The following is a 62,365-nucleotide window of genomic DNA, read 5'->3' as shown; positions in this document are numbered from 1 at the left end:
TCCTTCTAAGGTTTTTGAATTTACTTGAAGATAACACTAGAACATAGAACATATAAGAAGAAAGTAAAAATTTGTTATCAACAAATGTTCTCATAAAAATATTTAAAGCAAACAAATGTTAAGATCTCAATCTAGGGACAATAAACTTAGTTTAGAATAGCTCAATAAAAATCTCTAATGCATTGCATGTAGCAACGCTTGGTTTGCTTAATACTAGTGTTATTATTACTTATTAATCCAATTAATCAAATAAAGTTTATAATTATAAGCATGTTTGTAATTTATATATACAAGATTAATTTTATTGCATATCAACCATTAGATGGTAGAATAAAAAAGAATATACTAGAAAAGGTTTAAGAAAGTTTATAAATTATAAACATGTTTATAAATTATAAATACAAGATTAATCTAAATGAATAACAACTGTTAGATGGTAGAATATCCTAGAATATCCAAGCATATTCTAGGTATATCCACTACCATCCCAGTCCCCCTATAAGTTTGCTTAAGCAAACCAAAAATAAAATTGAAAATACTAGCTAAAAAATGTGTAAAACCTCCCAAAAATAACATGAGCGAAAAGAGATAAGATCTTTATTAAAAAAAGCACCAAAATTACTCAAAAAAATTGTCATTGAAATCTTTTTAGAAGTGAAAAAAAAAACCAAGAGAGTGCCTTTAAAAATCACAAGACAAAGAGAAAAAATTATTCAAAACCCATGATAATAAAAGGTAAGTGAAATTTACTAGAAGAAAGATTAAATGATGCAAAAGACAATTGTCAGAAACCTCAAAGATAAATCATTCAAATGCAAGAAAGAAAATTAAAAAAAGTGGCTTATGGTAAGTTTGCAAATATACCTCATGGACATCAAAATAAAATTCTCTTTGCTTATCACAATCTTTGTGCCAAATCCAAAGATTTTTTATTCCAAACAATAGAGAATAACAAGATTTACAAACCCATTCATTCAATTTGTCAAAAAGAAGATAAATAAAGCATAAGAATAAGATTTGCAGTCGTGAGTAAAGCCAAAGAAAAGTAAAACAAAATAAAGGAAATTCACTCATTTGACTCCTAGGGTTAACTATGCAAAGAATCCCTAAAAGGAAGAAAATTGTACTTAAATTTCCCTTATTGTAACCCAAAAAAAAAAAAGAAAAACATGAAAATCTAGCTAAGAATCAACCCATCCTACTGCACCACTTACTCTTGATGTGCTCAAAGAGAATAAAACAATTCAAGCAAAGATGCTAAGTATAAATGAATTAGTATATGCTTTGAGAAGAAAGGTATATACCCCTGTAATTGAGGGTAGTGGGTAGCACAAGTGAAAACAAATTACATGTGGGTAGCACAAAGTGAAGACACATTAAATGTGGCAGAGCTGGCCTACCAACTACTTCAACCTACTATAGGACTACAGTGCAACCATCAAATCAAGGAACTCCATCAAAGAGTTTTGGGATGAAGCAATACCAGTGGAATTCGGCCATTATAATGCAAAAACCAGACAAGATCAGGCACCCATACATCAAGTTGATGGAACGATTCACCTAAGTCGGAGAAAAGAGCACTCTCACGGTCAAGATTTCATAAGGCAATCTGTACAAAGCCGGTAAAACTTTCTGCAAACTAGTTGCTCTTCCCCAAAAAAGATCACGACATTTTCAAAGATTCTGAAGCAAAGATAGACCTGGACGCTATTTGAAGTGTGATTGGAGAAAAAGAATGATTTCCATTTCGAAGTATGCTTCTAGCAATCTGCAAGAACCATTGCAGCGAGAAAACTTACCTGTCGAAGTTTCACTCGAAAACCCTGTCTCCGCTGGCGTATTTACAAAACACTGCGGCGCTGAAGACACAGAGAACCGCCGGAAGCCCGAAGACGAGCCTCCAGCTGCCAAGATCCGCCGGCCCCTGGCTGGACGATTGCAGAATCCATCCCGTCAGGTTGACGCCAACAATCCCCGCAAAAGTCCCAGCAGTGTTGGAGATCCCCATGACGATCCCAGCGTACCTGGGAGCAATGTCCATGTGGTTGACAGCAAAGCCAGCTCGTCCCAGCGCCAAGGATCCCAGTATCACCGACGAGCAAACTATCGCGCTCTGGACGGAAGAGATCTTCGGCATGATTCCCAGCCCAGCAGCAGCGACCACAAACCCCACGCCGTTGATCCACTTCCTGGTGTGAGCTACGTTCATGATCTTCCGGGTCACGAAGTAGTCCGCCACCAGTCCCCCCACATTGGACATGACGAACATCACCACGTATGGCATCGTCTTGGAGGCTCCCATGTGTTGCAAGCCGACGTGAAGGCCCTGATCGAAGTACGTCGGCAACCAGCTCATGAGGACGTAGAGAACGTAGTGGAACGTATAGTTGTTGACGACGATCGCCCACACCGGCAAGCTCTGGAGGATCTTCTTCCAAGGAATGTGGGTTCTTGATCGAGCAGCAGTAGCAGCAGCAGCAGCGGAAATCTCTAGCCCGCCAACCTTCTTCCAGTTCTCTTTCGTAGCAGCCGCCAGCAATCCATTCTCCTCGCCAGCCTTCACGGAATGGATGCTCTTGAGCTCGATGTCCGCCGGAGCTCCAAACCCCGCCGCCGAGGCCTTTGGATGCTCCGAGAGTGGCGGATCTGTCGAGTAGAAGTGCCAGAAGATCGCCCAAGTGAGGCCCATGAGAGCTTCCATCACGTAGACCGCCCGGGGGCCGCTCCAATGGACGAGCTCCGGGAGGAAGAGCATCCCAAACGCGGCCCCGAGATACATCCCCGACGTGGTGAGAGAGACCGACCTGGATCGCTCGTGAGGGGGAACCCACTGCGCCAGGACGGTGTGGACCGATGGGATGATGAATCCCTGCGCGACGCCGACGAGCACCCGGATCAAGATTATCACGGCGCTGTTGTGGCGCGGATCGATGGGCGTCGCGATGCACGCCAGCGTCCACGCGAAGAATGACCAGAGAAGGACCCTGCGGCCGCCGATGCGCTGCGCGACCCAGCCCCCCGGGACCTGGGAGATGGAGTAGCCGTAGAAGAAGGCCGAGAGGAGATTACCCTTGGATTTCTGCGTGATCCCGGCGGAATTGGCCGCGGCCGTGTAGGCGATGGAGAATCCCGTGCGCTCCACATAGCACACGGCCGTGCACACGAAGGTGAGCAGCACGATGATCCGGCGCTGGGGCCATTTCGACGACGCCATGCTTACATTTCCTTGCGGAATCTCTCCCCGATCTGTGCGCCTTGCCTGGATCTACCTAGAATGAGGAATGCATTGGCGCTGTGATCTGTCCGCCATAGCCGAGCTTTCCCTCGATGTTTTAGGGTTTGACTTTGAAATAAAGCTTACGTGGATGCCACGTGCTAGACAGGTCACCCGCCACGCTGGCTGCGCGCCAAAACTGTGGTTTAAACGAAAGGGCATTGCATTTTTAGGGCGGAAGCGTTTTGTTGAAGAGGGCGGCGATGAGGCGATCCCATGTAAGTGTCTCTCTTGGAAAGATCTCACGGCTTCTCTCAGCCGCCTGGAAGGGCTAAGCTCAAATCGCTCAAATCTGGAGTGTCCAAGTCCTGGAAGAATGCAATGTGTCGCGTCATCGTCCTCGTCTTGGTCGATCTGTTGATGTCGTCAAGACAAACAAAGGGAAGTCTTTCTGATTTCTTTTCTGGAGCTCCAGGCTTACGATCCAGTTGCTTGCTCTACATTCCAAGCGAGTCCGTATGGATGTGAGTTCACAGAAGATTTTGCGTTTCTGTCTTTCTCACTGTGAATTTCCTTTGTCTTTTTTGCTGTTCTTCAGTGACCATTCCTGACATCAAGCGAAGGTTTTGCATCACCCATGCTGTAAAGAGATACTTTCCTCAAGGGCATCACGACAATTTTGTCGACGGTGGAGTATGTATCAAATTTCTCCTCTTTGAAAGTTTATTTTGTTCTTAAGCGGAACCTCCTTTTTGTTTTTCTTTCCATGTGTTTAGTGTCGTATCCGAGATTCGTCGCCGCCAAAGAGAACATCCGGGAAGCACATAATTCCTGGCCCCCATCGCTGTTCCGGTAAGTTACGTTCGGTAAAATTTCCATGATCTTGTAAAATTTTCCCCGCAGTGACGCAGCGAAACGTGATAAATGGAACAATTGATGCCAATGATTTGGTGCGCCGGCCAAACAGACGAGGACCCCAGCAGCTATTCCCGATTTCTCACTACAACGAAGACATCATTGCCGGGAGATTTCATCCGAAAGAGACGGTACGCTACCTAAGTTCTTCCAGACCCGTTTTTGTGACGAGGGTCTCCTTGTTCGATCCAGAAATGGGATAGGAATCTCACGCTTGGCTACCCCGCGTTTGATCGAGAAGAAGTTCGTGAGAACTTGGTGAGAGGTAAACAGGTACGCTACCAGAGCTTCCTCGTCCTTTTCCATTTTGTTTCTGCGATGCTTCTCGTTCCTAGATTTGACTGATTGTTTCCAATCTCTCGCCTCGTTTGGACAGGCCTCGCGTGAACACGCCGCTCACAGGCAGCGGACGCACGCAGTATTGACAGAGTACCTGTATGATGCCAGAGACAGAGCCGGCGACGTTTTCAACAAAGACGAATTCACCGGCAGACGCGTAAGTTCTTGACTGGATCATTGTTCTCCTTGTCTCATGGAATTGATTCATAAAAAAAAAAATTATTTTTTGCAGCAACTATGGGCTTCTACACATTGAGAGTTTCAAAGTCATCCATCGATTTGCCACGAGATAAACGCTACACTCGTCTCATCGATCTACAATGTAGACTCTTTTTCTATGTTGTGAATATACCTGAATCTACCACGTGGTTGGTCCGCATTCCCCCGCCGGGGTTCGTACAATATTCCGTCGATTGGTCCTCTTCTTTGCAAGTGTAGACTTTTAGGGTTCTTTATTTTCTTTGCTAATGCGATGCGATCACTGTGGCGACAGCGGCAATCTTCCATCCTCCCGGCGTCCGATGCGCTCGATCCGATCACGCCACAGCAGCAGCAACAGCGTCAGCGCTCCTTGATCCGATTCTCTCACGTCGCATCGCATTTGCGCATTCTCTCCCTTGCGCCAAGCCAGGACGCCCGTCTGTAAATCGTGCGTGCCAGGGTGCCGGCGCATCGGATTTTTTCCAGTTTTTTTCCCAGGCAAGTCGGACATGTCCTTCTTTGATTAGATTCGCATTTCCCTAGTCATATATATTTTTTAGTGTCTCGGACCTTGTCATTTCCCCGGCAACTAGAGATTCCTTGCTCCATTTGCATAGTCCTTTTCCCTGGCACTACTTTATCGCCGAGTGGTTTGATATCTCTCCCTGTCGCCGGGTTGGCAGTGTTTGCGAGCAACTTCCACTTGCCTTCCCGGTGATTGGGTCCTAGTTGGATCTTCTTAGCTAGCACTAGGTAGTTTGATTCCCAAGCAAGCACGCATCTATTTTTCTGCGGTTTTCGCGTTTTTTTTACCTTGTGGGCGAGCTTAAATTCTCGTTTCCTTACACTAAGATGTTGCCCTCTTCCAGGAGTTCTAGCTAGCGAGCGAGAGCGAGAGTGAGCAAGCGAGCGAGCAGCTGCTACGACTGCTGCTCGACGCAGCCGGTGCTGTTTAGCTGAGGAACAATGGAGCAGAAGTATGTCATGTGGTCGACCATCGGACTTGGGCTTGGTGTGGGGCTCGGACTCGGCCTTGCTCGTTCGAAGTCTTCCCCGAATGTGGCCTCTGCTGGAAGGCAGCTGCAGCAGCCGGATGTCTTAGAGCTGGAGCTCTTGAGCCAGATAATTGATGGGAAGGACAGTGGCGCTACTTTCGACGAGTTCCCTTACTATCTCAAGTATGTATCACTTGTGTTGGAGCTTTGCTTGACTTGCAATTTGTGTTGACCCTCTCGTTGCGTGACTTGTTGGTGTTTTGCAGCGAGCAGACGCGAGTTCTTCTTACGAATGCTGCTTACGTTCACCTCAAGCAAAGGGAGTTCTCCAAGTATACGCGAAATCTCTCACCAGCGAGTCGGACAATACTCCTGACTGGGCCGGCAGGTAAGACTTCCGTTTTTCTCCTCTTTTCCCTTGAGTGCCAACACGCTTTTGTTTGGAGGTGCCGAGGCCTACCAGCAGATGCTTGCGAGGGCTCTGGCTCACTATTTCGAAGCTAAACTCTTACTCCTTGACGTTTCCGACTTCGTCTCCAAGGTACCAAGCTCTTCTTTATAGACGAGAATATTCAAGCAAAATGTGGATGTTTCAGGTTCAGAAAAAGCACGGCGATGTGAAATTTTCTTCTGAGGTATAGCTTTTTGTGGTTCCCCATTTTTGAATCTGATAATTATTGTCTGGTTCACAGCCATTGCCTGAGGTTTTGTTTCGAACTGTAAGCCAGTTCGCCAGTAACGTCGGAAGCTTAGCAACACAAATCACAAGGTCATCAGGCGAAAATGCCTCAGATGCTCAAAGGTCTTCATTTTCTTCTTTTCCCGGGAAAATTATTCACATGCGTGTTTATACAGTAATACATCTCCTAACAAAAGTCCAGAAAAGTCGGGAAAAGCTCCAGAAGGTCGGACATGCATTCCACATTTTTTATATGGCAGCCTAATGTTTTGTTCTCTTGCAGCCTTGCCTTTGCGTCGGAGTAATTCCTTGGGACTATTTGAGGAGAAGTCACTGTTTAATGCATTGTTCAAGGTTTGCATAATGAATGCTGTTGCAAATGTTGTAACTTCTTCTACAGGTTCTCGCATCCGTTTCTGGGTCCAGTCCGATCGTCCTCTACTTGCGTGACGTAGAGAGACTTGTGTCGAGAGGCCCAAAGACATACTCTCTGTTCTTGAAACGTTTGAAGAAGCTTTCAGGCCCAATTTTAGTGTTGGGATCAAGGATAATGCAAACTAAGGTACAAGTCGTTTGTATGTGTTCTTCTGCATCTAAAGCGTTTCCGGCAGGACTCTGAAAGTGTAAATGAGAAGTTGGAGCACCTGTTTTCATACACCATCAACATTAAACCTCCCGAAGACAATGCAGTTCTTGTCAGCTGGAGAAGTCAGCTAGAAGAAGACATGAAAACAATTCAAGCTCAAGACAACCGAAATCACATTTTAGAGGTAATAACATAATGAGGCTAAATATGCAAACCAGAATCATTCCCTGTCCAGGTTCTCGGTTCGAATGACGTAGAGTGCGACGACCTTGGATCCATTTGCTTCAGTGACACGATGCTTCTTAGTAACTGTAAGCTGAAAGAGTCTCTTTGCCTTCTCTCATAAGAATGTCTTTGATTTTTTTAGACATTGAAGAAATATTGGTTTCGGCGATTTCCCATCATCTAATGAACACAGAGCAACCAGATTATCGCTCAGGAAGGCTTGTACTTTCTTCTAAAAGGTTGGTTTTTTTTTTAGTTTCTGACGTTTCAGTTTTAACGTTGAAATACATGTCCAGTCTTGCTTATGGCCTAGAATTATTTCAAGCTGGGCAGCTTGACAGCAACGAGGCTAAATTACAAGCAGAAACAAAGGTGGAGACTTTGAAGGTTCGTGTTTCTCAAATTTTATGGAAAGTTAGCTCACTCGTGTTACAGCCGGAAGCTCAGGAAACAGTCACCAGAGGGAATGCGGACGTCAAAACAGATGTTCCTGTTGCGGAGGCGAAAACCGAAGTTTCAAAGCCTGAAGGACCCAAGCCAGACAACGAAAAGAAATCATCTGATACAACGAAGCCTGCTCCCGTTACCACAAAAGCAGTAAGATAGTTCGATGTTATGAACTGATACCTGAAAATGTTGTTCCTTGTAACAGGACGTCCCTCCAGATAATGAATTTGAAAAGAGAATCAGACCAGAGGTTATTCCAGCTGGAGAAGTTGGAGTGAACTTCCAAGATATTGGTGCTCTTGACAACGTTAAAGAGTCCTTGCAAGAGCTTGTGATGCTACCATTGCGAAGGCCCGAGCTGTTCAACAAGGGTGGCTTGATTAAGGTATATCTAGAAGGGAAGAGGAAGAGCATACTAAATTTTTTAATGCCTTTATCAGCCTTGCAGAGGCATTCTTTTGTTTGGTCCCCCAGGAACTGGGAAAACCATGCTTGCAAAAGCTGTTGCAACGGAAGCCGGCGCTAGCTTCATCAATGTCTCAATGTCTTCCATAACATCAAAGGTAAAGTAACAAGGCATCTTAAATTGGAGCTCCAGAAATGACGTGATATTCTTGACTTGCAGTGGTTTGGTGAAGACGAAAAGAATGTACGGGCTTTGTTTACGCTTGCCGCAAAAGTAGCACCTACGATCGTCTTCATTGATGAAGTATGTGTTCTATCAAGTTGCTTCCACTTTTACCGAGGCAAGATGCTATTGTGCAGGTTGATAGTATGCTTGGCCAACGATCTCGTGTGGGAGAGCACGAGGCAATGCGGAAGATAAAGAACGAATTTATGGCGCATTGGGATGGACTCTTGACCAAGGGTGCTGAGCGTGTCCTCGTTCTGGCTGCAACAAATCGTCCATTTGATTTGGACGAAGCAATCATCCGAAGATTCGAGCGAAGGTATCCGTTTGCTTTTTGAACGCTGAATTTTCTGACTGACTTGAACTTGACTCTTGTGCAGAATCATGGTTGGTTTACCAGACGTACAAAATCGCGAGAAAATCCTACGGGCGATTCTTTCGAAGGAACATCTATCGAGTGACTTTGATTTTCCGGAGCTTGCCAACATGACCGATGGATATTCCGGAAGCGACCTGAAGGTACCAGTCCACATTTCAATTTTTCTTTTCCTTTGAGATGATTCACAAGGACAAGTCTTCCAGAACCTTTGCATGGCGGCTGCGTATCGACCCGTACGTGATTTGCTGAAGAAAGAGAAAGAGAAGAAAGAAAAAGCAGTAAGCTGTCCCTCTCTCCACATTGCGCTTTCTCCCAGTTCTAAAGTCGTGGTCTTTTCTTTCCTCTGGCTATAGAAGAAAAAGAAACGCTCCTCCAAGGAAGAAAGCGAAGCTACTTCCAAAAGCGACAAGGAAGAAGCAGCGGCCAAAGGAGGACCAGCGCCGCCACCAACAGATGCAAAAACAGCCGACGACCTGTCTCTCAGGCCACTCAACATGGACGACATGAAAGAGGCCAGGAAACAGGCAAGCCCAATCTTCTCTCAAGTTGCATGAAACCTTTCGTTCTTACTCCCTCTACTTCCCAGGTCTCTGCCAGCTTCTCCGCCGAAGGAGCGGGCATGTCCGAGCTCCAAGAATGGAACGAGCTCTACGGCGAGGGTGGATCTCGCAAGAAGCAGCAGCTCTCCTACTTCATGTAAGACCACCACGGCGCAACAACACTACCTTTACAACACGGTACTAGACAACACAACGATTACTACCATTATACAACAGCAACGATTATACTACTATAACGATACTATTTGACAACCACAACACTAACAGGGATGGGTTGTAACACTTACAACCGATGGATTGGATACTTCCATATACTTCTAGTCATTGGGTAGCGGTAGCTAGCTCAGCTACATAACAATTCTTTACTTTCATGCGTGGAAGCAGCTCAAAGCACTTGTACAGTCTATATAGAACACCGATTCTTTATACACCATGAGATTGTTATTTTTCTCTCCAAGAAAGTAGGAACCAAGCGAGAGAAACTAAAAGAATGCGTTGTAGTTTATCTGAGATCGTCGTCCACGGAAGAAGCATTGGACGCAGTGGAGGTTCTCCGCGAGACTGTGCGTGGCTTTGTGAACCGACTCGCCGGCTCGCTGTGGAACGGGGACAGTGGAGGGAGGCCGGGGAATGGCTCGTCCGAGAAGCTGGATCCCGACGAGCGCCTCCTGTGCCTCCCTGCTCGAGGCGACTGCGTGACGCTGGCGCTCTCTAAAACACCACCCTTAGGAGAAACAACCCCTCGCTTTGCAGCGTCTGGCGGAGCGATTGACTCGCCGTTGTCTTGGAAGCATATCACGTTGACGCGCGTTCTCTTGAGCTCAGATGGCAAGTACTGTGCTTTTACGTCGTCAGCGCGAGCCTGATGGAATGAAACTCGGATTAGAAGATGTTTTAATGGAACGAGAAAGCTCGCTCTCTACCTGTATGTCGTCCACGTTAGGGGGAGCTTGCACGCTTTCCTCCTCTTCGCTCCCTCGGGTCAAACGACGATTGTGCCCCGTGCTTTCGCTTGATTCACCACCAACGTCTTGCACTTTCTCGAGCAGGACCTCCCGCAGGGAGGTTAGCAAGGCCTTTGCATCGCTCGTACAATACAGGCTGAAAACGGACTCCAAGTAATCCAGCTAAAAAGTCACGAAGATCAAATCACACGTCCGGATCTTGTGAGCTCGTACCTCAAGCATTAGTTGACAGAACCCGTTGACGTCGAGATGGTTGAGAGCCTTGGACAGGTTTTCACTTGCTGTGGTGTGCAGCGCACGTATAAGCCCCTCGAAAAGAACGCATATGACCTTGCGGACAAAAGTTTTGGCTCCAGCGTAAACCTGCGGCGGGAGATAAACTTAAATCTTTCAGACACTGAGATGATAGAGCTTACCTCTGCATGTACAGCAACCAGTGGATGAAGAAGCTCCACCGCCGCGTCACGTATTCCCTAGACATGCACAACAAAGAAACTCTAGCCAGCGAAGAAGTAGCCACAAGTACCTTGACAGGAGGAGCAGATGCCCATTGAGTCCCATCATCTAATATGTAACTGGCTGCAGTAGTTCCTACCGATGAAGCCTGGACGTCGTGAAAGAAATTTCATAACGGATGATGCCATAAGAGAAATACCACTCACCTTGACGTAGTTGTACTCATTCAAAATCTTTTCTTCTAAAGCCGAGAAGGCAGCCACAACTTCGCTTTCCGTAGGTGAAATTTCAACTACCGGCTCTTTGGCGTTCATTCTGTAAAAACTCACAAATTTTAGATAAAATAGAGATCAAGTGCGAGCTGATACCTCTCTCGGGTCCAAACATCCTTGTGTTTGCTCGAAAGTTCTGGCAACAAAATACTTTTGATGAAACCAATATTACTTAGCACCATCAAGAGTTTCTGGTGAGGATTATTAACTTCCACCCCGACTTGAAGTCCGACAAACTTATTATTTGCCGAAAGTGTATCTGCAGCCATATTAACAATTTTTTTATCTAAGAGCTCTGCAACAAAACCACCATGAGCAGGTAAGCTTTTATACTTTGCAGAATGGTGACTCACCTAGAACGTCCAAAAAGCACTCATAAAATGCAGTCTGTAAAGACGCCTGCATCTGACCGAGTTGAGTAGCCAGATTATTAGGCGGAGTTGGCTCAAGTTTCACCTTATCCAACACCCTGTGTTGATAACATTTTCGGTTAAAAGAAAGGAAACAAAATCAGCCGGTAGCGTACTCTTTCATGTGTTCTATCGTTGAGTTGAGAATGTCACGAAGCTTCAGAGGAAGTGAAGAAATCGCATACAAGGATTCATTCCGTTCTACGGCGGGCACTGGTATCCAGTCTTCCTCTTCTATCAAATCGGAAGCCTTTTGCCGCATCAAAGAGCAAAACTTGGAAATAAATTGATGCACAAGTTCCATCTTTAACGTTGTCAATGTTTGAACTGTTAACCATCCATAACGTTAACAATACTATTTCACAACTTTAAGCTATACCTGCGCCGACAGGAGAACAATCCTTTCCAGAAAGAGCCGCACAAGCCTTTGAAAGCTCCCACAGAGCTTCTCGCATATACCAACGCATCTCTGTTGCTTCCGCGAGTGTCGTAAAAGCAGTGTGAACCTTGCATGGAAAATCAAACATTTTAAGAACAATTTTGAGAATAAAGAATAAATTCTTACTTTAGATTCGTACGAGCCTACAATTCCTTGGACCATAGCTACAACTTCATCGAGAGAGTGTGAAGTGTATTGAACAACCACTTTGGGTTTTTCTTCAAAAGGATAGTTTTCATGATCACGGTCTTTCGGCTCTGCCTTTTGTGTACTTGGACGTGATACCTTGACAAGGGAAACATTTATACATTCAACTAACGAAAGAAGCCATTTAACGAACACTCACCTTTGCAAATTTTCCCTTGAAAATTGATAATGCCAGTCTCCAAAAATCAGGAACATACTGAATAATAACAGCTGAAAGCCTGCGTATAAGCCTTCCAAACAGTGCATCAGATTCGTCGTTGATAAAATCTCTAATTTCAGCTTCCGTTGCATCATCTTCTTGATCCACAATAAATAAGGAAATGTCAACCTCAGACTGCAAAACCCAAAACATAATAAGCTTCACACTAACACTCAAAGCGTCACTTACCAACTTTGGCGATTCACTTTGCAATTGCTTCCATCGGGCATCCGATTCCACTTTTTGCTGCAAACGTCCATGCAGGTTATCCATCTGAACCTCGTGTTCTAGGACGCATGCCTCAAGAATCGCTCGAATCCGCCGCTCCTATCACCAGTTTAAAATATGATTCCCATTTGAAAGGCTTCCTTACTTGCATACTTAAGTACTGCCAGACAGGGTCAGAGTCAGGATCCAACTCAAGTAGTAGCCGTATTGCATTTTCGAGCTGCCAGATCGAGATGGTTAAGCATCTGTTATATCGAAAAAAACGCTATACCTGCGAAAATTCGGCATGAGGGTCTTCCATGCATCTCGAGAGCATGTCTTTTAATTCTTGCACAACTTTCTCGACTTCTTCAAACACGCGCTTTAATATTCTTCCCTGCAACGCATTGTTAGTGGGTAATCCCAAGGTCTGACTGCTACTAACATGCGAAGGAAGGACGAGCGACTTGGTCTTTTTGTACTCTCTCACAGCCATGTCATATTCACATTTGCTGATATGCCCACGTATTGCGCTTGGAAGGTTGAATAGTGTTCGAAAACGTTGCAGCATTCCTTGAACAGATCGAATTCGTTCAGCTTGAGCCTGAAAGCTAAGAAGTTACAATTTCCAAAAATAATAAAATACAACTTGATACCTGCCGCTCGAGGAGAGGTCCAAAAGCTCGCTTTGCTACCTCGTCCAAGTCCTGAATAGCATGAGTTAAGTGTGCAGTGCCCGCGCCCTCGGCATCCGACTCTATCTGTTGCAATTTTGAGTGTATATCTGCAACAAGGAGTAAGCGACGAACCACTGAAAATATCAGCACATACCGTCAATCGTATTTTTACACGATACAAAACACTCAAAGTTTTCCTTGACAAGAAGCTTCAGCTGCTGCTTTCGGTTTTGCAGATCCATTTTTAGAGCCGCGTCTCCGTGTTCCAAATCGGAGGCTTTGGTTCTCTGATGAATGCGTGCCAAAAAGTACTTCGGATCGAACTTTTCTGAATGATACAGCACTTTTTCTGCATTGGAAGACAAATAAATTATATATAAGAAAAAACAATAATTTCTATCTTTTCCTAAGAAACCTCGACTTGTAGGATCTCGGGCCGGAGCATCTTGCGCTGGAGCTTTTGCTCCCGGAGAGGCTGAGTCACTTATCAACGTGAGGGACTTCAAATCTATCGTCCTGTTTGAGAAAGCAGAAGCTTAAGTCACGAAAAGTTTAAAAGTAAGAGCAAAACAACTAGAGCACTCACCCGAGACCCAGAGGATCGATCAGATCCTCTCGGGGATAAACCTCTCCCCCAGCCATGGTCGCCCTGCGGGCAAGAGTCGACCTCCGCAATCCTGGAGCAGCTCTTGCCTCACGCATGGCACGAACTCTTCGGTGGAGCTGTAAGAAAAGCAAAGGAACGAAGAAAACTAAGAGCAAAACAAACAAGAGAAGATCACTCTACCTCTTCTTCGTTAACTTTGCTCCAAGACTTCGGTTCTTCCTCCTCCACCTCCTCGTCACTAAAATCCTCGATCCCAAGATCCGCGTCCCTGCTCGCATCCACCGGCTTGGCAGTGGCAGCGGCAGCACGAGGAGCATCGTCGTCATCGTCGGAAGAAATGCTCAGGAGCTCCACTTCCGATTCGTCGTCCTCCATTGGATGAGGAGTTGGATTGTTTAATTGCTGGCGCTGTGCGGGAGGAGGAGCGGCGGGCGGCTTTCGAGAGGGCGGCGGCGGGCGGGTGTAGCGGACGTCTCGCTGCGCTTGCTCCTCCAATGCGCGCTGTAGCAGCTCCTCCTCGTCCTGGTCATCTTCTTCCTCGGAACTCGACATCATCAGCGGCGCACGACACAGAGATCCGTTCCAGGTGCTTTAGATTGTTCGCTAGATCTACGTCATACCTTGCCGCGCGAGCGAGAGGACTCTAACCCTAGCTCGAATTGGATCGCGCGCAGAGTTTTAGGGTTCTTCGTCTAGGGTTTATTGGCGATGATGATAGATCCCAGGCGCGTTGCTGACGATCCAGGAGGCGCAATGCGGTGCCGAGAGCACCGGCGCTTCTCGCATTCCGTGGAGCTCCTGGCGTCTGAGGTATCCGATCGCCGCCTCCGCGAGAGCTGCCTGGCGCATTGGCTCGCATCGCTTCTCCGTGTGATGATCCTGGTTTTCAATCTGATGCTCAGCTCCTCTATTTCGTTGAAAGGGTCCTAGTAAAGTCCAGCACGCGTCCTCTCAAGAACCCTAAGAGTTGTGGTCCAGGGTTTCCGAGCTGGAGATGCCGATCCGCGAGGATCTAGTGAGAGTTCTCCAGATCAAACACCCCACCAATAGCTCCAGCACCTCCAGCGGGTGCGACGACGCCAATTCCAGATGGAGCCAGCGATTGTGCTCGCGATTCAAGCTGGAATCGGTGCTTCCTTGTGTTTCTTGGATGTCGTCCTATCGAGTGCACGAGTATCTCAAGGACGATATTCTTGCTGGGATCACGATTGGAACCATGCTCATACCTCAGGTGCTTAGAGGTTCCCTTTTTTATCTCTTGTTTTTCTTTAGCTTGATCGATGTTTCTTATAGGCTATGTCGTATGCGAAGCTTGCCGGGCTACCTCCAATCTATGGACTTTGTAAGTTTTCTACCTTCGCGAGTGTTTTTTTTCTCTTTCGGTCTGTGCTTATGGTTTTCAATGTTTTCCAGACGCTGGCTTTGTCCCAAACTTGGCATATGGTGTCTTTGGTTCCTCTCGTCAGGTAGCAAATGGTCCAGTAGCTCTTGTGTCACTTCTTGTGTATAATGTTCTCTCGGGAATGGTCCCTCCGGAAGCTGAAAACTACACACAGCAATATGTGGCGCTTGCTGTTCTTTTGGCGTTAATGGTAGGCCTTCTGGAATGCACCATGGGAATTTTGAGGTAAACAATTTCTTGCCTCTTCTCTCAAGCTGTTAACTTCGTCTTGAATCCACAGGTTGGGTTGGCTTGTTCGTTTCATCAGTCACTCTGTTACCTCGGGGTTTACTTCGGCATCCGCGATCATAATCGGACTCTCACAGGCCAAGTATTTCCTCGGGTACAGTATTTCAAGGAGTACAAAGATTGTGCCTCTCCTTTGGAGTATTATGCAAGGGTACAAGGAGGTATACTTGTCCTTGTTGCTTGAGCCTTACTGTTTTATTTCCTTTTCCATGTATTCAGTTCCAGCCGATTCCGTTTCTGATGGGATGTCTTATGCTGTCAATTCTTCTTTCTATGAAACATGTGGTAAGCTGAGTTCTTCGTACTTGTCGGTCTTTAGTTTTCAACTTCTTTCCAGGGGAAAACAATGAAGCGGTTCAGATCTGTACGAGCAGCGGGGCCTTTGACGGCTGTTATAATCGGAACTGTTTTTGTTAAACTGTTCCGTCCGCCATCTATCAGTGTGGTAAGTATGCCTTTTCACAGCACCTGGTTCCTTTAGCTAATAAAATGTGTTTTAGATAGGGGAGATTCCCCAGGGGCTACCACAATTTTCTTTAGACTACGATTTCAAGGATGCCAAAGGATTGTTGTCAACCGCATTTGTAATAACTGGTGTAGCGATCTTGGTGAGTAGCTGGCACAAAAAAAAAAATACTGTCATTAACGTGACATTCTTCGCAGGAATCAGTTGCTATTGCTAAGACGCTTGCAGCAAAAAATGGATACGAGATTGATTCCAACCAGGAAGTAAGGATGTCCTCGTGTTATTGACTGATTGTGACAAATCTTTTCAGTTGTTTGGACTTGGTGTGGCAAACATACTGGGTTCATTGTTTCAATCGTATCCTACTACTGGTAAGTCTTATTTAAACTCTGAGCTTCGAACTAAAACCAATATAACGCAGGATCCTTCTCTAGATCTGCCGTCAATCATGACGCGGGCGCACACACCGGGTTATCGGGAATCGTCACGGGATTCATGATTGGTTGCGTGCTTCTGTTCTTAACTCCGCTTTTCTCAGATATTCCACAGGTTAGTAGACTGAAACATGCTACTAGTCTCCTCTTACCTCTTACCTCCTGTTCAGTGTGCTCTTGCGGCTATCGTTGTCTCCGCCGTGGCAGGATTGGTACGTTGCCATCACGCTTTGATAATTGTCATCGCTAATATGTTATGGATACAGGTTGATTACGATGAAGCAATATTTTTATGGAGAGTCAAGAAAAAGGATTTTTGTCTTTGGGTTGCGGCATTCGCCAACACACTATTTTTTGGTGTTGAAATTGGGGTGCTCATTGCGGTATGTGAATCCCTTTATATTCCTTCCTATTAACTCTCGCATAACTGCAGATTACGCTTTCATTGGTCTTTGTTATCTACGAGTCAGCAAATCCCCATATTGGTGAGGGAATTCTCCTTTTTCTTTCGCTGGACTGTCTTATCTTTTTGTTTCAATCAGCCATTCTGGGACGCCTCCCAGGAACGACAGTATACAGAAACGTGAGACAGTATGCAGACGCGTACACATACCATGGAATCGTCATTGTACGTATTGATGCCCCGATGTACTTCGCAAACATCAGTTTCATCAAAGACAGGTCACCCTCTCCTCTCTTTATCTTTTGTTAAAGCGTGTACGTGCTTTTCCTTCACTTTTGTTTCACGCACTTCTTGCAGGTTGAGGAAATATGAGCTGTGCTCTAAAGCCACAGCCAGCAGGGGCCTCAGGACCGAAGACATCCGCTTCGTCATCATCGAAATGTCTCGTAAGTTCTGACCGTCTATGGATGTTTCTAACGTTTGGAGCAGCTGTAACTTACGTCGACTCGACTGCTATTCATGCCATCAAGGAGCTCTACCTCGAGTACAAGTCGCGCAACATTCAGGTTTGTGAGAGTTCCTCAAGAGCTGGAGTGACCATGATAAAGTTCTTGGTTTTTTGTAGATGGCACTGTCCAATCCAAACGAGCAAGTCATGAAAACGTTGGATCGAGCAGGCATTCCCGAGCTGATTGGGCTCGAGTGGTACTTCGTGCGCGTTCATGATGCCGTCCAAGTTTGCCTCTCGCGCTTGCAAAAGGAAAACTATCCACGCCCAGATGGTGATGAAAGCGCTCCATTGATAATGGTACAGAGAAGAGGCGATTAAAGTGTGGTGTGTAAAGCATACCTTTTAGACTGCTGGCATATTCGATACGGACGGCCACGATCGCTTACAGAACCATCCCGTTTGCATTTCGAATGATGAACGCGCTGGATTTTAGGGTTCTTCGCAACGACGCCCAGCGCTCGTCGCTCTCGCCGCTCGCGGCTTGCTGCTTGCTGCTTGCTGCTCGCTGCTCGATTTGTGCAATGCTGTAGATCGCCACGATGCATTGGAGGGGATGTCAAAGGTAGTGGAGCTCCTGATCGATCGGCGCCAAAGCCATGAATTTTCGCACGCGCGACCGAGAATGTAGCCTCCCCGCTGCCGGATTTCGTTAGAGATGGAGGAAATCGAGCACGTCGTGCAGGTTTTCCGGGGGATGCACTTCAACGAGAGGGCGTTGGAGAGGAAGTATGCGATGGCCTTCACAGGGCCGATCGATCAGCTCTTTGACGACGAAAGCGTCAGGATTGCTGCCGCCAGAGCGCTAGAGGTATGTCTTCTTTCTTGCATTTCTTTCTCTTTTCTTAGTTTTCTTCTCTTCTTGGTAGAACAACGGAGGGGATTTGAGCGCAATCGGAGACAATGGCTACAGGGCCGTGATACATGAGCTCTTTCTTCTACAGAAGTGCGTCGAGAAGGATCCCATGCGTGTTGGTGTGCCGCGAGTAGAACTACCCAGCCCGCTAGCGAAGAAGGCGAAGGCTAATGCTTGGAGTTCTAGCCGACCCAAGCCTGGACAGCTATTGCTGGAAGCGGCTACTGAGAAGCTTGCGGCCACCGAGGACTCGAGAATCTGCAGCAATGTTTGTGACGAGAACTTTGCGTCCACTTCCGGCCGAGACGAGGAACTTCCGGAGTTCCCTCCTGGCTTTGAAGATTTTGGAAAGGTAATGCTGCTGCCAGTTCGTCAAGCTTATGACTGGGGGATTGTCGTCCAAGGCTGTGAGCTCTCGGAGTTGAAGGGGCTGCTCCATAGCAGATTGGAGATCGTTCCAGCGCCGGCCGATGAACTCGCCATTGTTTCGTGCGAGGACAGTGGTGGAGTTTTCAAGTTTGTGTCGGGCGTGGTGGCGGAGATGTTTTATGAGGCTTGCGTGACGAGTCCACCTGTGGTACAAGGGAGGGAGCTTTCCGTTCAGAGGCTGTACGCGCCGGCTGAGATTCCTTCCGTGGACTTCGCGTGGCGATCCTCGTCAACTTTGGTTTACTTTCGGGGAGACGGGGCCCGGAGCAGCCTCAAGCAGCACTTTGAGAAAGTTTTGCCGGAAAAAAACGTTGGAGAGGTGGTCCGATCGATGCATATCTTTCCGGAGGGATTTGACGCACTGGTGGAGCTGGAGTCGGACCTGGTAGCGGATCTATTCTTTTACCGGTGCGGCAAGAACAGGTGCTTGGAATGGGATTTCCTGGTCTGTCGTAGCAAGGTCATGCCACCGGACGACGAAGTGGAGCCCTTCATCGACGTAGTGTCCATACCTGACTTGAACTGGCCGATCAAGAGCATCAACCAGGCAGCGGACAGCAACAAGGTGCCACAGCCGGCATCCAAGAGGCTTGAGATTCGGCTTCTTCCCGATAGTGTCCAGGCCGTCAAGGCGAAAGATACTCAGGCTGCGGGTGAAACACAGTTGCCGGTCAGCGATTATGATACTCGGGCGCTCCGAGGCGATGGCAACTTGAAGACTGGCACTACTAAGGCTCCCCGTCCGACGAAAGGAAAAGAGATTCCGTTTCAACTTCGACTCATGCCTGCGAGCAAAAAGCTGGTGGTTCTCGAGGATGATAGAGCTTGTCTTGCAACGTTTTTCGAGACCCTTCTCCTGCGGAGAAAACCGGACGAGTGCTGTCAAGTCTGCAGTCCTCGGCCCAACATGTCGATCGTCAAGTGCAGCTCCGAAGCTGCGGCGGACGCCATCATGGATGCGTACGTCGAAGAGCCGCAGAAGTTTATCGTCGACGGCCAACCGCTTCAGGTCCTCCGAGACAGGTCTTACCATCGTCCCGGCGCGGTCAACAAAATGTATACCGTGGAGGACGAGGACCCAGGTGAAGTCAGCGTCTCGGGCCTTCCGGATCTCCCACCGCAGTTACTCAAGGCGGCTCTTCGCGAGCTCCTGGACAGGACGTTCGCGTCGGACTCATCCGTCAAAGAGCACGGAAACGGGCTGTTCAAGGAGTACCATCAGAAACACGGCGTGAGCTACATTAGCTTCTACACCGTGGCGACCACACTAGCGCTGCTTAAGCTCAGGCATCCCGTCACGCTTGGTGGCAAAGTTCTCAGCTTCGAGCATCACGGCCCCAAGAGAGCACCGGAGCGAGGCTGGAGCCACAAACTTGACAGGCATGGCCGGAGTCACGAGCATCACCAGCCAGGCTATTGGCATGGTAAAAGTCCAAGCCCAAAGGAAGGTGAGACATACTTTCGCCGTGCCAGGGGTCGTTCTACCGAAGAGAGGCAGCTCTGCATTGATCCTTCTCCTCAATACGATCCCGTCAACGAGAAGTTCCTCAGGTTTCATGAACCTCAGATTTTGGAAGGCGAGAGGTCAGTATCTCTGTTAAGAAACTCAAGCTTTGGTGTTCTTACTGTTTGATGGCAGGCATGGCCATCGTCGGAAGCGTTCCACCTGTATCGCATTCGAGGAACACTTCTATGATCACCGCCAGGTTACTTGGAAGAGGTAATCGATCGAGATTCGTGGTTTTGGATAAGAAAACTAACACAACTATGATCAGCCATGTAAATCTGAGTAAAAACTTTGCCAAGATGTTTTGATAAAATGTCTCGCACTGTCAAACACACCATAACATCGTTGGGTGTGATCACTTCTTAGAATCATCGTCCACGAGAATGCCCAGGAGCTCCTCCTCGCGATAGAGCGTATATCTGGACGAAGCAATCAAATCAAACATCTGTCGAGGGAAGGAAAGAATAAAACCACTCACTCTTTTTGGCCGAGCTTGACAACTTTGCCGCCGTGCTCGGGCAGGAGAACCTCGTCCCCTTCCTTGACGCAAAGAGGAATCATCTGCCCGTCCCGGAGGCGCCGCTTCCCAGTGGCAATCACTGTTCCCGAATTGTACTGCGCAACAATGGCCAAATCTCACACAAAAAGGAGGAAGAATCGAGCAACCACTCTACCTTGGTCAGTGAATCCGGCAGCAAGACCCCGCCCATCGACGCCGCCGGAGGAATAAACTTCTCCACGAGCACTCTGTCGAGAAGGGGAGCGAGCTTCGCGAAAGCCGCCATCGTCAACAAACCCTAAAATCCCGGCTTCGTCTAAAACCCTGGAAAGAGTTTTCTAGAACCCAGATTCTATCAAATAAAGGTATATTCCATTAAACCTTAGATGAGCTTATCTACAGAAAAATCTCCCCGTCAAAACTCGTCTCCTTCGACCAGAGATTGCTCACTCTCCTCGATCGCTTTGGCGGCCGATGGATCGATCGGCCAATCACGCCGGATGGAACTCGTGGATGTTCTTAGCAGGATCCAGCTCTTTGATCATCTCGATCGGCCTTCCACCACCATCACCGCCTGGCTTCTTCCTCGAAGGCGAAGCGTTCCTGTTGTATCCATCCAGGAGGGCCTTGAAAGTTATCTGCGTCGGCTGGCAGCCATGCTCGGTCATGTACTCGATCACGCTCAGCGCCTCCTTGTACAGCCCCAAGCTCGAGTAGCTCCCCACCAGCGTGTTGAAAGTGAAGTTGTCCGGCCTCACGCGAGCAGCCACCATGTCTCCAAACACCCGGGCCGCGTCGTCCATCCTGCCGTGCTTGGTGTACGAGTAGAGCAGCGTGTTGTAAGTGATCAAGTTGGGAGCTTTGCCTGCTCTTCGCATCTCGCTCATCACCTCCTCGGCTTTGTAGTACATCCCTTCCCGTCCATACATGCTCATCAAGCAGTTGTAGGTCACGCCGTCGGGCTTGAGCTGCGCCTTCCGGATCTCTTCCAGGAGTTTCACCGCGCGCTCGATCCACCCCCGCTTGGCGCACATCGAGATCATGGCGTTGAAGACTTTGATGTCCGGCGAGTGGCCGTTGTCGTAGAGCTGGTTGAGCGCGAGCTGGGCCTCGTTGTCCATGCCACACTTGCAGTAGGCGAGCACGAACGTCTTGCACAGGATGCCGCTCAGTGGCTGCTTGGCCGACTTCTCCAGCTCGTCGATGTACTTCCGCAGCTGGAAGAACTGGCCGCTGTTGGCGTACGAGTGGATGAGCCCGGCGTGGCAAGCGTCGCTCAGCTGGAGCCCGGCCTCGGCCATCTCCTGCGAGACTTTCTCGCACTGCTGCCACCGTCCTTCCCGAGCGAGCGAGGCCATGAGTGCGGCGAAAGTCGGCACTGTTGGCTGCAATCCTGTCCTGAGTAGTCCCTTGTAGATGTCCACCGAGTAGTCGACGTAGCCACACCTGCCGTAGCACTCTATCAGGATGTTGAAAGTGTCCACCCCTGGCATGTATCCCGCTCTCTTCATCTCCCTGAAGACGTTGGACACCTCCGTGAGCATCCCGCAGTTGCCAAACGACTTGAGCAGCGAGTTCCAAGTCACCAGGTCCGGGGTGCAGTTCTTCTCTTGCATGAACTTGAAAACTTTCATCATGTCGTCCAGCTTCTCCATCCGGCCGTAGATGTCGATCAAGATGTTGTAAGTCACGATGTTGGGCGTGCAGTTCGTCTTTCTCATCTCCGTGAACGTCTCCAGAGCCTTCTCATACCGCTCCGCACGGTTGAAAGCCGAGATGAGAGTGCAGTACGTGAACTCGTCCGGACACAGGCCTTTGGAGAGCAGGCTCTTCTTCAGAGCGGCCGCCTCGTCGCAAAGCCCGGCTCTGGCGTAGGCCGCAATGAGCTCGTTGTAAGTCACGATGTTTGGAGAGATCCCGGCGGCCTCCATCTCGACGAGCAACTCCGAGGCCTCCTTGTGCATGCCGCCCTTCCCATAGACGTCGAGCAGCGCGTTGTAAGTCACACGGTTTGGACAACAGCCGGCTTCCTTCATCTCCTGGAAGAGTCGTAGCGCTTCCTGGCAGTGGCTGTTCTGGATGCACGCCGTGATCATGGTGTTGTACGTGTAGTCGTCGGGAGAGATCTCGAGATCTTTCATCTCCTGGAAGAGCGACTGAATCCTGTCCCACGAGTCCCCTCTTTTACCGTAGAGGTCCAGCATCACGTTGTAAGTCACCGCATTCCCTCGCTGGCCTTCTCGTTGCATGGTCTCGAAGAGAGTGATGCCTTCGTCGAATCGCCGGGCTCTCGAGAGGATGCTGATGAGCGAGGTGTAAGCGTACACGTCCAGACTGTAGCTCTCGTCCTGCTTGAGGCTCTCGAAGAGCTCCAGGGCCGCGGGGAGCTGTTCATGGTTGCCCAAGACGCTGAGGATGGACGCGGTGGCGACGCCCCGGAGCTTGAAGCAGTCGTGTTTCCTGATCCATTCGAAGACTTCCAGCGCCTTCTTCCACTTTCCCTGGCGTCCCAGCGCCTTGACAAAGTAGACGAGCTCGGAATCCGTGAGGACGAGCTCGCCGGCGATGAATTCCAGCAGCTCCGTGGCGTCGGAAGAATCCTCCTGCTTAGAGATTGATGCGAGCAGCGAATGCGCCGCCTCCGACACGTCGCAGGGCTTGCCCTCCGGAGGATAGCGCGCCAGGGCGCCCAGCCGTTGCTTCGGCAGGGGAAATCTTCGCTCGCTACCAGCGCTGCCACTGCCGCTGCTGCCGAAGATCGCTTCCAGGCTCTGGGATGGAAGAAGAGCAGCCTCAGGAGGAGACTTGTCCGAGACTTTCAATCTCACTGCCGCGGCCGCCTCCTCGATCGAAGAAGGGGAGGAGATTCTTACCGGAGCGATCGGCGCTGGAGCAAGCTCTGGAATGTGCTGCCCCGCGGCCGAGCAGCGACAGGAAGAGCCGATCGCCGAGACGAACGCCATAGCCGCGCGCTACATTTGATTTCCCTTAGGGTTTATCATAAGGGTTTAAAAACTAGTTCTAGGGCTTCAAGAACTAGGGTTCCTGGGAGGTGAGTTCCAGAGTAGAAATGGAGGCGTATCTCAGCAAGCGCTATGGCGCCGTGAAGGACAGCTTCGATCTCAAGCCCAAGAAGGCGAAGAAGAAGAAGAAGGATCCGGCACCGGCGAGCGCGGGTAAGGGCAAATTCCAGGGCGTGATGATCGTGGACGACGACGCAGAGTGGCAGAAGAAGCTCAACGATTCCGACGAGGGCGAGGAGGAGGCCCCGACGATCGTGGAGGAGGACGACGAGGTAACGCGGGCCAAGCGAATGGAGCTCCTGCGGCGAAGGACTTATCTCGCCATTGGCGACGATGGCAGCGGCTGGGTGGATGTTACTTCAGGGAAGAAATGCGCGGACGATTTGTCTCCGGCTCGGGGCCCTCGCCGGGCTCGTCTGGACACGCCGGATCATTCTCCAGCTCGGGAAGATCTATCTCCCCCTCGCCGGACTCGTCAGGACACACCAGACGGAACTCCAGCTCGTGAAGATTTATCTCCTCCTCGCCGCTCTCGATCTCGTGAAGACTTGTCTCCTCCACGACGAAGGCGCGACCAGGAGGACCTAACACCACCTCGACGTACTCGTCAGGACACTCCAGATTTGTCTCCAGCACGACGGTCTCGAGGTGGTGGATCTCCTGCTCGGAGTGGAGACGAGGATTTATCGCCACCTCGTAGAAGCGAAGCCGACTTAACGGACTTATCTCCTCCTCGTCGAAGCAGGCAACAAGATTTATCTCCTCTTCGGCGGAGAGACGCATCAGAGAGTCCTCCTCGTCGAAGAAGGAGCCAAGCAGAGGCAGAAGATTTATCTCCGCCACGGAGGCGGCGGCGGCGGTCTGAGAGTCCTCGTGGAAGAAACCAGGCAGAAGAAGTAGTAGATTTATCTCCCCCCCGTCGGAGACAGCGGAGAGACACCGAGGACTTATCCCCGCCACGCCGGAGCAAAGCTGGCGGCGACGACTTATCTCCACCCCGTCGTAGGCAGCGGACAGACACTGAGGACTTATCCCCGCCACGCCGAAGGAGTGGAAGCGACTTATCTCCTCGTCGCAAAGCTGGCGGCGGTGACTTATCTCCACCCCGTCACAGGCCACGGACAGACACATCTCCACCCCGTCGCAGGGAGGACTTGTCTCCTCCTCGCCGGAGGAATGGAAGCGACTTATCTCCGCGTCGTCGCAAAGCTGGCGGCAGTGACTTATCTCCACCCCGTCGCAGGCAGCGGACAGACACCGAGGACTTATCTCCGCCTCGCCGGAAGAGTGGAAGGGATTTATCTCCTCGTCGCAAAGGTGGCGGCGGGGACTTATCTCCACCTCGTCGAAGCCGGGGAGAAGATCTATCTCCGCCTCGTCGTCGGAGCACCAGCGACCTCTCACCACCACGGCGTGGCCGGGTTGACGACGCCTCGGACAAGGCCAAGGCCGGGCTCAAGACAGGCTCGGAGCTCCGGCACGAGATAACCGAGAAGCAGTCCCAGGACGCGAGGAGATTCAAGCAGCTCGACTCGACGCTCACGGGGCGTGGTGCCGAGACGGTATACAGGGACAAGCACGGGCGGAGGCTGGCGGGGCTGGAGGAGCTGATGAAGCAGCAGAAAGGCCCTGCCAAGGAGCCGGAGAAGCCGCTCGAGTGGGGGACGGGGCTGGCGCAGAAGAGGGAGGCCGAGAAGCGGCGGGAGGAGATCGAGGCCGAGAAAGACAAGCCTTTTGCTCGCAGCAAGGACGATCTGGACGCCATCTACAAGAACAGAGTGCGCTGGGGGGATCCCATGGCTCATCTGGTGAAGCAGACGGACGAGGTACTGCTGGGGCTGGAAGACTTTGGCAGGAGCGACAAGATGAGGGAGTCCGGGTTTAACGTTCCGCAGGGAGTGCCGGCCCATAGCTGGCTCAAGCGCGGCCACGCCGCGACGCCAAACCGGTATAACATCCGGCCGGGGAGGCACTGGGATGGCGTGGATCGCAGCAATGGGTTTGAGGAGAAGCTGTTCAAGCAGCAGAACGAGAAGAAGGCGATGGTGGACACGGCGTATCTGTGGTCTGTTGCGGATATGTGACTGTACCAAACCAATGGAATATGCTTGAATATTTTGGGATGTTTAACCATCTGACGGTTGTTATTCATTTAGATTAATTTTGTATTTATAAAACACTTTCTGGTATATTTTAATTTTATTCTACCATTTAATGGTTGTTTTATAATTATCAATTCAATGAACGAGTCCGAAAGTGAGTCCAAGGAGTCTAAGATGTCACAGCAAATTTTAGAAAAAAATATTTTTTAAATTTTGTAACCTTGGCTTGAAGCTAGAACAAGTGCGCCAACATTCTGGCGATCAATCTCCAAAATCCTCTTTGTGGCCCGCACGCCTCTTTCCTGATTGAGGGTTCGACCACGGGCGCATGCGCCCAGCAGGCATCGCCAGTCCACCACCTCGGGCTTGTACGGCATGCTCGTGATGAGCTCCTCGCTCTCCTCGAGCCGGCCCAGCCGCGCAAGCAAATCAATCACGCTGCAGTAGTGCTGCTTGTATGGCCTGACTGAGTAGTCCGCCACCATCGATCGAAAGCACGCAATGCTGGGCTCAATCTCGCCACCGTGGCTGGATGCGAGCAGCACACACGCAAACGCCATCTCGTCCGGGAGATGGATCATTGTCATGGCAAGAAAGAGGTCGATCGCGGCGGTGGCGCGGCCGTTGTGGGCGTAGGCCGCCAGAAGCGAGTTCCAGGCCACCGGCTGGAGCTCGGGGATGCGATCGAAGAGTGCCCTGGATGCCGCGAGCTGCCCGTTTTGGGCATATGCCGAGAGCATTGTGTTCCAGAGGATTGGGTCGCGGTGATCCATGGCATCGAAGAGCTCCTTGGCTCGATCCAGATCGCCGCTATTGGCATGCGCGCACAGGATCGCGGTCCAGGAGACCAGGTCGCGCTCGGGCATGGCGTCCAGGGCGCGGGATGCGTGGGGAAGATCACCGGCCTGGGCGTATGCACCAAGGATCGCGTTCCACAGGATTAGATCTCTCTCTGGAGCGCAATCAAAGATGTGTTGAGCTTGCTCGAGTCTATTTTGTTGCGAAAGCGCGTAGAGAATCGAGGTAAAAGATACAAGGTTGTGCTCGGGCATGGAATCAAATACTTTCTTTGCTTTATCCAGATGCCCATTCTGGGCATACGCGGATAAGAGACCATTCCAAGATATGAGCTCCCTCTCCTCCATCAATGCAAACGTTTTACTTGCGGAACCCACGTCACCATTGCGTGCGAAGCCTGATAGCATTGCGCTCCAGGTGACAAGATTTTGCTCCGGCATGGATTCGAAGACAATCTTTGCCTGATCCAGATGCCCGTGCCGGGAAAATGCGGTGAGCAGCGCGGTCCAGGAGATAAGATCAACCTCCGGCATCGAGTCAAAGAGCATCTTCGATTCCTTGAAGCTGCCGTGGCGGGAGTAGACGCACAGCATCACGGTGGAGGCGATGAGGCTCCAGTCCGGCATGGCGTCGAAGATCTGCTTGGCGACCTCGAGATGCCCGACTCGGGCATACGCTCCCAGCATGAGCACCCAGGTGAAGTGGTCCTTGGCCGTGATCCCATCGAAGACACGCCGTGCCTCGCTGACGCTGCCGCAGCGGCCATACATCTCGATGAGCAGATTTTCCAGATGGGCGTCGCAGTCGATTGCTAGCGATTGGCAGAGGCGCGAATGGAGTTCCCTTGCTGCAGGCAGGCTGCTGCATGATTTGATCCGCCGGACGAGTGCGTTTCGATCTGGGCGCATTGGTCCATACTTTAGTTAAAGAAGTGCTCTCTGTTAGTCTCCTTGACATGTACGTGCATGGGTCGCCACCCAAACGCGGACGTCATTCAAAAGATCGTTTTGGTCATTCCAGTTCATTTCAATAGTATATCCAAATGTTATCATTAGAACCTTGCTCTTTAATCATATTTTACCACTCATCCAGACAGGGGCATTTGTGTCATTTAACAATGAACTACATATGCATATAGTTAGTATCGTTAGAGAATAAATGTATAATTTATTATAAATTGGGCTTATGAGGACCAAGTGTATAGCTATAATGTCATATACTAATATTAACCATAGAGTTAGTTTTCAATCTGGACTATTCACTTTTGTACATAAGCTAGGGTTTTTAGGTTAATTGTGCAATAAATGTCTATGCAATTTCTCAGCAATTGAATTAATATGTATAGAGATTATATATATACAAATTTTTATAACCACACATAATTGAATTTACAATTGCTTGCTTTAATAAATAACAATGCTAATAATTCTAATTAAAGCTATCTTGTTTTTAGAGTTAGTTTATGGTAGGTGGCCGTCAAAAGTACATTGGGGAATTAATAATACACTATTAGAGAATGAAGTTAGAAGAATTGTTGAGAATGGATTTTTAAGTATTGAACAACGAATTGATAGATTCAATAATAATTATTCAGCTAATTATGAGGATTGGGAATCTATAAATTTTGGTAGAGGGTCTGCTCTGATTTTATTTGAACGAATGATTGGAAACCCACCAAATTGTCTAGTAGGTGATGTATCTAATTCTAAAATTAGTGGTAGTACAATTAGATCTGGAATACAGTATATAAAAAGAACATATAAAAATCAAATTACCAATGCATGTTCTAGCATGTGTGATATTACAAGTCGTAATTATAGACTTAGATATATTATTGATGAATGGTGGAATAATACTAATATACAAAATGATTTTGAAATTACTCTTACAAATCCCTTAGCTTATTTGGATTATAAAAATTGTGATGTTACTCATAGTACGTTATATGCTGGATTTCCTAGAGATCATTTATTAACTTCTCACTTTTTAATATCTCCAAATGGTAAAAATATACTTTATATATCATCTGATTGTAAACTTTTATTATACTCTGGAAGGAATAATATATGGATATCTAAAAATTCAAGAACTTATCAAGGATTTTGTAAACTTCTGTTGAAAAAAAATGGCAATCTTATATTATATTCAGCATTAGAAGAAAAAATATGGTCTATTGATAAATTTTGTTCTAAATTATCTCATTGTAAGTTTATTACATTTTTAACAGTCCAGAATGATTGTAATCTTGTAATATATTCATCTAAACCATCAAAAGAAATATGGTGGGCAACAAATACTCATACCCATCGTCTTTGTATCAAATGAATATTTGAATTAATTGTCAAGAACAACTATTTGATTTACTGTCAAATTTACAGCTTTTAATCGATCCTTGAAAACTACATAATTAACAATTGTTTAATTCCATTGTTTTGATTTTACACTGTCGATTTTCTAATATTCACATCCAACATCGTCGTGTCGTCCGCTTGTCCTCCCGATTTGAGAGCAAGCCGACCTTCATCCAAGAACTTCCTCACCGCGCTTTCTACGTAATTGTTCGCTTGCCGGACGCTCATCCCCTTCCCGAAATTCGGGTAGCCATTCAACCGATGGTCGCCGTTGAGCTGCGACGCCAGCTGAACCAGCTCTTCCTGGAACTCGGTCAGCTTCGCGTCCTCATCCACTGCCCTGTGACGAAGCGACCAAGGAGGCGTTGGAAGCGTCTCTGAAAAGAAGCTCACAGTAAGAATAAAATCCACTTGTCTCTCACGAATTTCTACCTGGACAATCGGTTCTGGGGCTGCTGCGACCAGAGACAACGCTCTCGAAAGTCCCCGCCCAGGCATCTCTCTTCGTCAGAAAGTCCGACTTGAGATCAAAAAGTTTCTTGATAGTCGCTGCCAGTGACGAGTGCTCGAACTGTGAAGTAGGCGTCGGGCCATTTGGCTCATGGACAACTGCAAAGGGCCAGAAGAAAAACTAAGTGGATGACAACGATAAAACAAAGAGTACCTGTTCCTTTCTCGATCCAAGGCGACACCATGATCGTCGGCACACGAACTCCAAGCCTGTCGAAATCAAAGAAGCCAGGCTCCGGTCCCAAAACACCATCGGGATTCGGGACTCCAACGTTTGGAGTCGGGACGTGGTCGTAGAACCCGCCATGCTCGTCGTAAGTTATCACGAACAACACCTCGTTCCACTGCGGGCTGCTGCGCAGCGCCTCGTAAACCTCCTTGACGAGCTTCTGGCCCTCGGAGACGTCGTGCGAGGGATGATCGTCATTGGCGGGAGTGAGATCCAGATCAAAGTAGCGCTGCTCGATGACCGCCACGTTTGGAAGCATCCCGAGACGGGCATGGAGCTTGAAGGCCGCGCGGTAGCTGTGGTACTTGGTCAGGTACTTGAGCTTGCGCAAGTTCTTGAAGAACAGGCAAGCCGGGATGTTCTGGTAGTAGATCCCGAACGAGAGACCGTCCTCGTCCAAGGAATCGTAGATGGTCTTTTGCGGGAATCCTTTCACCAGGTCCTTCTTCACGTTGCTAATCTCCCCATAAGAGGTGGCCGAGTGGACGTAGAGCCGGTTGGGCTGCGTGGACGTCGGCGTGGACGCAAACCACCGATCAAACACTGCAAACTCCATCGCCAGAGCTGTGTAGACTGGGACGAGCTCCGGGCGGAAGCCTTTCATCACCGTCTCGGAGAAGCCCTCCACCATGCTCTCGGCCTGCTGCGCGAATCCATTCATGGGCGGGGGGATCGCGGAGGTGTCGTTGGAGCCGAAGACCTGCTCGGTGATGGCCTGGAACGAATGCCCGGGGTCGGGGTCCACGAATTCGGCCGTGTCGGCGACGAAGATTTTTCGCGACGCGGGATCGGTGGTGGAGAGGGGATTGGACTCGTTGCCCTGGAGCCCGTCAATCTCCGGGTTGAGCTTCTTGAGCCAGCCCAGCATATGATCGAAGGAGCGATTCTCCATCACCAGCACCACCACGGTCTTGATGGGGCCGGAGATTTTCTTCTTCTGCCTCCACCCGAGCTGCTGCTGCCACTGCTGCTGGTGCGCGAGGCAGAGATTCCAGGAGAGGAGAAGCCACAGCACCACAATCTTGGACGCGCTGACCGCTGGAATCGCCATCGCTGGCTCTCCAGTCGATCTTGCTACACGGAGAGAAGAGAGATTAGGGCTCTTACTGGAATCCTGCTGCTGTGCCGATTGGAATGGCGATCGGTGGAGCTAGAAAGATCGCCCGCCCGTACGAATGACCGTCGCAGTGCTCCGCGAAGATACCTCCCACTTACAAACAGTGAAGCACGGCACCATCGCCCATTTCCCCTCTTCTTCTCCGCCAACGACACAGCCGCCCAAGGAAGTGCTCTGGCCACTAAAATGCGGAAGCGTAACGGAAGGCAATTCTATTACGTAATGTCCAGGTCGCCGGCGAAAAGCGCAAGCGACCGGGAGCAGCCGGTCGCAGGGGCTGCCACCTAACATGTCGTACAGCATATGTGATGCTATATACTTTGATTCGTATAAACTCTCTCACTTTGAAAGTGGCTGATTGAGTCCAAACACGAGAGCTCCTGTACGAGAGATACAAAGCACATGGTCAGAAAAAATTCGCGAGAAAACGAAAGAGAAAAAGTGCGCAAAAAAGCTAACGAAAAGATCAAATAAAATAAAAATCTTACCGAGAGTTGGCATGAGAATCGAGATAGCGACGAGGCCAAAGAGTTTGAGCACCAGTCCCATGGTTAAAGTATCAACGATTCTCAAGTAGCCTGTGGAGAAGGCGATGGCATTTGGAGGAGTGGCGATCGGGAGCATGAACGCGAAGGATGCCGTGATGGTGCCCGTGAGCATCATGTAGAGGGGGTGGATTCCAATGGAGAGCGCGATGTCGGCGAGCAGCGGGAGAAAGATGGTGGCGGTGGCGTTGTTGGACGTAAACTCGGTGGTGATGCTCACGAGCAGCCCGGCCGCCGGGGCGACGAGCAAGTATGGAGCCGAGTTGAGGAAGCCCATGTTTTGAGTCATCCACGCGGACAATCCACTCGTCTCGATCCCCTCCGCGAGAGCAAAGCCTGAGAGATAAGAAAAGAAGAAGCTTTAGATCGATGATCAAAGCGAGGACTCTACGTCTATGGATTATAACAAGTTCTGTGAAGAGAGCCTTTTGCTAGTCAGCTCAACGTACCGCGCGTTCTCTCATCTGTGAGATAGAGATTGGGATCATCGCGGTTGAAGCTTGATCACCGCGATCATAGTCACCATGACTATGGTTTCGATTCGGAAGGTTAGTTCTCTCCAGTTCTAAGTTATGACTTAGAGTCAGGCTTAAAACAGGGCTTACCGCCACCCAGGAGCAAGACAATATCCCACGGAAGTTTCTTGCAGCTAGGCCAATCCATGAGCATTTCTCCAGGAGCGAGCTTGTTGGGGATGACGAAAAGAAGCGTGGCCACCAAAATCTGATCGATCCAGCAAACGGGACAAACGAGGAGTCAGCTTTCACGAGAACACGCTTTCCTTGGATTCGACCGGGAACCACAAAAACAAAAGCGAGAAAAAGAAAGAGAGAAATATCATAGCAGCCAGCAGCAAGACCCCACACCAACAACACGCCACGGATCGATAGAGATTGGAATGAGAAAAGAAAAAGTGGAAGAAAAGGGAAGAGGTGCCGGCGGCAACTAGAGAGTTTGAGCTGATTACTTACGCTGACACTGCCATCGCCAACGTAGCCATCGAAGAGCTGACCCCATCCTCCCACAGTTCCAAGTGACCGCGTCAGCCACAATGCGGCCAATATGACGAACAGGCTTAGCACCGAGGCCTCGGCAAAGCTTGTAGGCCCTGCAGCGTTGAAACGACGATTAGAGTACGATCAGAAAATAATATAAGCTGGGAAGGTAATATCTTGATACTAGACAATTGCAAGCCGCCGAAGCAGTGATGTTTATGCCGGATCTGCACAAGGACACGCGGCATCGAAGCATACGTACCATGCATTGAAGAAAGACCAGACGCGACAAGTGATGCTACACGGGAGAAGGAAACAAAACAAACAAGAGAGTCTTGAATGCAAAAGCCCCAGCTTTGAGAGAATCATCAAAGTGTGGAAAGCGAAGAGCATGAGAACGCTTCCAATTGGGATGAAAGGGATGAGCTCAAAGGAATATAAACTCTCAGAGAAAGTGGGATGAAGCTGCGAAGAAGAAAGAGAAAACGACTCGAAACAAACTCAAGCAACGCCAAAACCGTGACTTCGTATGCAAGAACACAACGCCGTCGAAAGAGGAACAAGGAAACAATGCCTGATCCGAAAAGAAAGACATCGATCAGAGAATGCTTACCGAGAGAAGTATACTCCTCCTCGATGCTAGCGCGGTTGAGCGAGTGAGAGATGGCCGGAACAGCTGCGGCCCGGCAGTAGCGAAGGCACAGCATCCCCCAGCAAAAGATCAGCAAGCACAGCGCCAAGGGGAAGCCAAACAAGAACCACTGCAAGTAAGTCACGGGAGCGGCCGATGGAAACTCCCGGCTCCACATCCCCGAGAGTATCATATTGGTGCTCGACCCGGTGAGCGTCGCGAGGCCCCCGATGGTCACCGAGAACATAATCGCCATCACCACCGCGCGGCCAAAGTTGGCGATGTGCGCCACCTCCGCCGCGACCTCCTCCTTGTTCATCAAGAGATGGATGTTGAAGTCGCGGGAGAAGAAGGAGTTTTGCTTGGACAGCCTCGAGGAGTTGTTGTTCTTGCGATCGTCATCCTCGGCCCCCCCGGCGGGCGATAGAGGAGGAAGGTTGCCGGATGGAATGGAAGGGACCGATTCGAGGCGCTGGACGTCCTCGGCTCCACAGGTCGGGCACAGCGAGTGGGACTGGATGTAGGAGATATGGCCGCTCTCGAGCTTGTGAAGAACACCGATTGACATGGGGACCATCATGATCGCGGCGGCGGTGTTGGAGATCCACATCGAGACGAATGCCGGGCCTGCGCAGAATCCCAGCAGCACCAGCCGGGGATCCATCTTGGATCCGCCGAAGAAGAGGAGCATCCGGAGCGCGAGGCGGCGATGGACCTGGTAGCGCTCCACCGCGAGCGCGAGGACGAAGGAGCCGATGAAGATGGTGATGGTGTCGTTCATGTAGCTCATGGCGACGTCGTCGGCGCTGGCGAGCTCCATGGCCGGGAGGAGGCAGAGGGGCGCCAGCGACGTGATCGCGATCGGGATGGCCTCGCTCACCCACCAGATGCAGATCCAGGCCAGGATCGCCAGCATTCGCGACGCGGGGCCGCCGCGATCGCCGTGAATCTTGACGCAGAGGAGGATGAGCAGCGCGGCCAGGGGGCCGAGCGCGATGGAGATTGCGCGCTTGTAGGCGGTGAGAATTCTCCACGCTCTGAGAAGCCCAATTGCGCGTTGCCCCTGCTGCTGCCCGAGTAGCGGCTCCTCGCTGGGATCCTCCATAGCCAGAGAAATTCACGGAGCTTTTTATAACTGTTATAAACCTAGGGTTCCTGGGGGGCTTTTAGGGTTCTTGTGTGGTTTGTGTGGCCGGCCCTAGATAGCGGCGCTTGCGCGGAGGCTGGAGGAGGCGCCGCGATGTTGATCTCCAAGAAGAACCGCGTGGAGGTGTACAAGTACCTGTTCAAAGGTGAGGGGATCTAGCTCGCGCATTTCTCCCTTTTTTCTAATCCGAGATTTCTCCCCAATTGTTCGGCGCAGAGGGCGTCCTCTACGCCAAGAAGGACTACAATCTCCCCAAGCACCCGGAGATCGATGTCCCCAATCTCCAGGTGATCAAGCTCATGCAGAGCTTCAAGTCCAAGGAGTATGTCAAGGAATCGTTCGCGTGGACGTACTACTACTGGTACCTCACCAACGATGGCATCGAGTACTTGCGGACGTTCTTGAATCTCCCGTCGGAGATTGTGCCCGCGACGCTCAAGAAATCCGCGAGGCCACCTGGGCGTCCCATGCCCCAGCAGCCCCCGAGGTTCGTTTTTTCTCTTTGTTTCTCTTAGAGTTTATGGTAGTTCTCTTTCTAGTTCGAAGTTCTAAGCTTTTCTCCCTGTTGTTTTCAGAGGTCCTCCACGATACGAGGGCGACCGGCCGAGGTTTGGCGATCGTGAGGGCTACAGAAGCGGCCCTCGAGGAGGAGGATTCGGGGACAAGGGAGGAGTTCCACCAGAATTCCAACCTTCTTTCAGGGTACGGTCGATTTCTTTCTTTGTGGTTTCGTGGCTGATTCGGGTGTGATTGTGGGTAGCAGGGGCCGAGAACTGGGTTTGGACGCGGTGGTGGTGGCTTCGGAGGGCCCAGTGCTCCTGGTGCTCTTGCGGAGTAGAGAGTTTGGTTTTTGTTGTGAATGCGCGAGCCTATATCACTAATTTGAAGTGGAACTTTTCTCTCTTTTGTGAAATTTAAAGAACATAGGCCGTGATCAGTAACCCAATGCTAAAAAGGCTTGGCTTATTACGTTTTCGATCATCTTAATTCCATTCTAATGTTATTATCCAAACTTGAAAGAAATGGCGGAGAGTGCGTCTATGGCGACTGATCCAAAGCCTGGAAGATCGACATCGGCTGTTCTGCGTTTGATTTGGTTTGTGTGGATCTGACCTTTTCGCGTGCACCATAGGATAATCGTCTTTGCTCTTATTCTCTCTCTTGCTCTTCACGTTGTTTATCAGGCGCAGCTAAGCAGCAAGAAGAAGAGATTGGCACAGTCACGAAGGAAGGCACAGGATTCTTCCGATGGGAACTCCAGTGTTCTTTTCTTCTGTCTCTTCCAGGATTTCTCGTTTCTCATCTTTTTTCCTTTCTGTTTTTCACGCAGTGTGTAAACATCTAAACAAGATGAAGTGGTTGGAATGGCAGTAGAAATGCTGGGGATGAAGATGGTGAACGAACTTGTGAAAGAGGCTTTTTCTCTCTTTTCTGAATAGAGGGACTAACTAGGCTTTCTTTCTTCTCTTAAGGTAGACAATATTGAGAAAAATGGTGGCCAAATGACACAGGGTGGCTCACGAAGGTGTACACCAGGTGGAGTACTGTTAAATCTGCTGAAGCTGTGGCTAGAGCCGGATCGATACAAGACAATTATCTCCAGCTCAAGAGTAACCTCTCCTCAATCTATCTCCTAGAAATGTTTCTAGAGTTTCTGAGTAAGTTCCAATGGCAAAAGCAGTGGAATTTGTAAAGTGCAGGAGGGAAATGGACAAGAATGAAGAAAGCACAGAAATTTTTGTGAAGGGGACATGAGAAGTAGTGAGAAAGAGGTAGGTGATCTTGATGCTGTGAAAGGTGAAGATGGTAAATAAGTTCCAGCTCCTGAAGGAAGGGACACTAAGTTATGGTAGTTTGTTCTAGTCTTTCATCCCACTACGCATTAAAGAGATTAATCAAAGTTTTTCTTTAGGAATCTTGAACAGTGATGAAGACAGAAGTAGGTCACTAGAGTATTTAGGCATTTGAAGATGCTCTCATCCATTAGGCTGTTTAACTTTTACTCAAAGAATTAAAAGGTCTAGGGAAAATTGACATCTTCATTAATGCATACTCTAGTTTAAATCATTCTTAACAAAAGAAAATTCACACTTTATGAGAAATATACCAATTTAAATGAATTAAGGGTAACCTCTTTATCTTAGGCAAATGTGCTATGATTTAGACATTTTTCGATTATCACTGATAAAAAAATAACATATGAATTCTACCACCCTTATTATTCTAGGTGTCATCTAACTTACAAAAGATGATATGCCTCTGCATGTAGATGATATAAAGCATGAAAAAACCCTAAACCTTCATGAAAAAACAAACTAAATCTATTAGTAAGGTTTAGATAAATTACTGTAAATAGGTAATTATAGGTTTTTATGCAGCCTTTAAAATAGAATTAGAAACATCATGAGAGAGGCAGATTATGTGATAAGTTGACAATAACTACCCCATGACTTAAAACCAATTTACATATATTAACTCAAACCCAAAAATCAATAGATGGAGCATATCAAAGTTATAGACAAAAATATCTAAGAGATATCAAACGATCAATGAATAAATTTTATATTAGAACACAAGAGTATTCCTATTTAGTTATCAGCTAATAAATCAAGATTATAATTTAGGAACTACCAAGATCACTATAGCTTAAAATCATATCATTAACCATCAAAAAAAATTAATAGCAAGTTTATCTTCAAGAAAACTCAATAATAATATTTAATTACCAAAAATTACAAATATAATACTAAAAAACTTATAAAAGACAGCTTGAAGAACCCAAAGTATCATTGATTGACAAGTAAAATATTTGTGAATATATCACTTAAAAGAAATAACATCCAAAACTATTAGAGCTAACGTCAGTAATATAGTTAGAGCCAATAAACACTCATTCATACCAAATGCCACTCTAGCTAATCTAAAGAAATCCCAATCAATAATATTAAGGAACTAAAGTTGCTAAAATAAACATTAGTAACATCTTATTCATATCTCAAACCCAAGAGACCAATCTAAAGTAAACCACAAATAATATATAGTAATGCAAAAGCCAAAAATTATCAAGATAACAACTAACCATCACAAAAGATTATCGATTATTCCATCAAGAAAAATATACAATCATTATCGAAGAAGAATCTACAATCTTTAAAAATGACAAACCATCTAACATCAATAATAATGATGCAAGACCTTTAACAAGGATAATCAACTATCCCAAGATGATAGTTAATCATCATTAATGAGTGTTAGACATAAAAACTAACTTCAATATTTATGCTAATAAGCCAAAATGCCTTCCTAAAAAATGGAACATTGAGTATGACAACTTAAAGAACTAAAAGCTTGAAAAAATACTATAATGAAGTCTCGAATAACCATAATCACAAATTTAGCATTAACAAACTTCAGTGTTAAAGAAGAAATTATAATACGACCATAATATCCTCTTTAATATATCCATAAATGTAGCGTATGTGGTTTTCACCCTTTATCCTATAGTAATTTACCATAGGATAACTATAAAGTAGAGCCTAAACCCTTTATATACTATATATCACATGCCATGTGCCATATACCATATGTCCTAAGGATAGTGGTGTGGAACCTGAGTTTCAGGGCCTTGGGCCACTGAAGGAAGGAATGGAGCCAAACTCCTAAATATGGAGCCAAGGAGTGACGAAACTAGAGTATGGAACAACTCCCGAGTGTACAGCCCAAGAAGTAAAAGGACAAGAGTAGAGAATGACTTGGAACAGTCCTAGAGTATCTAGCATCCCAATGCTAGGGGTAGTAAAACGGAGCCAAATGGAGTCGAGCACTATTTCAGCATATTGGTGGCCTAACACGAGGATATATATACTCCACCAACTAACATGGTGTGGAACTTGGGCTTAGACCCAAACCGGATGCAGAACAAGGATAGGTACAAAAATGGGAACTAAACTATACCTCAAGTTGGTCAGCAATACCTAACCTACCCACTATCCCTACTATACATTTGGAACCCCGTAAACCCCTTATAGCCCTTGCCCCTGCCTTTGCCCCCCCCTCAGCCACCTTTAGTGTTAGGAGTTAGTCTTTAGAACAAGCTTGAAACTTATTAAATATGGAATATTTTTAAATTGTGAATTTAGACACAGGAAGAACACCACTGTGTTTAGGACAATCTTTACAGTTTATAAATATGCCAAATGAGAAAATTTAGATACTTTCCATAAATAGCATTTGAGACCGCAAGGTGTATGATAGAGAGGGTGTTTGGCAAACACAGTAAGTTATCATTTACCGAATATTGAGGGACCAAATTCAATATCGCAGAGGGTTCCCAAGACTAGCAAGTGCAAATCAATATCATGAGTTTTTCATCACCGTCTTAATTATGCTTGACTAAATGACAACTTAGGATTTCCTTCCTTAGTGCATATGTGTTCACAATGTAACATTATGGAAAACATATTTGCATTAATCCGAAAGCCAAACACAATAAAGTTATGCTCAACAAGTGATCACTAAACCAATTTTTTATGAATCCATCTATCCATAACAAGACATAACTCACTTTATAGCAAGGACAATAAAAATCATCAACGATTAATATAATTTTAATGCAAATCTAACAAGAAACTAACAACTCTAATCGATGACTAACTTTTTTTCTTATAAAGCTAATATAGTCTATAACTAAATCACATTTCAAGGAAAAACTAAATCTCAATTCTTACTAAACAATCTTGTTTAAAACAAAACTAACTCAACTTGCTACTTAGTTCGTTTGAATGCCAATATAGTTGCTAACTAGTAAATGCATTAATGCTAACAATATAAAGGTATAGTTAAAGTATTAACACCATCATCATCGAGATTAACAAAATATAATATCTATCTCCAATAAACTCCAACTAATCACCAACCATCCAAATCACCATAAATGGAAAACTAAACTTTTCAAAATGCTCATCGAGAAATATCTCATCCCACTATAATCAAAACTCTAACAATGTCGATACTAAGGCATCACTTTAATGCTATCAACACTAAAACAAAGCTAAAAGAAACCAAAAGAGAATCACCACTCAAACCTCTTTAGTAACCAAGCTAACTAAGGTTAAAGATACTTTACTTAGTATTTCAAATTAATCTTTCAACAATATTTAGCTATAGATAACACATCATCAAAAAGTGAAACACCACTCAATGCAATCTAACACTATAGACTAAATGTAACTAAACAATATTAATAAAGGTGAAATTAATATGCTAATATGTAAAAAAAACATGAAAGCTCAAGAATATGATTTTTCGCAACACTATCTAGTAATAAGCCTATCATTTCTAAATCATCATCGAGTGAAATAAATGTCAATAATCCTTAATAAAGTCTATAAGTAATCTTTAGTCACAAAGAAACCAATAATCATTTTTCAATTTGCCTTTGTAAGACCTAAACACTAAACTCTTGTCATATACTTGTCCAATAGAAAAGTAACACCCCAGTATAATATATAGGAACATATACAAGTATAAAAAAAATAATTGCTCGAATCTAATCAAACACTAATAAACCCACTAACATATTTAGCCAATAGCTCTAAGCATAACTGAAGAGGCTAGATATGCATGATTGACATTCAATTGAAACTAAAATGAAGACCATGAGATGGACTTATATGGTATACAACCTTCTAATAGATAATACCATAATACATGTACTAACATTTTAACCATAAATAACTAAGTTAAACATCACCATCCTCAGCTAAAGCATAGAGCCACCAAAATTAAATCAAGATCAATGAAAGTTCACTACTCTTATAAAGTCTAATAATGTCATCTTTCTAATAAAGTGCAATAGCCACTTTTCTAAACTAATTCTAGATTTAATCCAACTCAATTGTTTTAGCTCCAAAAGCTAACATTTCTTTTGGGCTACATCTTACAAAAATGAACTCCAACACCTTCACTAATTCATAATAACTCATAAAAACTGAATAGTTTTCAAATAAGATAATCAATAAATCAGCCATTGGAAAAGTCTAAGAAAATTTGTAAAAAAACTTCCATCCTAGAGAAAGAATGACTCTTAGTCTAGAAATGCAAATTTTGAAGACTTAATCAACTTCCTTCTACTTACAATTTCACATAGTTTCATTTTAACATAAATTCTCATGATCTAACAAAATGCCTAGGCTTCAAACATCATGCCTATATATTCGCTATCTAACATCAACATCTAGAAAATGTAAAATGAACACCCAAGACTCAATTACAAAGGCCATATCTTTGCATATCCATATTGTACTAATATTCTTCTTTAATCACTTTCAAGATTGAATATGAAACCAATAACAACAAAAATGACACAAAAAATCAAGCCCTAAGGAAAATTCATCGTCACTTAATATAACAATGTCACTTTCACTAACATAAGTGTGATAACAATACTAATGTCTCAATTATACACTTTTTTCATCCAACAATTTATTCTAAATGCTAATGGATAGACTAACAAATTATAGCAAATGAATGCTATAACTCTTTTCAAAACCTTAATGGGCAAAACCAAAGTACCCCCCTTTAACCTAACATAATGAATTACCTTTGAGAATCTAGTTAAAACTACTATAATACTACTACACGCAAATAAATTAGCTCCACTTTAGGGCTGATCATTATTTGATTAAACAACTTTATAAACATATTGCTCACGGTCACATGGATATCATATAAGTAACACAATGACTTAATCATCAATTGAGCAATACCACAAGCAATGCTTGTGCCACTACTATAAAGGTTTATGTGAGTATCAAGTGCCAACTTAATTTGACAAAATGCAACATAAATGCCATATTCCACTAACAAAGATTTATAGTACTTAACACCACCAACTTTGTTCACAATATAAATAAGTTTATGTCAATCTATTTCTGACCAAATTCAAAACTAATCTAACACCAAACTACTCAACATGGTTACTTGAAAAAGAATTGAGCATGTAAGACAAAACTTCCAATAACAAGCTTAGACAAAATGGTTTAGCATTTCATTACTATCCATCCCATGACTTACCACCTGTAGGGCTATTATAGCTAATATACATCAAGGTAGGAACTCATGATTGTATGATGTGAACATAAGTAATGAGATCACACTTCATTGTAAATCATCTCTTGAAGAAGAGAAAATGATTTACATGTTTGATCCTTCATCTTTAATTACTCTTTTCTCGGTCTCAATTTTGACTAAATCTTAAGCTTCATCAAGGAGAGATAAAGATGGGCTGCCAACCCTACTGCTACTTTCAGTCCAATCTAAGAAAAATTTCATGAGAAAGCACAATATTAATTACTTGAACTAATAAACTAATCCTTATAATCTTGATTAATCCATATATAATTATGCCTAGGAAGGATCCACTAGTGCTAAACAGCTATACACAAGCTTATTTGCCACAAGCTTATTTTCTTATTTGCCCAAGGGAGGTTTACATTTACCTATAGTAATATAGAACAACTCATACTAACCACTAATACACTAACATAGAATCCTACCAACTCAAAGTGTAATCTTGAGTTGCTAATATGCTACCCCCACAAGCCCAAATACAAACTCGTGTAAATGATGTATCTCAATCTATTTTATAAGCCCAAACAAAAGTTCATATAATCTAGTACGCTAAAATTGGGATGCATGCAAAGCCATAGCACCCAAATGTGTACCCACTTGAATCATTATTTTCATCTCTGTGTATTCAATAAGACTAATTGCCCAATCTTATTAAATAGTATTCACTATAACTAATTCTGTAATACCACATGTAACACACGTGGTTTTCACTCTTTACCTTATGTTGTTTTACTATAGGTTAACCATGGAGTGGAATTATAACCTTTGGACATGTGGACCAAGAGTAATGGAGCAAAACTTGAGTTTAAAGGCCTTGGGCCATTGAACAAAGGGACAAAGCTAAACTCTTAAACATACAATCAACATTTAAAGGAATCAAAACATGAAATAACTCCTAAACATATAGCCTAAGGAGTGAAGAGTAAGAGCACAAAACGATATTAAAATAATCCTAAAACATATAGCATCCCAATGCTAAAACTATCACACAAAATAGAGTCAAATGGAGTCTGATGTTTTTTCAACATTTTGGTGGTTTAATGCAAGGATATAGGTACTACAAGCATGGTATATAACTTAAGTTTATACCCAAGTCAGATGCAAAACAAGGACAAGCATCCAAGCGGGGAGCTAAATTATGCCTTAAGTTGGTTGGCCATGCCCAACCTACCCACTATCTCCACTATATATTTGAAGGAGATTCATATTTACTTACAATAACATAGAACAACTTATACTTACTGGACTACTAGTGGAAACTTCTAAATACATGGAAAATTGCCATGGAAGAGATTAGCTCTTTGTTAGCCTCCCCTTGACTATCTCCTAAAAAATATAAATATTGGTGATGGGAACAAAAACTTAAAAAACACTTGAAGTAAAATCCATTAACATTGACCACCCTAGCATTGATACACCCATAATAAATCCCTGAAAGATATGAACACTCTTCTAAAAAGTCATTGCCCTATATCCACCCTATTATGTAAAAAAAAATAAATGCCATACATCCAAAGCATCTTGAAACAATGGATTCCTACCTTACACCTGCCAAAACTACATTCATGCTAACTATTGTCCAAGGTTTTAACATATACACATCTCTTCCCATTGAGCCTCCATTCCTTCTATTTGAGTTGAACCTCCAAGAGACAAACTTGCTTCTTGGCTTGCAGTAATTCTAAAGAATGAAGGGCTCCTCAAGCCTTATTATGATAAGCATCCATGAACTTATTGAGACACTCCTTGAACACCATCACTAACATGTCAGGTAGTGTAAGCACTTAAGCAAAAAACGAGGGAGAGTGTCACAAATATGATTGTAAATATCAAAAGTTACTTGTTAGTGAGTCCTTTTAGATATTTTTCTTTCATTGCCACAATGGCAGAAGATCATTAGTCCCTCTTATGCTAGTGGAGTTAACTATGCATTTTGAGTGTACTTAGACTAAATGAGCATAAAGACAAAATTCCTTCGTACTATTAACTAAGTATACTTAGTTTGGTAAAGAGTTTTGATCTCATTACGTCTTGCACTGGCTAGTGACAAGAACCCTCATATATTGAGTTCTAATCCCTTAATATCACATATACTATATGATAGCTTATTGTGCCTACAAAACACCCTCACTATTATGCCTTATGTGTTGATTCTATTTGGTCCCATTGGCTATTTATAAAAAGTGTTTAAATCTATTAGTGATATAAAGATTATCCTAAACACAATAATATCACAATTTAACATCATTCTTTATTTAGTAAGTTTTTATGATTATCCCAAAAAGTAACTTTTGGGACTGGGGTGAAAGCCCAAAGTGTGTGTTCCTTAGAGGGAGGGGGGAGGGGGGAGGGGGGAGGGGGGGGAGGGGGTTCCAAGTTCCAAATGTATAATACGTAGTGGGTAAGTGGGGCATGGCTAACTGACCTAAGGTATAATCTAGCTCTTGATTGCATGCTTGTCCTTGTTTTACATTAGACTTGGGTTTAAGTCTAAGCTCCTTACCATGAGTGTAAACAATCATAGGGAATGACTCTAGAGATGATTTATAGAAGTTCAAATATAAAAGGAAAAGGCCTATAAACAAAAATGCACCCTTTTTTTCAATTGGTTAAGGGTTTTAAGATACATAAGGTTAAGCTTCTTTGGGTTTGAATAGAACTAGGCTAGGTAACTTCCCAGAAAGTCCAAATTCAAGAGCTTATATTTGGTACCAAAGAGGTTTTAAGTCTAACTCTATTAGTTAGTTAGGGGAATCACACCATATGTGATATTGATATTTGGAAGGTTTAATTTGCCTTTGGCTAGGTTCAACCGAAGAGGTGCATCTTTAATTTGAATAATATTAGGTTGGGTGACTTTTTGGGAAGTCTGAATTCATAAGCACACAATTAGTTAGTGGAATACCCATATCCTCGAGTTAGGCCACTAGTATGTTGAAATAGCACCAAACTTTGGTTAACTCTATTTTGTGTGTTCATCATGACATTAGGATGTTGAATGCTCTAGGACTATTCTAATGTCAACTCATATTCCTATCCCTTTGTTGCTTAGGCTAAATGGTTGAGAATCATTTAATGCTCTAGTTCTTTTACTCTTTAATTATATGCTTGAAAGTTTGGCTCTATCCCTCTGTTTAATGGCCCAAGACTCTAAAACTCAGATTTTGCTCTATTGCCTTTGTGGCCAAAGGTTTATATTTCGCTTCATGGTTATCCTATAGTAAAACACCATATGGTAAAGGGTGAAAATTATGTATACTACAATAAGAAATATTCGGGCCAAGAGATATTTTGGCTAAGAGCTCCATGGCCAAAAAATATTCTGGCCAAAAGGTCATTCCCTAGTCTAAATTAAGTTTAGGCTCTACTCCCCACGGACTTAGTAAAGTCTTTGTTGTGGAATAAGAAAATACCAATCTTGGTATAAATGACTAAAGGATAAAAGTAAGAGACCAGTGCCCAAAAATAAGCCTAAGAAATTATTAGTGTGAATCAAAATAATAAGTTAAGAAAAAAACTACTAAAGGGTGGGTGCTAATAGATATATGAGAAAAGTAATAAATTTCCAAAGAATGAAATTTTTAAGTGCTCCAATTTAGTGAAAGGTGAAAGCTTCAAAAGATAACGTGGCAATGTAGTCAAATAATAGAGCAATGAGTAGTTCTAGTATAAATTATAGATCTAAAAAGTGATAACACAAAAAACAACATGATAAATGAGTAGAAATAAAAGATTGGGGATCCTAAAGTAAACCCCAATCATGTGAGAGTCAAATGACCAAATAAAGACATCATGGGAAGATGTAATTAGTTAGGAAGATAAGTAAGATAATGAGGTTAGACCATAGGTTAATCCAAATAAAGATATTCTTCACAGAAGAAAGGAAAGGATGATAGTGTCTTCAATTAAGGAACTTCCTAGGATAGGGAAAGTGTGCACACAACTATAATATGCATAGGAAAGTGTTAAAGACATTTAGGAAATTGATATGAGAAGTCAATAATAATATTCCAAAGGGCAATTCTTATATTGATATAGTCTGAGATTACTCTAAAGTAAACAGTAAAATTGAGATAAATAAGATTTCTATAATGAGTTTAGTAGGATCTAAACTAGCAAAGCAAGGAAACTATCACAACTAAGGTAATGAATCTTTCAATTGGGGGGTTTATGCTCCTTAAAGGATATCCAAGATATGATGAGCCTTCAATATTAAACCATTATTAAATAGTAGTTTAGTGCCAAAGATAAAAAATAATCCATGATAATGTTACTTCAGAAAATGGATTATCATTTGTTAGGATATCAAACTTTGTCTATAAGTGGAGTTGTAAACATAAATCTCTAAGTCCCAAAATGGATTTAAAAACAAGCCACATGATAATAGCTAAAGTAGAAGTTGAATGAGTATAACATATTTGGACTAAACTCTCGACTCAGAAAGTCAAGAGTGGAAGTGAAACTCTTAAAGAAGGGATTGAGGATGGGCATGAAGTGTGATAAACAAATCCTTAAAAAAGGACAAAAGAATGACTAACACATCATAAATGTTGTGAAATATAAAAGTGTCAAGACCAAGTCCAAAACTGAGTTTGAGTCTAAGGGGTAAATACCCAAAATGATTAAACAAAAAAAGGTTATATCTATATGATGGGTAATGATATAAACATTAGGGAGTCAAAGCATTGAGTGAATATAAATGAACAAATGGGGTGATTTGGTAAAGTGTTTAAGAGCCAGGTTAACTCCTTCAAAAGATTGAATGGTCAATATTCCCAATTCAACTATGAGTGGCATTACCTCCGTGGATACTTTATATAGCTCATCAAAACCTTGTTCTAGCTATATAGCTGAGGCACATTAGTGGCAGAAGATGGGGAGAGTACCTATAAGATTTATGTTAGGCTATGGTGTTTCAAAATATCATCCCAAAATCCTTGATCATGAAAAAGAAGAGGAGTAGTCCTTTTGCTTAGTAATCAAGGGTATGGTTGCATGATTAGAAAATTTTAAAGGTTGGTGAGACTTAGTAAATGGACTTTTAAACTTTGTTTTAATAATAGTATTGGCAAGCATTACTATGGATAAAAAAGGACTTGATGGGGAAAAGAAGGGATATTAAAAGATGGTATTCTTCTATTGTGGCATATGGGGGATAAAATAGCCATTAAAGGCTTTCTTATTAAGCAATTGCCCCTTTCCTAATAGACTTAAGGAGAAAAAGATAAGGTGCACTATATACATATCTTAGAGTAGATTAAAGATGTTAAAGAGTGGTTATAAAATGACCATTCATAGACTAATCTTAAAGAAATAGGACTATAAACTACTAATGAAATAGTGAGAATAAAGATGGCCTTGGTGTAAAAGACTTATGTATTGGTGATACTTTTGGATGTTTAAACTAGAACTTAGACATGTGGAGCATTTGGGTGTGAGATGTAAATCCCTAAGCCCCAAAGTGGAGTCAAAAAGGGTGCTATATAGTAGTGGTTGAAGTGGAAGTCCAATAAATATAACATATTTGGACCAAAAGCTTCGACTTGGAAAGTCAAAAGTGAGAGTGGAACCCTGAACAAAGTGCTCAAGGAATGAATATGAAGCAATTAGTAAATGAGTCTCTAAAAAGGGATATAAGAAAGACTAACACATGGTAAGTGTCGTGACACGTAGAAGTGTTAGGAATCAATCTAAAAAAGAGCCCAAGAAAGAGTCCAAGATGAAGTCTAAAAAGGAGTCTGAAATGGACTCAAGATAGAGTCCGAGATGGAGTTTAATATGGACCCAATATAGGCCCGAGATAGAGTCTGAGATGGAATTCGAGATGGACCCAAGATAGAGTTTAAGGTTGAGTCCAAGACAGAGATCGAGGGTGAAAGCCCAAAGTGATCATCTCTCAAACCTTAGGGGGTTTGGTGAGCTCCATAAGTATAGTAGGGGAGGACTCCAGTGGAGTTAGTTTAGCCAAAAAAGGTTAGTATGACTAAGGAAGGCTATTTTCACATGGTAGGTGATGATATAACTATTGAGAAGTCTAAAGATAGAGTAAACACAGACAAACAAGTGAGGTAACTTGGTGAAGTGTTCAAGAGCCAACTCTAGCTCCCCCCATAGAGTAACTTGGTGAAGTGTTCAAAAGCCAGCTCTAACTTCTTTAGAAGATCAAATGGTCAATGCTCCTAATCTAAGTGTGGGTGGCACTACCTACTTAAATACCTAGTACGGCTCATCAAAACCTCGCTCTAGCCACATAGCTAGAGCACCTAAAGGCGAAAGGTGGGGAGAGTACTTACAAGGCTTGCATAGTCAATGGGACTTAGTGGTTAAGCCTTCAGGCCCTAACCTATATAAGCTTCTAAATTTGAAATTCCAGGGAAGTCATCTAACCTAGTTCTAAAGATGCTTAACCCTAAATATCCCAAGAGAAAAGGATTCACTCTTATTCATGGGCCCTTTGAACCCTTATGGATCATCTCTCGAGTCCTTCCCTTTAGTTGCTTACAATTTAGTGATAGTGTTGGTGAGCATGGCTGTGGATAAAAAAAGACTTAATAGGGACTAAAGAAGGGATATTGGGGAAGGGTGTTCCTGGACATCCTAAGGATGCTAAGGTGTGGTCATGGGATAACCACTTATGGACTAATGGCTTAGTTTTGGAAAGACAAGACTATGGTATGCATGATCTTGGATTATTAATGAGACAAGAGTAAATGAATATGGCCTTAGCATAACAGGCTAAGATGTCAGTGATACTTTTGGGGTGGGATTGAACATATGAAGCACTTGAACCAAGTGCAAAAACTAAGTGGTATAAATGCCATTCATGGGGTTAACATGCCCCTAAGTCGGGAATAAAACTTATGGAGGTTATAAGTGAGATTTTTCCAAATGATCAAAGGTGTGATTAAGTGATTAAAATAGAAAGGGAAATTTAGTGGGCCAAGTGCAAATTTAGCATAGATCAAACTCTATATCTAAAAGCTCTAGGGCTGAATGCTACAATGCTAAAGGCCCCATGGTTGAGAGCTCCAAAGCTCTAGCTTGGATCTAGCTCAAAGCCCTAGTTAGATTAAGCTTAAACCTAAACTTGTTCAAGGTGCTCCAATACTTCATGCCACACTTCTGGTGCTTTTGGCCCCCTAGCTTAATTCTCACCTAATTTAACTCAATTTCAAACACTTCAAAAATCAAAACTTGCAATTTTACTTCTCTTTATCATAAAAGCTTACTAGAGAAGTCAAAGTTCCTCACACATCATATATGTTCCTTCCAACATCATTACAATTCTCCTATTTATAACCATAATCAAAGCTTAGTGTGTAAGCGACTAAATTTTCCATTCTACTTTAGTCACTTAACCACACCTCTGACCACTTGGAGGAGTCTCATTCACAACCTCCATAAGTCCAATCCAGGACTTGGGACTTGCTAGCCCCGAGAATGGCATCCATGCCACTCAACATTTGCACTTGGTCCAAGTGCTCCACGTGTCCGATCCCATGACTGACACTCAAAGGTACCACCGACATAGCAGCCCGTTACGCTAAGGCCATGCCCAATCACCTTTGCCACACTGGTAGTCCAATACCACTTGCATCACCGTCTTGGTTCTCCAAGACTAGGCAAACCATCCGTGAGTGGTCATCTCAGATCCACTCCTTAGCATCCTTAGGATGCCCACCGACAAGGGGAATAGCCTTCCCCAATATCCCTCTGTTAGTCCCCACTAAGTCCCTTTCTGCCCCTGGCCGTGTTTGCCAACACTGCCACTTGATCGAGACCCACAGGCCCGACCACTAAGTCCCACGGTCCTCTGGGACTTCCTCACCACACGACTGTGTCCTTGGTCACTACCCCAGAGGACTGCTCCTCTTCCTTTCCACAGTCTGGGCCTTTGGGACAACATTTCGGAACACCGTGGCCTTACGCGAGCCACCTGGGTACTCTCCTCGCCTTCTGCCCTTGGGTGCTCTAGCCATGGGCTTAGAGCAGGTTCCGTTGAGCCACACTAGGTATCCAAGTAGGTAGTGCCACCCACACTTGAACTGGGAGCATCGGCCAGTCGATCTCCCGGGGGAACTAGAGCCGGCTCTTGAACACTTCACCAAGCTACCCCACTTGTTGGTCTGTGTTCACTCTAGTCTTGGACTTCCCAGTGGGCAGCTCATCACCCAACACTGGGTCTGGCCTTCCTGGGCCAAACTGGCCTTTCCTGGCCAAACTGGCCTTTCCTGGCCAAACTGGCTCCACTGCAGTCCTCCCCCCTACTATACTTTTGGAGCTCACCAAACCCCCCAGGGTCTGGGAGACGAACGCTTTGGGCTTTCACCCTCTCAGGCTCCGGACTCGGACTCGGACTCGGACTCGGACTCGGACTCGGACTCGGACTCGGACTCGGACTCGGGCTCGGGCTCGGTCTCGGCCTCGGCCTCAGCCTCGGCCTCGGCCTCGGTCTCGGTCTCGGTCCCGATCTCGGTCTCGGTCTCGGTCTCGGTCTCGACTTCGGACTCCATCTCGGACTCCATCTCGGACTCCATCTCGGGTCCATCTCGGGTCCATCTTAGACTCCATCTCGGACTCCATCTCGGACTCCATCTCGGGTCCATCTCGGGTCCATCTCGGACTCCATCTCGGACTCCATCTCGGGTCCATCTAGGACTCCATCTCGGACTCCATTTCGGGTCCATCTCGGGTCCACCTCGGACTCCATCTCGGACTCCATCTCGGGTCCATCTCGGACTCCACTTCGGACTCCAACTCGGGTCCATCTCGGGTCCACCTCGGACTCCACTTCGGACTCCTTCTCGGACTCCATCTCGGACTCCACTTCGGATTCCAACTCGGGTCCATCTCGGACTCCACTTCGGACTCCAACTCGGGTCCATCTCGGACTCCACTTCGGACTCCAACTCGGGTCCATCTCGGACTCCACTTCGGACTCCAACTCGAGTCCATCTCGGACACTCCCACGTGTCATGTGTTGGCCCTTTTGGGTCCCTTTTTGGAGCCTTGCCTTTTGCTCGCTTCGTGCTCGTTCCTCGAGCACTTCGTTGGGAGTTCCACTCCCGCTCTTGACTTTTCAAGTCGGAGCTTTTGGTCCAAACGTGTTACGCTCGTTTGGCTCTCGCTTCGGCCACTATCATGTGGCGCCCTTCCGGCTCCACTTTGGGGCTTAGGGATTTTGTGTCTCACATAGTGTTGTCAATTATTGGTTGTCTCCATTTTCTTCATCATTTATATATTGCTATCTTGAAGTTCTTGCATCATTGCTTTCCTTTGTTTGTCACTTCACTTGAGGAGACCATTAAATCCCTTCGGAGTGCATTTGCATTATTTTTGTGTATCTATTGGAACTTTTTTTCCTCCAACTTGTAGTTCTAAAATATCCTTATTAGCATCTCTAGGATCTTGTGTCTCAAATACAATGTTTAAATTTGGATCTTTATCTATGTTTATATTTGGAAAAAGGAAAAATAGAAGTCAATCATAACAAGACAAATGAATGTACCATAGCCTAGTGACTTGCTTGCAATCGTACAACCCATGGATGTATGAACTCAGTGGTTACTTGGAACATTGATTCTTGACTTTGTCATCCATAATAACATCTCATTATAGAGGCCTTCATCAAATCCACAAGGAAACTTCACATCCTTTTTCATCCGTACAATAAACTTATTGCTAAAATAGGATAATTTCCTTAATAAAATATTCCTCTCATAATCATTAATTTGCCTCTACTTTTTCATAAACTCATCCTATTGTGACTCACATTGCTTTAGTGTGTAATGAAATCCCTGTAAACATAAAATGACAAAGGTGGATCACCACTTTGGTAGATCATTTTATAGATTTTCTATGTTATTACCTTCTTGATCCTTCTCCTTTTCCATCATCTTTGCATATTAGAGAATCATATTCCCATTAGTAGATTTTTGTTCATCATTCAAAACCAGTTTATTCTAGGAAAACAAGTTTAGAAATTAGAAAAAAAACACAAATTAGATTTCTTATACTTTTGAATATTTGTTGCTCTATCAAAAGAGCCAATTTCTGGAGAAGGTAATGATAACAATATTGTGAAAAAGGAATTTCCAATTCCCCTTCTATGAAATCTTTGTTGTTGCAAAAATGCATTCAAAAAGAAGTAAGAAAAAAATTGGAAAAAAATACTTAGCTTGAGAAATTGAAGTTAACTTATATTTCAAGAATGCTTAGAATAAATTTAATCATCAGGTTGAATGTAGAAATGCTAGGCCAAAAACCATTACGAAAACTTGCTAAATAAAATAGGAAAACCAAAAAGAAAAAATGCATTTGCATATTAGTACTAACAAGAGAGCTCTTTCCTCCCTAAATATTGAATAAAACAAGTAAAAATTTAGAATTACATAGTTTTATATTTATATATAAAAACAAAGTCACACAAATAACATTTATAATTAGAAGCAACATTTAATGATAATATAACCACAAGTAACACTTTGGAGGCAAAACACATCACAAAAGCACAACATACAGAAGCAAGCAATGGTTGGTGATTACATCTGGAGGTACAATACTTGGAAGCACAATACTTTGTGGCAAGAAACACTTGGCCCAACATTATATTCATATCCAAATATATTTCTAATTTTTTATAAAGTTGCAAAAATGGCTTGGAGAATCAATAACACTTGAGGCAATATTTGGAGTGGCCCTTGGAGGCAACATCACACAAAAAACATTTACAATTTGAAGCAACATTTTATGGTATGACATAATCATATAAGCAACATTTTAGAGGTAGAACACTTGGAGGTAATCAAGAGAACTTAGAGGTACAAAACTTAGTGGCAAGGAACACTTTGTGCAATACTCATATAATTTGGCCCAATATTAAATATAATTTGATCTTATCAAGTTTAATCTTGAAAGAATATTATTTTAAGACATTGGTCCAAAATGGGATTTTTAATAGCTCTTGGTTTCAAATTCTGTAATTAGGATTCCATTTTGAAAATACATGACAATAGCATTGTAACTGGACTGCAGGATCTCACAATAGTACCTTATTTAATGAGAAAACAAAAAATATTATTTTATATACCATCTTAAATGGGTTATAAGCATTCTTATATAAATTAAATACTTTACAGCCTCTGAATAATAGAGCATAGCTAAATCAAATTTTAAGAAGTATTTACTTTTATAAAAAGTCACATTTTATATTCTATTTCAAGCTTATTTTCTGACTTATCATTATGATGATAATCGACATAAAATTCAATTCATTTCTATTTATAATTTTTCTTCTTATGAATATTAACATAACTATAGCACCAAAGTATTTTTCAAAATTTAGAAATCTTGGAATTTTAAGTGCAAATGATATTTCAATAGTGATCTCAACTGTATATAAACTTATAAAAGAAATCAAGCATGAAAAAGAATACTCATCATTTTTTTCAGATAGTTATGAAATATTTACAACACAAGGAACTGTTAATTTAATAATTAAAATAAAGGAAGAATGTTCTGTAGAAGGAGAACTTTTTAAAGGTACTAATATGATACGGGCCTTTTATAATATTATAGATATGAGTGTAGCTGATCTATTTGAAAACCTCTCTGATTATTTTGAGATGGAAACTACAAAATATAAAATACAATATGAGCTTATTAGAAGAACAGAACTTTTATTAACTACTAAATATTATAAAAATAATATTTCAATATATAGTTTAAATTATTGTTTTCTTGAATTAAATACTATGTATATGGGATCAGTACTATATACTGACAACTATTTAATATCCCCAAATAGAAAAAATTATTTACTTCTAGAATATAATTGCAATATTATATTTTTCTCTGAAAAGAAAAAAGTTTGGGAAACAAATACTTCACATTTAAATTTTTATAACCGCATTTTAATTTTACAAATAGATGGCAATTTAGTTTTATACCATCATAAAGAAGCAATATGGTCTACAAACACTTATTGTGTAAATCAGCCATTGTGTATATTATCAACAATATTTTATATTCAAAATGACTGTAATTTGGTTCTTTATGAAGCTAAATTTCCAAATAAAATTTTATGGGCATTACACACTTCAAAAAATAAATTATGTTCTTTATAGATTTGTTGTTTTATGATAATTTTATAATTATATGAAAATTTTCTTTTACATAATTCAATAGGAGAGAGCCCTAAGGGAAGAACTGTACACTTTAGATCCACAAAACTTAGTGCTAAGCTTATCTTTATATACAGTATATATAAATATTATACATAGAGACCTCATACTACTCCTTCAAGTTGCATTCAAAACACATATTTAGAATAATATTGTCCATTAACTTCAACCAATTAACCAAACTATGGACCAAGTTAAGCCTTTATTTGATACAATCTAATCCACCAAGGCAATAAACTAGCTGTATGATGCTGATGCATGATGCAAGGAAATTTCACCAACACTAGATCACTTTGTTGACACTTTGATAGTGAGCTATATAGTGCATGTATAACTACCTTTAATACTCTTATGTGCTTATTAAAGACTTTGAAGATTGTGTATATAATGTTAGCAACACTAGTCTAAATACTTGAAACATTCTTTCCCTTCTGTATAGCATGGAGTGGTTAACATTAAACCCATAGCAAGAGGCAAGATGCCTAAATAATGCACAAAATGAAGAGATTCTAATAGATTTGTGTGGTATTGATACACAAAAAATTTATAACCACCAATCCCAATTTTAATGTTGCAGGTCTATATACTTTGCAATTCAACCAATTAAACAAGCCATTTGTCTCAAACGCAAAGACAATTTAATGTTGAGCTATTGCATAAACATCTTAATAACTTCAGGGGCCAAACTAAAGCCTTGATTGAAAAGTACATATGAAGGTTGCTAATTCTAGTAATCCATTCTTTGTTAGTAACAAACAAAGAGTGTTTGAGTGTTAACATCCATTAAATATAGAGGTCCCATCCACTTATTTAAGTATTATGAGGGCCAAGTGTACGGTTACGATGCCGTATACTAATATTAGTGTAGTGGGATTTTGGTAGCCGTCGGATTGGTTTCAATTTGGACCACTTGCTCCTGTATATAAATTAGGGTTTTTGGGCTAATTAATATGCACATTTCTGTATTCCATATTCCAAGCACTCACATTGGTGGAGGTGAGGGGCACCTTTGATTGTCCCTGAGGAGTGCTTGGATTTGGGATTTTGGTTTAGATCTAGCTTTTGCATCGTCTAGATTTAGCTTTTTCCATTTCCTTTCTTTTGTTCTTTCTTTTCAGGATTTTGGTTTAGATTTAGCTTTTTGCATTGTCTAGATCTACCATTTCTTTCCAGCTTTTTGTCATTTCTCTTCTTTTGCTCTTTCTTTTTTGATCATCTTCATGGCCGATCCGCAATCTCCTCCTTTGTCTCTAGAGTAGCAGTTGGTTCAATTATTTGATGCTATGCGTTTGCAATTGAACAACCAAACTCAATTGATGTTGACATTCACGGCATGTGGTCCAACTCCTCCTGCTCTTGGTGCCAATCCTCGCGTTCAGCCGGAGTTCTTTCGTGGGAATCTTGGGGATGATGTGTACTATTGGTTCGATCACTTCACGGTGATTGCCACATATCATTCTTGGGATGATGCTCGACGTTTGTGTGAGTTTCCCACGTGTCTTCAAAGGACGGCGTTGTAGTGGTACAATGGATTGAGTGCGGCCACTCGTGGGGATTGGAGTGTTCTTCCGGACGTCTTCAAACGCGCCTTCGGACATGCTGACGATTGTGACGATGCCTTCCAACAATTGCATCGTTTTCGCCAAGGGCCCTCTGAGTCGGTAATGCAATTTGGCGTTCGTTTCCGAAGTCTTTTGCTTCATGCGGAGCCTAATATGTCGGAGCGGATCAAGCTAGGAATGTTGTGGCCAGCACTTCGTCAAGATCTTGTCGGACTTGTGCATGCACTTGCTCCTACCACCCTTGACGATGCTCTTCGCTTGGCACAACGTTATGAGACGTCGCCTCTTCCACTTCTCGCTGCACGTCCTTCCGCTCCACTTCCTATGGGTGATGGTCCTGTTCCAATGGAGGTTGATGCTGTTGCTGCTCGAGTCCAAGGACAAGCGCGAGGACGTGGTCGTGGCCGTGATGTTTGCTGCTGGGCGTGTGATGAAGTTGGTCATACTTATCAGCGTTGCCATCGTTTTCCGGATTGGCGACCTCCATTTCTTGGGTGGAGACCTTGGCGTCAGCAACATCCCATGGGTGCTGCTGCAGTGGAAGGTCTGGACACCGAGATGCATCCGGGAAATGAGGAGTCGCGCGAGTAATGGAGGGACCTTGCGCGAATAAGTTAGTGACCCCTCCATCTTTCTTTCGGGAGTATCATCAAGGGGTTCACTCGGCACCGGTTCATCCAGTGTTTACTTTCCAAGCTCGTTTTTATAACAAAAGGTCTTCTATTATTCTCTCCGTGTTGGTTGATACAGGTTTAAGTTTATCTTCTATTGCTCGACCTGTTGCCTGCGTCGTGCGGCAGAACCAGTTTTCATTCTTTATGGCAATGGCCGTACACATGCATGTGCACAGGATGAGGTGGACCTGGTTGTGCGTGTGGGCAATCTCGAGCTTAAGTTGCAGTCGTTGCGGGTGGTGCCGAGTCAAGCTTTTGACCTCATTCTTGGTATGGATTGGTTGCAGCGCAATCATGCCAAGTGCGACTTTGAGGCTTCTCCCCCTTGTCTCATACTTCCTTATGTTTCATCCATTCCTTTCACTTCCATACCTCTTCGTCCCTTTACTTCTACCTCTGCTTTCATTACTTTTGTTCCCCCACTCTTTCCTTTTGTGTTTCCATCTTGTTCTGCTTTTCCCTTTTTCGATCCCTCCGACGATCTTTGTGTTGCAGCAGTTGACCGGCTCATGAAGGAGTATTTTGATCTCTTTGAATTTGACCTATCGTCTGGGGCCAAGATTGCCACACGTCATCCGATTCCAACCAGGGATGCTTGTCCAATCAAGGTTCCTGTTCGTCGTCGGTCACCTAAGAAGATCAAGATTTTACGAGCAAACGTCAAGAAAATGCTGGAGAAGGGTGTTATTCGGAAGTCGCGGAGTCCTTGGGCATGTGAACCTCATCTTGTGACGATGAAACGTGTATGTACATTCCCCAATGTCCCGTAGGGACTAATACAAAAATTGGGCATGCTGCCCAAAGCTCATGCTACCTAGTGATGATCTCCCTCATCTAAAGTGAGACTAGGCCTGCAGTAGAAGCGGCTGAGGTCGTCTCCGTCGTATCTCGTCCAGATCCACGTCCCCCCTTCGTGCTGACCGCAAGATCGACTCCGGGGGGCGCCATCTCCAACGAACCTCCTTGTGATCTCCTCTACCAAAACATGGCAGCCATGCTTTTTGCCACTCCTCGAGCCTCTCGAGCTTCCCCCTGTCCCGGAGGATAGCATGATGAAGCCGTATTGCCGCCAGTGTAAGTCTCCACCACTCTGCCAGTACCTGTGATACTCTGACCTGTGTCCCTTCGAAGTGTGCCCGGTTGCGTGCTTCCCAAAGGGCCTGGACTCCCGTCGCTCGCCATATTGCCCATCGAGTATGTCCAAGCGCCTCCCACACGGGGACTCCTACCTCCGCCCCGGTCGTGTCCCACTGGACCTGAATCCCCCAGCCGTGTCGTCCTCTGCATCTTGTGACGAAGCCTGATGGGAGTATTCGTTTTTGCATCGATTATCGTCCGTTAAACGAAGTGACAATCCCAGATATGTATCCTCTTCCTCACACTGCTGATCTCTTGGATCGTCTGAGGCGAAGTCGTTGGTTCACCAAATTAGATCTTGCTTTTGGGTATTGGCAAGTACCGATGGCCGAAGAAGATATTCCTAAGATTGCTTTTCGTATACCATTTGGTTTGTACGAGTTCTTGGTGATGCTGTTTGGTTTGAACAATGCTCCAGCAACTTTCCAGTGAATGATGGACGAGGTTCTTTGCGATATGCTGAAGGTGACTGCTGACTTCATTGATGATATTTTGATCCACTCGGAGGGGACGTGGGAGGAGCACGTTCGTGATGTTTGTAAAGTGTTGGATTGGCTACGCGACGTTGGTTTAAAGTTGAAGCGGTCAAAGTGCGTGTTTGGGTCCAAGGACACAACTTATCTTGGATACCATATTTCTCGTGAGGGTTTGCAAGTTGATCCTGACAAACTTGTGGCTGTTCTAAAGTTCCCTATTCCGAAGTGTGTGAATGATGTGCAACGCTTTTTGGGTAAGGTGCAGTATCTCGGTCGTTTTGTGCATCATCTTTCCGATTGCACTACACCATTGCGAGCGTTGCTGAAGTTATCAATGTCATCTTTCATCTAGTCTCCGGATTGTGAGCGGGCGTTCGTGGATCTCAAAAAACTATTGACGACTCCTCCAGTTTTGGCATATCCTGACTACACTCGACCTTTTATTTTGCACGTGGATGCTTCTGACATTGGTCTTGGAGGTGTGTTGATGCAAGAGAGCTTGAGTGTGCCTGGTCAGTGCCATCTCATTGCATACATAAGCCGTACATTACAACCAGCGGAGATGAACTACTCCACGACGAAGAAGGAGTGTTTAGCAGCAGTCTGGGGTTTTGAAAAACTTCATACATATCTACATGGTTCTCGGACGTTACTTGAAGGTGACCATGCTGCTGTTACTTCATTATTGAAGCGGAAGAACCTGGTTGGTCGTACGGCTCGATGGGCTTTGAAGCTTCAGATATATGATTTCGATGTTGTTCATCGCCCAGGAAGTTCTATGGCTGATGCTGATGCCCTTTCTCGAGCTCCTCTTCCTTCTCCACTCACTTCTCATGTTTCTGACGAACCTATTATTCCAGCATCTGTGGATTTTCTAGATGAGGATTTTGTGCCGTCGGCGGTTGCTGTCCTTGACGTTTAGTGTCCACAAGGTGCAGAGCAAAATCTACCTTCTCTTGATGAGGTTCGCGAGGCTCAAAAGATTGAGCCATGGATTCGGAGGCTTCGAGATGGGTTTGAGAATCCTGCATCACTTGCTGATGACTTGCCTTTCCGGCATTTACATTCTCAATATCGCCTTGACGATGGCCTTCTTTATTTTGTGGGGACGGATCCTAATGATCATTTACGGCTAGTGGTGCCTTCGGTGTTTATTCCGCGGTTTCTCCATGCCTACCATGATTCTCCTGTTCTAGGTGGGCATATGGGACACCGTCGTGTCACCGAGAAGCTGCGCAGGTCTTTCTATTGGCCGGAGATGCGATATGATATTATCCGGTATGTGCGTAGCTGCGTTTGGTGCCAAGCTCGTAATACTCCCCCTCGTGCTGCGGAAGGACGGTTAGAGTCAATTGCGGTTTCCCATCCGTTTGAGTTAGTGGCATTTGATTTTATGGGACCTTTTCCACGATCGACTGCTGGCAATGAGTATGTTATTATTGCTTCTGACTACTTGACTCGTTGGGTGGAAGTTGGTGCTCTTGCTAGTGCCTCTGCAACTGCTGTTGGATACTTCCTCCTCAATCGAGTGGTGTTCCAGCATTCTTGTCCAGAGCAGATTCTTTCGGATAATGGTCCCGCATTTATAGCTGAGGCATTTCATGTTTTGACATCTCGGTTGGGGATATGCCACACTTTCACGAGTGTTTATCATCCACAATCAGACAGTCTGGTGAAACGGCTTGTTCGGACATTCAAAGGGATGATTGCGAAGTATGTGAACTTTCAGCATTTGGATTGGGATGGTTATTTGCCGTCTCTTCGGTATGCATATGTTACAAGGGTGCAGAGTTCTATTAGTGCTTCACCATATAAACTCTTATATGATCATGATCCAATATTACCAACGGAGCTGGGTTTACCTTCGTGATTGCCACGTGCTACCGATGCTAGATCATGGGATCAGTATTTGACAAGCATTCTTCCACTTGTCTGAGCAGAGTCTGCCAAACACTTAGGCCGCGTACAAGTGGGACAACAACGGCGCTACAACTCCCATCATCGTCCACCTGCAGAGTACAAAGTGGATGATTTGGTGTTAGTCCGTTTTCCCCATCTTATGGTACGTGGTTTATCTAAGGGGCTTCTTGCGCAATGGAAAGGACCGTATCGGGTGTTGCGGCAAATTGGACCACAAGTTTATGAGGTTCGGCATGACGTTCAGCAGGCCGATCCTCCAGAGATTGTGCATGTGCAACAGCTAAAACACTTCGTACAAAGGGATCAGGAGGAGTTAATACCACCTACAAATCCACCGATGCCTCCTCCTGACGTTCCTCCGGACCCCGGCCCATCTTCAAGAGAACCCTGATGGTCTTCCATTATCCCGAGAGGAGGGGATGATGTGAGGGCCAAGTGTACGGTTACGATGCCGTATACTAATATTAGTGTAGTGGGATTTTGGTAGCCGTCGGATTGGTTTCAATCTGGACCACTCACTCCTATATATAAGCTAAGGTTTTTGGGCTAATTAATATGCACATTTCTGTATTCCCTTTCTATATTCCAGGCACTCACAGTATATGTATTTCCCACAAGTTTAAATTATTAGCTTTCATTTGACAATTTTCTAGGTTAAGTATGCATTGATGAGGATGTCGAAAAAAAGAACTCATAAACAAAAGTGCACCATTTTTTTGTAAATGGTTAAAAATCTTAGGATATTTGGGGTTAAGTGTTTTTAAGTTTGAGTAATACTAAGTTAGATGACCTCCCAAGAAATCCAAATTCAAAAACCTATATATAGTTAACAATGGTGATATAAAGAACTCTAATGAAAGGCAATGGTATATGGAGGAAAATGAAATGATTTTAGTACTAGCATCTGGAGAGTGTGGGAAGTTGCACACACTCTTAATGATTTTAGTGCTTTGCATATTATCCCTACTAATGTGTAGCTATGGAAATAATATGCTTAAAATATATAAGGTATGAATTAATTTTTGGTATGGTTTTACTTGCAAAGAATGATTTATAAATAAGGAAAGCAAAGTAAGTTGAAGAGACTAAAGAAAATCTTAGGATCTTACTTTGTTACACCAAAAACAGCATGAGGAGATATTTTGTAGATAGAGGTTTTGTTATTGTGCCCTTGCAATCCATAGCCTTAGAGTTGTGGAAACAACAAAGCAAATATGGATCTCCAACTTAGAAAGTATGTTTAAACATAATTATTAGTCATTTAATACTTACCAAGGCAATAATTATAGAATGTAAAGTTGTGTTTAGTTTGGAAAAAGGGAGCTCGTTGAACACAGTGAAAGTAAATATCACTCTATGCACAACCTGTTGTGTGAATGGCTTTATCTTGAAGGCAAACACAAATGTAGTGGTTATAAATCCAAGTATGTTAATCTTTATAGCTTTTATTATGTTTTTATATTTTCAATTCTCAAGAAATGTATGTTATACATTAGTCAACAAGATCTTCTCAACTGAAGTTAGTGGCCACATTGAAACTTATTTCACAACAAAGTATTACAGATATGCTAAGTATAATGTTCAAGGCTTGGTATTTACTTTTTATTTTTATTCTTTTGTTTCTTAAATGTCACATTTCTAAAGGGAGGCTAGAGGTAGAAAAACACATTAAATGGCACATTTTAACATAGTTTTATGAATTTTGAATCATCTTCCTATTAAGAGCTTATTGAGGGAAGTTGCATTCTCTCTCACTATGATACCTCTTGGTAGCATTTTCATATGGTTTTAAATATGGTTTCATAAATAATTTTGGAAGTGCTTTTTAACAATAATAAAATAATATGAGTTTCAATTGGGGATACAGTGGAAATTTAGGGAAGGTTTGCCTAATGTTATTAAGATTATATTAGCACAAAACATATGCATAAAATGGTTGAAAAGTATTGATAGGCTACCAAGAACCTATATACTTGGATGATCCATCTCACAAATTTTGGTGAGTGATGTTAAGTTTTTTATTTACTTACATAGGCAATTTAACATTTTCAAATGTACACAAGTTGGAGATATCATTTCTTTACAGCTTGATACTGGCTGCTATGGGCTTATAATAGCTCTACTAACAAAAAGGAAATATAGATTTTACAAATGGAAAATCATAGGAATTGGGTACTAAACTAGTGCAGATTGGATAGTCAGTTGTGACATGAATAGTTAATCACATTATAATCTATATAAATAGTCATATAGTATACAAGCTCTAGAAAACTATTTAGATGACCACTTGGAACAATGAATAAAAACTATACAATATCTGGGCTATAAAAATTATATGAAGTTTAAGAATAACCATTTAAATTATATAAAAAAACCATACCAACATGGACAACCATACACCAATTTACAGTTAACACATACATCTATGCGGGAGTGGAGCCTTTTGATGTTTGGATTCGAAATCACTCTCATATCACTTCCAGTGACGCTGAGGACAGGCGAGACAAAGATGTCCAGCAAACCTTGATAGTGTTTTGCGAAAGCCAGCAGCAGAAGATTAGGTGCAAGACTGGCTTAAAGCTGGAAGGGAAGGAGGAGATGGAGACTCAACGAAGAAACTTCACGGACAATTGTTTTCAGTCTTAGCTCTGCTCTAAGTCGGCTTGCCTCCCCTTAAGGCTCTCTTCTACTCAAGTATGAAGTTGGGGATCTCGGCATCACTTGGAGTTCTGCGGTCATCACTTGGTTCACTTGGTTTTGGTTCCGGCTTGGGGTCGGTTCTACACAAGCCGGTACTTGGCTGGCAGCGGGAATGCAAGGGGATCATCGTCGATCAAATGATGGTTCATGGGACTGTTACTCTCCAGATGATTACTGTGGTATGTATTATGGTCCTCCAGATGATTCGGTGGTATGTCGTTTGTATCGTTGGATGGCCGTAACAAGGAGTTCTGCGTGGCCAGACTTATGAGGTTCACACCAGCAGAAGATCGCAAAGCTGCTGCTCCGATAGACTCTGCTAGTTTCTATTGCAACCCAGGCCGTAAGTCTGACAATTTAATATGACAAGGTTTGTGATCTTGCTGGTTTGTTTTGGAAGAGATCTTCATATTGCTGTTCTTCAAGCACGGATTTCTTCATGTCGACAAGCATCCTCCGGATGCAAACTTTTTATCACTTTCCCAAAGTGCCGTGTGTTAAGCAGTTCTGACTATTTTGCTCTTCTTTTACAGAGACGGCGTCCCATGCAAATTTATAGCGAAGTTTCATTGATGCAACTGGCCACACCCGATTTCAGCATGCCATAAAACGTGATCACCCTGACGAGCACGGCTCTTGCACTGTACTTTGGCTAGCTGTGAGGCGAAAAACAGGCGAGGAAGAAAGGGTAGACTTTTCTCCCCATCCATTCATTCCAGGCTCATTCTTACGC

General features: G+C 44.4%; 13 protein-coding genes across 15 annotated transcripts; 6 read left to right on the top strand and 7 right to left on the bottom strand.

Annotated features, from left to right (window-relative positions):
• Window positions 1–1,722: 1,722 nt before the first annotated feature.
• Window positions 1,723–3,330, bottom strand: LOC9657068 (probable anion transporter 5). Its single transcript, XM_024678965.1, has one exon. The coding sequence runs from the start codon at window positions 3,212–3,214 to the stop codon at window positions 1,811–1,813; it is 1,404 nt and encodes a 467-aa protein (XP_024534733.1). The 5' UTR covers window positions 3,215–3,330; the 3' UTR covers window positions 1,723–1,810.
• A 2,192-nt stretch (window positions 3,331–5,522) lies between these two features.
• Window positions 5,523–9,599, top strand: LOC9657066 (peroxisomal biogenesis factor 6). Of its 2 annotated transcripts, none has more exons than XM_024678964.1 (21): window positions 5,523–5,847; window positions 5,931–6,052; window positions 6,111–6,205; window positions 6,261–6,299; window positions 6,357–6,466; window positions 6,520–6,569; window positions 6,627–6,697; window positions 6,744–6,905; window positions 6,955–7,113; window positions 7,165–7,240; window positions 7,297–7,393; window positions 7,451–7,541; window positions 7,590–7,751; window positions 7,807–7,986; window positions 8,042–8,164; window positions 8,227–8,310; window positions 8,367–8,551; window positions 8,613–8,751; window positions 8,815–8,889; window positions 8,968–9,135; window positions 9,198–9,599. In XM_024678964.1, exons 1-21 carry the CDS (start codon window positions 5,636–5,638, stop codon window positions 9,309–9,311), a joined length of 2,514 nt encoding a protein of 837 aa, XP_024534732.1. In that variant the 5' UTR covers window positions 5,523–5,635; the 3' UTR covers window positions 9,312–9,599. The 2 variants fall into 2 exon arrangements, with proteins under 2 accessions (XP_024534732.1, XP_024534731.1); XM_024678963.1 differs by having other exon boundaries at window positions 8,965–9,135.
• LOC112347676 (exocyst complex component SEC5A-like) lies at window positions 9,501–14,190 on the bottom strand. Of its 2 annotated transcripts, XM_024678962.1 has the most exons (21): window positions 13,791–14,190; window positions 13,590–13,726; window positions 13,419–13,519; window positions 13,158–13,352; window positions 12,983–13,110; window positions 12,772–12,930; window positions 12,619–12,723; window positions 12,493–12,567; window positions 12,309–12,446; window positions 12,060–12,254; window positions 11,840–11,998; window positions 11,654–11,780; window positions 11,391–11,601; window positions 11,218–11,333; window positions 10,961–11,159; window positions 10,799–10,907; window positions 10,663–10,740; window positions 10,553–10,609; window positions 10,350–10,499; window positions 10,095–10,298; window positions 9,501–10,033 (listed from the first exon to the last, which is right to left on the bottom strand). In XM_024678962.1, the coding sequence occupies exons 1-21, from the start codon at window positions 14,163–14,165 to the stop codon at window positions 9,674–9,676; spliced, it is 3,378 nt and encodes a 1,125-aa protein (XP_024534730.1). In that variant the 5' UTR covers window positions 14,166–14,190; the 3' UTR covers window positions 9,501–9,673. The 2 variants fall into 2 exon arrangements, with proteins under 2 accessions (XP_024534730.1, XP_024534729.1); XM_024678961.1 differs by having other exon boundaries at window positions 13,158–13,519.
• A 179-nt stretch (window positions 14,191–14,369) lies between these two features.
• Window positions 14,370–17,507, top strand: LOC9655995 (sulfate transporter 4.1, chloroplastic). Its single transcript, XM_002974100.2, has 17 exons — window positions 14,370–14,841; window positions 14,904–14,952; window positions 15,024–15,237; window positions 15,293–15,461; window positions 15,520–15,585; window positions 15,638–15,745; window positions 15,801–15,908; window positions 15,964–16,029; window positions 16,077–16,137; window positions 16,188–16,315; window positions 16,371–16,412; window positions 16,467–16,583; window positions 16,634–16,685; window positions 16,743–16,881; window positions 16,961–17,049; window positions 17,093–17,169; window positions 17,229–17,507. The coding sequence occupies exons 1-17, from the start codon at window positions 14,605–14,607 to the stop codon at window positions 17,430–17,432; spliced, it is 1,926 nt and encodes a 641-aa protein (XP_002974146.1). The 5' UTR covers window positions 14,370–14,604; the 3' UTR covers window positions 17,433–17,507.
• A 77-nt stretch (window positions 17,508–17,584) lies between these two features.
• On the top strand, window positions 17,585–19,773 carry LOC112347613. The gene is made up of 3 exons (XM_024678725.1): window positions 17,585–17,922; window positions 17,981–19,627; window positions 19,717–19,773. The coding sequence occupies exons 1-3, from the start codon at window positions 17,770–17,772 to the stop codon at window positions 19,771–19,773; spliced, it is 1,857 nt and encodes a 618-aa protein (XP_024534493.1). The 5' UTR covers window positions 17,585–17,769.
• LOC112347677 lies at window positions 19,525–20,291 on the top strand. The gene is made up of 2 exons (XM_024678966.1): window positions 19,525–19,980; window positions 20,036–20,291. The coding sequence occupies exons 1-2, from the start codon at window positions 19,779–19,781 to the stop codon at window positions 20,209–20,211; spliced, it is 378 nt and encodes a 125-aa protein (XP_024534734.1). The 5' UTR covers window positions 19,525–19,778; the 3' UTR covers window positions 20,212–20,291.
• On the bottom strand, window positions 20,181–20,736 carry LOC9655994 (10 kDa chaperonin). The gene is made up of 3 exons (XM_002973892.2): window positions 20,578–20,736; window positions 20,382–20,518; window positions 20,181–20,322 (listed from the first exon to the last, which is right to left on the bottom strand). The coding sequence occupies exons 1-3, from the start codon at window positions 20,686–20,688 to the stop codon at window positions 20,259–20,261; spliced, it is 312 nt and encodes a 103-aa protein (XP_002973938.1). The 5' UTR covers window positions 20,689–20,736; the 3' UTR covers window positions 20,181–20,258.
• A 16-nt stretch (window positions 20,737–20,752) lies between these two features.
• Window positions 20,753–23,379, bottom strand: LOC9657065 (pentatricopeptide repeat-containing protein At5g02860). The gene has a single exon (XM_002973891.2). The coding sequence runs from the start codon at window positions 23,363–23,365 to the stop codon at window positions 20,894–20,896; it is 2,472 nt and encodes an 823-aa protein (XP_002973937.1). The 5' UTR covers window positions 23,366–23,379; the 3' UTR covers window positions 20,753–20,893.
• A 65-nt stretch (window positions 23,380–23,444) lies between these two features.
• On the top strand, window positions 23,445–25,625 carry LOC9655993 (BUD13 homolog). Its single transcript, XM_024678956.1, has one exon. It carries the CDS (start codon window positions 23,473–23,475, stop codon window positions 25,507–25,509), a length of 2,037 nt encoding a protein of 678 aa, XP_024534724.1. The 5' UTR covers window positions 23,445–23,472; the 3' UTR covers window positions 25,510–25,625.
• Window positions 25,626–25,714: 89 nt separating this feature from the next.
• On the bottom strand, window positions 25,715–27,306 carry LOC112347673 (pentatricopeptide repeat-containing protein At4g02750-like). Its single transcript, XM_024678957.1, has one exon. The coding sequence runs from the start codon at window positions 27,231–27,233 to the stop codon at window positions 25,734–25,736; it is 1,500 nt and encodes a 499-aa protein (XP_024534725.1). The 5' UTR covers window positions 27,234–27,306; the 3' UTR covers window positions 25,715–25,733.
• A 1,411-nt stretch (window positions 27,307–28,717) lies between these two features.
• On the bottom strand, window positions 28,718–30,677 carry LOC9657064 (non-specific phospholipase C1). The gene is made up of 3 exons (XM_024678765.1): window positions 29,341–30,677; window positions 29,109–29,285; window positions 28,718–29,053 (listed from the first exon to the last, which is right to left on the bottom strand). The coding sequence occupies exons 1-3, from the start codon at window positions 30,464–30,466 to the stop codon at window positions 28,764–28,766; spliced, it is 1,593 nt and encodes a 530-aa protein (XP_024534533.1). The 5' UTR covers window positions 30,467–30,677; the 3' UTR covers window positions 28,718–28,763.
• A 52-nt stretch (window positions 30,678–30,729) lies between these two features.
• On the bottom strand, window positions 30,730–33,837 carry LOC112347625 (tonoplast dicarboxylate transporter-like). The gene is made up of 5 exons (XM_024678764.1): window positions 32,686–33,837; window positions 32,049–32,185; window positions 31,683–31,800; window positions 31,021–31,413; window positions 30,730–30,912 (listed from the first exon to the last, which is right to left on the bottom strand). The coding sequence occupies exons 1-5, from the start codon at window positions 33,806–33,808 to the stop codon at window positions 30,872–30,874; spliced, it is 1,812 nt and encodes a 603-aa protein (XP_024534532.1). The 5' UTR covers window positions 33,809–33,837; the 3' UTR covers window positions 30,730–30,871.
• A 36-nt stretch (window positions 33,838–33,873) lies between these two features.
• LOC9657063 (40S ribosomal protein S10-1) lies at window positions 33,874–34,757 on the top strand. Its single transcript, XM_024678766.1, has 4 exons — window positions 33,874–33,995; window positions 34,067–34,337; window positions 34,426–34,552; window positions 34,614–34,757. Exons 1-4 carry the CDS (start codon window positions 33,944–33,946, stop codon window positions 34,686–34,688), a joined length of 525 nt encoding a protein of 174 aa, XP_024534534.1. The 5' UTR covers window positions 33,874–33,943; the 3' UTR covers window positions 34,689–34,757.
• The last annotated feature ends 27,608 nt before the right edge of the window (window positions 34,758–62,365 follow it).

Source organism: Selaginella moellendorffii, unplaced genomic scaffold, assembly GCF_000143415.4.
Source record: "Selaginella moellendorffii unplaced genomic scaffold, v1.0 SELMOscaffold_23, whole genome shotgun sequence".
NCBI classification, from domain to species: Eukaryota; Viridiplantae; Streptophyta; class Lycopodiopsida; order Selaginellales; family Selaginellaceae; genus Selaginella; species Selaginella moellendorffii.
This window is presented reverse-complemented; position numbering and strand designations above follow the sequence as displayed.

Coding starts and splice junctions, on each gene's coding strand:
- LOC9657068 (XM_024678965.1), bottom strand. CDS start 3,214: ATGGCGTCGTCGAAATGGCCCCAGCGCCGGATCATCGTGCTGCTCACC.
- LOC9657066 (XM_024678963.1), top strand. CDS start 5,636: ATGGAGCAGAAGTATGTCATGTGGTCGACCATCGGACTTGGGCTTGGT. Junction 7,241..7,296: donor CACGATGCTTCTTAGTAACT/GTAAGCTGAAAG, acceptor TGATTTTTTTAG/ACATTGAAGAAATATTGGTT. Junction 9,136..9,197: donor TGAAAGAGGCCAGGAAACAG/GCAAGCCCAATC, acceptor TCTACTTCCCAG/GTCTCTGCCAGCTTCTCCGC.
- LOC112347676 (XM_024678961.1), bottom strand. CDS start 14,165: ATGATGTCGAGTTCCGAGGAAGAAGATGACCAGGACGAGGAGGAGCTG. Junction 11,999..12,059: donor TCAAGGGAAAATTTGCAAAG/GTGAGTGTTCGT, acceptor TCCCTTGTCAAG/GTATCACGTCCAAGTACACA. Junction 10,908..10,960: donor GATGTTTGGACCCGAGAGAG/GTATCAGCTCGC, acceptor GAGTTTTTACAG/AATGAACGCCAAAGAGCCGG.
- LOC9655995 (XM_002974100.2), top strand. CDS start 14,605: ATGCCGATCCGCGAGGATCTAGTGAGAGTTCTCCAGATCAAACACCCC. Junction 16,882..16,960: donor ATCAGTTTCATCAAAGACAG/GTCACCCTCTCC, acceptor CACTTCTTGCAG/GTTGAGGAAATATGAGCTGT. Junction 17,170..17,228: donor ACAAGTCGCGCAACATTCAG/GTTTGTGAGAGT, acceptor GGTTTTTTGTAG/ATGGCACTGTCCAATCCAAA.
- LOC112347613 (XM_024678725.1), top strand. CDS start 17,770: ATGGAGGAAATCGAGCACGTCGTGCAGGTTTTCCGGGGGATGCACTTC. Junction 17,923..17,980: donor CTGCCGCCAGAGCGCTAGAG/GTATGTCTTCTT, acceptor TCTTCTTGGTAG/AACAACGGAGGGGATTTGAG. Junction 19,628..19,716: donor AGTACCATCAGAAACACGGC/GTGAGCTACATT, acceptor CAAAGTTCTCAG/CTTCGAGCATCACGGCCCCA.
- LOC112347677 (XM_024678966.1), top strand. CDS start 19,779: ATGGCCGGAGTCACGAGCATCACCAGCCAGGCTATTGGCATGGTAAAA. Junction 19,981..20,035: donor CAGATTTTGGAAGGCGAGAG/GTCAGTATCTCT, acceptor GTTTGATGGCAG/GCATGGCCATCGTCGGAAGC.
- LOC9655994 (XM_002973892.2), bottom strand. CDS start 20,688: ATGGCGGCTTTCGCGAAGCTCGCTCCCCTTCTCGACAGAGTGCTCGTG. Junction 20,519..20,577: donor TGCCGGATTCACTGACCAAG/GTAGAGTGGTTG, acceptor ATTGTTGCGCAG/TACAATTCGGGAACAGTGAT. Junction 20,323..20,381: donor GTCAAGCTCGGCCAAAAAGA/GTGAGTGGTTTT, acceptor TGCTTCGTCCAG/ATATACGCTCTATCGCGAGG.
- LOC9657065 (XM_002973891.2), bottom strand. CDS start 23,365: ATGGCGTTCGTCTCGGCGATCGGCTCTTCCTGTCGCTGCTCGGCCGCG.
- LOC9655993 (XM_024678956.1), top strand. CDS start 23,473: ATGGAGGCGTATCTCAGCAAGCGCTATGGCGCCGTGAAGGACAGCTTC.
- LOC112347673 (XM_024678957.1), bottom strand. CDS start 27,233: ATGCGCCCAGATCGAAACGCACTCGTCCGGCGGATCAAATCATGCAGC.
- LOC9657064 (XM_024678765.1), bottom strand. CDS start 30,466: ATGGCGATTCCAGCGGTCAGCGCGTCCAAGATTGTGGTGCTGTGGCTT. Junction 29,286..29,340: donor TTGGATCGAGAAAGGAACAG/GTACTCTTTGTT, acceptor GGCCCTTTGCAG/TTGTCCATGAGCCAAATGGC. Junction 29,054..29,108: donor CCCCAGAACCGATTGTCCAG/GTAGAAATTCGT, acceptor GCTTCTTTTCAG/AGACGCTTCCAACGCCTCCT.
- LOC112347625 (XM_024678764.1), bottom strand. CDS start 33,808: ATGGAGGATCCCAGCGAGGAGCCGCTACTCGGGCAGCAGCAGGGGCAA. Junction 31,801..32,048: donor TTGGCGATGGCAGTGTCAGC/GTAAGTAATCAG, acceptor TGGATCGATCAG/ATTTTGGTGGCCACGCTTCT. Junction 30,913..31,020: donor GATTCTCATGCCAACTCTCG/GTAAGATTTTTA, acceptor TCTCTCGTACAG/GAGCTCTCGTGTTTGGACTC.
- LOC9657063 (XM_024678766.1), top strand. CDS start 33,944: ATGTTGATCTCCAAGAAGAACCGCGTGGAGGTGTACAAGTACCTGTTC. Junction 34,338..34,425: donor ATGCCCCAGCAGCCCCCGAG/GTTCGTTTTTTC, acceptor TGTTGTTTTCAG/AGGTCCTCCACGATACGAGG. Junction 34,553..34,613: donor AATTCCAACCTTCTTTCAGG/GTACGGTCGATT, acceptor TGTGGGTAGCAG/GGGCCGAGAACTGGGTTTGG.